At 34.6% G+C, this 72,089-nt stretch overlaps 2 protein-coding genes across 3 annotated transcripts; one reads left to right on the top strand and one right to left on the bottom strand.

The window, feature by feature from the left end:
* Positions 1 to 27,184: 27,184 nt before the first annotated feature.
* Positions 27,185 to 30,758, top strand: LOC145568307 (uncharacterized). Of its 2 annotated transcripts, XM_081627770.1 has the most exons (4): positions 27,185 to 27,483; positions 28,301 to 28,372; positions 29,596 to 29,706; positions 30,094 to 30,758. In XM_081627770.1, the coding sequence occupies exons 2-4, from the start codon at positions 28,334 to 28,336 to the stop codon at positions 30,553 to 30,555; spliced, it is 612 nt and encodes a 203-aa protein (XP_081483896.1). In that variant the 5' UTR covers positions 27,185 to 27,483; positions 28,301 to 28,333; the 3' UTR covers positions 30,556 to 30,758. The 2 variants fall into 2 exon arrangements, with proteins under 2 accessions (XP_081483896.1, XP_081483956.1); XM_081627830.1 differs by lacking the exon at positions 29,596 to 29,706.
* A 5,360-nt stretch (positions 30,759 to 36,118) lies between these two features.
* On the bottom strand, positions 36,119 to 44,781 carry LOC145568212 (MADS-box transcription factor 23-like). Its single transcript, XM_081627675.1, has 8 exons — positions 44,595 to 44,781; positions 39,027 to 39,102; positions 37,785 to 37,846; positions 37,340 to 37,439; positions 36,996 to 37,037; positions 36,815 to 36,898; positions 36,524 to 36,678; positions 36,119 to 36,430 (listed from the first exon to the last, which is right to left on the bottom strand). The coding sequence occupies exons 1-8, from the start codon at positions 44,774 to 44,776 to the stop codon at positions 36,421 to 36,423; spliced, it is 711 nt and encodes a 236-aa protein (XP_081483801.1). The 5' UTR covers positions 44,777 to 44,781; the 3' UTR covers positions 36,119 to 36,420.
* Between the last annotated feature and the right edge of the window lie 27,308 nt (positions 44,782 to 72,089).

Below are 72,089 nucleotides of genomic sequence, written 5' to 3'. Positions count from 1 at the left end.
CCTCCTTAGTAAACACCACATTAGGTATATCTGCCGGTCGGGGGCGACTATCGGCATCTGGCACATTCACTATGTGACGGTGCTCCGACAATAAGTGCTTCTGTGCTCCACTTATTGTTCCTCCATGAATCGGCCAACCAGTTATCACGTCAAATTTGTTTCCTATTGACAATGGTGGCTGCCCACCGTCTCCCCGCCGGCTTATTTGCACCTGCTGCCTTTCAGGCCTTGCTGCCAGCTGTTGACGTTCCATCTGCCGATATGGCAGTGGCTGTCGGTATTGAGTCAAATGACCTTTCCTTATCAGCTCCTCAATATTATCTTTCAACTATGCCCATTCTTCGGTATAATGCCCAACATCCCGGTGGAACATATTATACTTCTTGGCATCTCTTCCCTTAGCCTTCATCGGCACTAGTTTCACCCAACCTTCCTTGTTCTAGTTAACTAAATATAAGGCTACCCTAGGCGTATTAAGTGGGGTATATGTACTGCATCGCATTGGTGCTTTGGCACCCCTGACCTCCTGCCGACTTTCTCCTCCCCTTACTAGGGCCGGATTTTTCGGCCTTCCACTTCCTAAGGCCGCTCCCTCAGATTGATTACTGCACTCTTTTTGCTGGGGCGACCCGGCTACTTGTCTTCATTAACTCTTCGCTTTTTATGTAGTTGTGAGGCTTGATAAATACTGCTTAAACTCGGAGTTATTCAATCCATTCATTAACGCCATAACGGCTATCTCTTGCTGTAACTTTGGAATTGTGTTTGCTTCATTATTGAACCTCCTGATATAGTCCCTTAGAGACTCATCTGCTTTCTGCCCTACGGCCATTAACTCCCCCGAAGTCCTCTGTCGAACACTGTTATTTATATATATTGCCCCACAAACATCTGCGTTAGCTTCTCAAAGCTATCTAATATACCACTTCCTAGGTTGTTAAACCAATCTTCTACTACCCCGGTTAGGGTGGCCGGAAGGACGTTGCACCAAACTGCATTTGAATTGGTGTAAAAAATCATGTGCCCTTAATAAGATGTTATGTACTTGCTTGGATCACCCCTTCCATCATATCTGCACGTCGGCATTTTAACCTTTTCCATTTGCTGATCCAAGATGTCTTGTATAAACGGCGATGCCCTTAGCTGAACAATTGTTCAGACCACCCCTTGCCCTACATTCTGCGAACTTCTCTACCGCTTGTTTCTAGTGTTAACGCCACGACTAGAAGATAATGCCTTTGTCTCCTAGGCAGTTATATGTGTCCTTGGCGGCGAAACTTCTTGGTGCAGGCGCCTCGATGAGCCCACCGCTTGGTTAAATTAACTATCAAGATTTACAATCGGCAACCCTCTTGCAGCTTGGGTGGTTCCAACTCGGCTTCCTTCCTTTTCTTACTTAGAGCCGACATCACCCTGGCCGCCACACTACAAGAAAATAACATTTTCGTAGGGATTATTTTAACCTTTAGTATCGATTGTAATTGCAACAAAAAGCTTTCCCAACGAATGGTCATTCGATACAATATCCCCCGTTGCCTTAGCCTTTAGTAGTGGTTTTCAATATCGCTGGGGTTGGCCTCAATAATCGATACGATAAACTACATCCAATCGTGGTGATTATTGTAGCGATTACAATCGCTATAAATGTTTAACTCATTTTCTTCAAAAAAAAATCGCTATAAATGTTTAACTCATTTTCTTCCAAAAAAAAAAAAAAAAAAAAAAAAAAAAAAAAAAAAACATGTGTATGATCTTTACAAGATTCGAACATGCAACCTCAAACTCTTATATTAAATGTTTCACCAATAAGCTATGACATATTTTATGTATTCTTTGTCAAATAATATTTATATATTTAGTGTTGAAAAGGATTTTCGTATCAATTTTTAGGATTTAGTGGCGATTGTAAATGTTACGATTTCTCAAAATTATATAAATGTGTAAAAATAGTGTTGATATGTATTATTATGTTTTCCGTATCGATTTTATATGGGAAAACCATGGCGATTGTAAAAATGATATGACATCATTAATTATTTCACAAACATACTTGCATATTGTAGTGAATGTACAATCGCTACGAAATAATCGCTACGAAAAGAGATTTTTCTTGTAGTGCCATCTCTAAATCCTCCGGGGTGAACTCGACCATGGGATCTTCCACTGCACCAACACGCCGCTCAGAGGTTATCGGCATATTAAACTGATTTACTTCAAAGATATGGGTTTCATACTCTATCTCAACCTCTGGCTGTGTTCCTCCATTTCCAGGGTTAATTATTCGGCTAGCCCCATTGTTACTTCTAGGTGTTTCTTTATTACCGACCATGGTTTCTCTGTGTAAGGTCCTTAGGCGATAGAAGTAATCACTTGCCCCTCTTTCTAGCACCAAATTGTTCCAATTTAGATCCGACAGCTCGTATCTGAGATTCGTGAAGAGCTTATTATCTGGCTAAGCACTTACATAGGAAATGAGGATTAGCTAACCTCGGGGTGAATCCGAGAATAACCATCCAATGGTAAAGTTACAAAGTGTTTGAGAGAAAAGAAAAGATGATGATATGAATAGAGAGAAATAAAGAGAGAGAAATAAAGAGAGAGAGATAGAGAGAGTAATAAATGTTACCTTTTAATTTGGATAATAATCTTATCTATTTATAATGTTTTCAACTACCAGGTGGTTGCATGATGCCAAGTGTCTATTAACCAACGCTACGCGGTGAGTTTCAAAAGGCACCGATATTAATGTCGTTATGTGATGTTACCGATATGGGTTTTATCATTATAAATCTGAACCCGTTTAGACTGTAAACGAATAGATATCGGCACCGATACACCAACAATTTATTATTTATTGGTAATTTTAGTTATTTGTACCTACCCTGAAAATGCCAGTTTGCCAAACATTGTGTGACATTGGTTAATTTTTCTAATTTATTCATTCTACCTTATTTAATTAGTTGGTCACTGAGGTCTGAGGTTGTTCAATTCAACCTAATTTAAAGATATAATAATACTTTAGTTAAAATAAAGTAATTGGTAATCCAATTATGTTACCAATTTGGATTAGATAAACTGTTTGACTCAATTCGTTATATTTAAATTAAAATAAATAAAATTAGTAAATTACCAATAAAAACGACATTGGAAACTTTTTCTTCATTCAATAGGGAGTTGTAACAATAACTCACAAGAACAGCACATTATAGAGTTATGAAACAAAGAAACTCTAACCAATTAATATGGATAACTAAATACTAGCGTCTTCAAGTAAAATTAAACGTACTTCTACCCTTTAATTAGAAATCCAAACTAGCTATTGCATTTAAATTATCATAAACCAGTACTTTTAAATGGAATGGAATCATAAAGGCCAAAAAGGTTAAAGGTAGTTTGATACTACTTAATCTGTTTCCTTTTCATTGTCGCATTTGTAATATAAATAGATTTTATTATCAATGGAATTTAGCACTCTCACAAAGATTTTACAACAAAAATATTAGTCACGTGAAATCTTATTTAATTCATTATATTTTGTAATTTCAAATATCAAATTTATATAATACTTGTATGTTTTTGAGCATATTTTACATGTGAATATGTGTGATAAAACGGTACAAAAATTGAAATCGGACAATAAAAAATAACAGAGGGAATATATGTCTTTCAAGAGTCTTGACTCAATAATATACGGTTAATGGCGTTTATTCTCGCTCTCTTCCAATGTAAGTGTGAATCGATTGCCAAATTTCAATTTATAAGAGTGTCTTCTTTAAGAGAATAACTAGTGTTTGGCCCAGGCGATGCTCTGATTTTTTTTTTTTTTTTTTTTTGAACACTTTTAATTGAATATACAGGTTCATTCTTTATTATTTATTTATTCGTTATTGATAATTTATAATAGTTTTTCATTAAACCTTTAATTTGAATAAATTAATTTATGGAACAACTATTGATTAAATATACAAATGTGTTCCTGTCAAAAAAATTATATAAACATGTCCTTTGTTTATAATTTATAATATAATGAAATAAAAGACATAATTATTATCAAAATAATTAAATAACTAAAATTAATTTATAACAATAGTAAATTTTTCTTGCTGGTATGTATTACCTCGATTAACTTAATTAGTAAATAATATGATTGATTTTTTTAAAATAGAATTTCAGTTATTAAATGTTCATATTTCCATCCAATCCGTATACTTATAAATTTATGAGTCGTACATAAAAACATAATTAATATATGCATGAGATGGTAAGACACCTAATACATATTTTTGTGGTTATGAGTTCGATTTTCATGATTAACATTTTTATTAGAATATGCTCATAATTGAATTTATAAAAGAATATGTTTACATAATATTTGGAACATCTAATCTAGTCCATGGACCTCTCACTTTTGAATTGGAATATGTTTACATAATATTTGGAACATCTGATCTAGTCCATCGACCTCTCACTTTTGAACCGTTAAATAAGTGTCGGAGTTAAGTCCTAAGTCCAATTCATTGTTAAACGCTCCATGTTTATTTTGCTTCAAAGAACCGAAGTGGGCCTTATTCCCGTTGATTGATACGCAGCCGTGTGTATTGTGTGGGAAAAATTCAACTTCAAAGATACTTTGGGCTTGCAAATCGATTGACAACTTTGACCATTGTAAGTTTGTAACTTTAGTAACATTATAAAAAAAATTAATTTTTAAAAGTAGACATCGTTAACAATCCAACAACATATATATTACATGATCATATTTAATTATTGATACATTATATATATATATATATATATATATATATATATATATACTATATTAAACCCCGTGCAATGCACGGTTGTTAAATAATTTAATGACAATAAATTTTACCAAAAATAATGGATATAAATATTATAAATAGACTTAGTAGTAAAAAGTATGAAATATTGTGAAAGAAATTAATTAAACATGTAATAGTTATAATGGCCAATTTGATATTTAAGGACATTTATTTTAGATTTTATACAAACTAAAAGTCATAATTTAATTACAATAAGTTTTTTTTAGTAAGTGGTTTTGGAGGGAAAACTTTTTATAATATTTTGCCAAGTGTTCTCTAAGTTTCGCCTTTAGTATAATATATATATATATATATATATATATATATATATATATATATATATATATATATATATATATATATATATATATATGTAAAAAAATTAAGTCAAAGATAACATATAAGTAGTGCAAAATCTCAAGGCTACCATTTGAGGGATATTAACATCATGTTATGACATTAATCAAGTAATAAGCTTGTTTCAAGTTCAATTGTTTCTTTTTTTAATATATGTAAAGAAAAATAGTATATTAGTAAATCAGCATGTTTTGTGTGTGGCCAGTGTAACCTCTTCGACCTAGTAACCCATAACCAACCTAGTAACGTAACCCCTCTGGCCTAGTAACCCCTCCGACTAAGAAACCCCAGCCCAGACCAACCTAGAAACCCCATCGACGAAGTAACCCCTCCGACCAGGTAACCCCTGACCAAGTAACCCTTGACTGCCTAGTAATTCTTGACCGAGTAACCCCTACCCAACCTAGTAACCCCTACCCCTGACCGAGTAACTCCTGACCAATTAACCCCAAAACAAAATTAACTGTAGCAGCCACCACCTTCGCACCTGACCACCACCGTACGTGGCCATCGTTCCTCTGCAAATGCACCAACCACCTCACCTTCCTCACAACTCACATCAATCTAAGGCCACCTAACCACCACTCCTCCACCGCACCTGACCACCTCACCTTCCTCACAACCCGCATCAAGGCCACCTGACCACCACCACACTCCTATCTCACACATCTCAACTACATCGAAATTCACCACAAAGAAGACAAGGACGACAACGGCGATGGAGATCATCGGTTCAGTTTCAAAACTTATTGAATTGATGAACTTGTACCCGAATCTCTTGAAATTTGAAGGATATGTTAGGGGTTGGAGCTTCGAAACTTGGTCGCAATTCCTCGCAATCTCTCCTTCAAATATGCAATTCACTACAAAGAAGATGAAGGCGACGGCGGAGGTGGAGGTCGATTTGGCTGATTTCCGCGACAAAGAAGGCGAAGATGAAGATGATGACAACGACAGTGGTCTGGGTTAATTTCGTCACCAAAGACGAGCTGGAAGACGACGGCGGAGGTGATGGTTGGATTTCTTGGATTTTGCTGGTCGAAGTATTGGGTATTGTGGCTAAAGTTCTAGGAATTTTGGGGTTGAATTTGCTCTTCCTCCATTAGTCTGGTTATACAATTTTTTTTAAAAAATAAAAAATAAAAAATTGTGGTCGCCCACACCGTGTACATATGAAAGTTTGTGTTAATAAATAGTCATACGACATCTATAATAATAATAATTAATAAAAATTTGTAAACCATAGATTTACAAAAAAAATAACATAAGTTTTACAGCCGTACAGTTGCCCTGGGTGGGTACGCCTATAAGAGAAAAAAGGGTAATTGCTCCGAGGGTTGACTCGGGAATGCCCCTATGACGCTGAAGTTGGTAAAATACTTTCTTGAGAGAGAAAGAAAAGAGAGTGGAGATATTAGAAAACGTTACCCATCATATTAGTCATTGGCTTTATATTTCAGATGTACCTTTCATGTGACAAAGTTGTATTAAAATCCTAGAATAAGAGTAAATATGTACTTTAGAGGGATTAATGGATGATTAATGATGAGGAACTAGATTATGAAGAGATATTTTTGTCATTTAAACTATTTTGGACTTAGGACATGGACTAGGCCCAAACAAGTACCAACTTTTGTAATACTTTTAAAAATGACATATTATGAACTCCTCATTCTAATTTTGTGACTAGTCCTCATTCTTTGGTTGTCTTATAGGGGTGATGTTGCCATTTAATATGTAAACTAGTTAGTGATCTGAGCGATGCCGTGAATTATATTTTTAGATGATTGTGGATATAGAGTGATTGAAACTTATAGCTTTTAATATTATTACTCCGTATTACACGAATTAAAAGAATCAATAAATTGAATTGACCACAAATATCAATTTCACAATGTTTTCTCTAGATTATTTGATATTTTAAAAAGTCATATTTTTTGTAAATCGTAGATTACCATTATAGTCCTAAAAATTTATACCGTTTATACTCTTATCCTACTATACCATCGTTTTTTTTCACTCTCTATAAAGAGTCCAATGTACGTAGTATATTTCATTTTTTTCTTGTCATATCTCTTTATAAAGTGTCGACCAAAATCAGCCAGTTGAACAAAAAAAAAAAAAAAAAAAAAAAAATTATATAAAAAAATCATATAAATAATTGAAACTAAGAGGAATGACATCTAATCACAGAATGTAAGCTATGTTTCAACAAATGATCAACTTTTGTAAGAAGACATTTTAACACTACACACCGTCGATTGATATGATAGAAAATTAAACGGTAACAAACCTTATGAGTAGTACATAAAAATTATTGGGGAAGGTAGATCACAATTTTCATAGTACAACCTATACAATAGTTATAAATCTATAGATAAGCATTTTTTTTTTTTATGTAATTACTATTTTAATATGAGGCAATTCAACAGTTTTTTGTAATTAATATTTTAATGATTCCAATACTTCAATTAAGTCCAAATAGTTAGAATAGTAATTACTAAAAAAAAACACTTTGAATTGCTTTAAAAAAACAATTATGCTAGCATTAATAATGCCGTTTACAAACTTCATGGGAGGATTTTTTTTTTTTGTTATTGGGTTCGAATGACATGGATATGACATGGCGAAATGTAACAAAAAAAATGACACATGACGGATTGACACTCATTATCTTTGAGTTTTAATAATAATATTGATATTGATAGGAGACGTTATCGTGGTTTGTGGTGCTTTAAATTAATTTGTTGTTGGAGTGTAATACATGCTTGGTGTGACTCCTTTGTTGTCGTGAGTTACGTTGCTCTAGCTTCTCTTCAGTTTCTTTAGTAAGTTTAGTTGAGAAAATTGATGCAATCTAAGTGCATATATTTTCAATGGTGATTTTGTTTTTCGGTGGAAGTAGAATCTGTTTGGTTTGTCATGAATTTTTTTTCTAGGGATCTTTTTGCATGGTTGCTGTTGGCGGACTCATTTGACAAACCAAATTTACATGTGCTGAATGATTTGATTGTGTGAAAATAAACCTAACTTCATCAAACTTGAATATCTTGGATCCGTTGTTTCGGTGGAAAATATTTTTCATCGTTTGTTTAGTAAAGCGAAAACATGAAGTAAGCCATTTTTTTCTTTCCTCCATACTCTTGTTATTTCACATCATCACATAATTTACTAATTAGCTGTAGATATACTAGTGATTGGGACTACCCTTGTACGGAAGATTGTGTGTTCGATCCCCACAATAAGTCAATAACAATTGGGAGGGAATTGAAACTCAACCATTCAAAACTGATTTTCAAATCTAGATTAACCTAAAGGGGGAACTAGGTGTACACCAAAAAAAAAATCTCATAACTTATTAACTTTCACTTTCTTTCCTTCACTCCCATATCATCTTACTCTTCTTCTACTATCTCTGGATCGTGTTATATGCAACCTTGGAATTTTTTATATCTCATAAATAATACCCCAAAATTGCATATAATACTATCTGGAGGTTGTATATTTTTTTTGGGGGGGGGGGGGGGGAACAAAATGTGTTTTCTTGTATTTTCTATGAAGGATCTTTTTCTAAAAATATATATTCATTCAAAAAATTTACCTGATTTTCCTAATCCTTATGTATCTATAAATTAAATATACTTTCGCTCATCAATTCTTTTTTAATTACGAGGAGATGCACTGTATATTAGAAGAGGAGATAAATAAAGAGAGATAAAAGAAAGACCAATGTGATGGGAGAGAGAGCGCACATCATTGTACAGAAATTGGACAAATACGTAATATTGCAACTAATTTATAATTTTAAAGAAAGAAATAATGAAGGAACTATGCTTTCGACTAATCATAAGGTTGTGAGATGCAACTCTTATCATAGACCCACGTATTGCCCAATACCAAAGCTATGCAATTAAATATACCAAGCCATTTCTCGAGTCGGTCTGGGTACATACCCATGTTGTATGAACAATAAACAACATAGGAAAAGACTCAGTGCCCGTGGAAATTCAGCTACTAATGGAAGACGTCAATGAGCTGATTCGAAATTTCACTCATGTTGAGCAACAGACTATGTTGCGTCTTTGGGCCATTTTATGAAAGCTCATCAAGATATCGATCCATTCATATATAGTAATTTTTTTTTTTTTTTGATAAGTTAGGGTATAGTCTTGAGAGAAGATTATCCTAACTTTTTATTTATCTTTTTATTAACAAATATATATATATATATATATATATATATATATATATATATATATATATATATATATATATATATATATATATATATATATATATATATATATATATATATATATATATAAACAACATAGGGAATTTTTTTTCATTTTTTGTAATATATAAAATTTAAATGGTATTGTGTTCCATAGAAACACATATACTTCCTCCGTTACGAATTACTCGCAACAAAGGGGTATTATTTGTGAGAAATAAAATATTCATTTGTTGCGAGTAATATGTAACGGAGGGAGTAGTATTATTGCAGTTTAATGGTAATATCATATACCACATTAGAGTCATTGAAATTGCCATAGTATGTATTGGCTCATACCAAACGGATATATACTACGGAGTAATACTTAGCGCTACTCTAAAAACCGTGGTAGTTGAAAAGGATCATACTTTGTTTGTTTTGCGATGAGATTAAAAAAAGGGTACAATTCACATGAGCTTTCTAATAGTTCATTAGTTTGTATGCCCAACATGTGAACCTTCGGCACGCCCCATGAAACATTCCTAAAAAAAACCAACAAAAGATAGTGTATTCTATTCAATGAATTGCCATCAATCGTCATTGTTTTTTGAAGCATTTTACTACACTATAAAGCTCGACAAGTGTCATAAATAATAAGACCAATCATTGACAATCTAATAAAGCCACTCAAATGAGAAAGATTCTAAAATGTCACAAGTGCACAGAATTTGTTTGGGGGTATATTGAGTTGATAACATGTGAACTTAGGTAAAGAGACTAGAGATGACTACTAAATGGTCTAAATCGGGTTGATTAAGATTCATTCGAGATAGTCCGGACGACCAAATGCTCAATTGTACGTGTTCAAATCGGTCATTAATCGGCACAACCCGACTTTATAGGTGGACGTGTTGAAAGTTGACTTTATAGATCACACCTGATATAATATTAGTTCAATATCTCAATTGCATTACAATAGCTTCTTACTTATATTAGATGGTCTTAAAATATTTTACCATTTCCATTATTGGTTGTGCTTATTAACCATATTTTTATTTTTGATGCAAAATGTACTTATTAACCATATCATGATTGAATAATTATGCTCAACTATCACTATTAGGAAATAGACGAGGATCGATTGATTTAGGTTATGTGTTTGATATGCGCTGAAAATAGACGTACAACAATATATAAAACATAAATTTAAAAAATAGAGTGAAAGTAGACGAGATGAACAAATAGATATACGTGGTTCGGTCAACAAGACCTACGTCCACGAGGTAAGGGATAGTAATTCTTATTAGTTTTCATGGAGGATAAACAAGAGACAACAAAGGAGATACAACACTCTCCATCTCACAAAATCTCTTAAAAAGTGGAGTTACATAATGGCTTGAATTGGCTAGGCTAATTAATCAATATTTGGCACTTTTAATTGTCCACCAAACGACTTCTTTTTATTTTTATTTTTGTGACAATAGCAAAGAGAAGCAACAAAAAACTACAAAAAATTAGAAAGAGTAAGACGACATTTCCTACTATGTCGTTTGCCCTTTGTACTTGATCTCTTGGGACTTTGAGAATCATACATTTTTGGAACGAAGCACCCACTTCCTTGATTTCCTTTAATTAACCTCCAAGTAATAGAGATATCCTTACCTAGATCATCTTGAAGATTGGTGATAAGGGAGATGGAATCAAGAGAGGAAGGATCCTTGTCAACCCTTTTATTCGAGCCCATTTCATAGCTTCAAGGCAAGCCCAAGCTTCGCAATGAATAGCTGTAGACACCCATCTGTGTCTCCCCAAAACCAAACCCAGTGATGAGTGCCTTTCGCGTCGAATCATAATCGAATGAAGTGAAAGTGTGGAAAGTTTAGTGTTGCGGATAGTTTTAATTTCTTTTCTCTTCTCTCTGTTTTTGAAAACTTATTTTAAGAAAACAGCCAATCCAGTATGGTTGGTCTATGATATGGGTCCAATAGTAGTGTAGTTGGATAGGGCTTGACAAGAGCTTTCCAACGATATATTATAAGCCCAATTCCGATGAATATTGAGCAAGTTATGGCCAATTTACTGAACTGGGCCCGGTTTGAGCCTTATATGCGGCCCAATGATCTAGAGGAGGGCCTAATGTAGATCTATCATTCCTAATGCAATTAGGAATGGTTTTAGTCTTCTAGATTCTTCTAGAAGGTTCTTTTCATTCCTAATTCAATTAGCATTGATAAATTGCCTTTCGTTGACTTTTTAGAGTTTTAATTAGAATCAAAGAGCATTTTTTAGGGAAATACGATTTTATCCTCCTATACGGCAATTTCTATCTAATTTTAAGAAAACGCGTGAATTTTTGAATCAGCGCCAAACGCTTGCTGTAGCGCCTGGCGCTAGCGTTGGCGCCTGGCGCTAATGTTGGCGTCTGGCGCCAATAGCCAGCGTTGGCGCTAATTAATTTTTATCTGCGCCAGAACTCTGTTTTTGATATTTTATCTTTTTGGCTGATTTTCTTTATAAATAACGTCGTAAAAACTCCTTTTTCATTCATCTATAACCTACAATCATCAGTTCTCATCAATTCTCTCTCATTCTCACCAACTCTCATCAAGATTTTCTTGATTACTCTTTCTCTCTCTCTTTTTCTAAACTAGCCTTCTCTCAAATACAAAATTCCGCATTCATTAGATCTAGATACACCTAGCCATATTCGAAGTTGCCTTCGCCCTAGACGTGAAAGGTTTTAATTTTTGAGGGTTTGGTCCCAAATCTCTCTTTCAATTATTTAATTTAATTGTTTTGTTTATTATTTTCCTTGAAGTTACTAACGTGTGTATTTTGTTATTAGAAAGAGATACGAGACATCAAAGTAAGTACTTTAATGGTTTTTATTGATGTTATGACATAGAGTTCATGCTTATTAGGTTGTTATTTTAAATTCCTAGTATCATGTCTAGGGTAACTTTAATATCAAGTATGATTAAAAGTATGATGCCTTTTATGTTCTTCCTAATATTTATGATTGTTAGTATCATGTTAGGGCTAAAGCTTTGATTTTTATTGCTTAGTGACATGCTAGGGTTTGTTATTAATCTTATTAGTATCATGCCTAGGATCTTGCTATTATTATTATGCTTTAACATGATCATGATTATTTTAATTATATATTGTTATTAAAATTATTATTATGTTGCTTGATATTATTTGTTGTTATTGCTTGATCACGCCTTTTATGCATGTTTAAAGGGAATTTGTACTTGTAATCACGCTTAATAAGATAATTAATAATCTTGTTTAGGGTTAATTTGATTATAATTCAAGTGATCGCCAATAATAGATTTATTTGTGCATTAATATTCAACCAACATAGATAAACATGTTTAGGGTTAATCCTATTGATTGCATGTTAGTCAAAAAGCGCACATGAATACGATCGAATAAAGTAGAGGCCTATTATTAGGGCAGGTTCAATCTCTTTTAGGTTGGATTTGTACCTTTATCCCCGAACCCTATTTGGTTCAAGACCTTATGGAGTTGACGATCTCTTGGATCGTTAAGGGGTGTAACCTTCACCTCGTGAACGGTTTACAAGTTCCTAAAAAACTTGTTGGCGACTCTTTTGCTCTATCTTCTTTCCCTTTGGACGCCACCGCACTTTAGTGTATGATCATAGTGGGGTTCAAGCTTGGGGTAATTGCTTGAAATATTCCTCACAGTTTTTGGCGACTCCACTAGGGAGGATTTCTATTTTAATTCCTGAATTTGTTTTGGCAATGATTTAGAATGAGTGGATGAGACTCGAAAAGTTCTAAGTTTTTCATGTGCATAATTTTGATTAACATTATTATCGATCATATGCATAAAAAAGATCTCATTGGAAAGACCATCCGTAATGAGTTAAAAACATAGGATTTTACACGTAGGAAATTTGAGAAATATCTTTCACAACTAGGACCGAAATAACACTGCGCGAAATTGGAAAAATTTTATCGAGCACAGAAAGCTGCTGAGGCATGTAGGAATTAGCGTCAGCGAAAAGAAGCTGGCGCCAAACATTTAACTGTAGCGCCAGACGACAGCTCTGTCGCCAGGCGCTACAGCTAAATCCTGGTGCCAACCTCTGTTTGCTGGCGCCAAATTGATTCTAGGCACTAAGTCCCATGGTCATAACACGAGTCTTAACATGTCACCTATACTCACTAGTCCTAGCACACACTTTGAGTACATATCACCATGACCATGTCTCAAGTTCATGCATGAGTCGATTTTTTCTGTCATTTGAGTTAGGGGTACATTCTATTCCTAATTCTTCATATCCCTACATCATTTTTCTTCACATTCTATTCCAATCTTTATTCACTTCCTCCATCCATTGCATGTTGAATAAAGTTTGAGTCAAATAATTAACAATGAATATCCCCAAATTCCTTTTCCAAAGTACTTGGTCGAGAAGAGAAGGGCGATTAATCAAGGACAACCTCTTTATTCAAGTTTCACCTTTTGATAAACCAATTCGTCGAAAGAGGAAGGCTAAAAAGATAATGGCAAGTCAAGAAGAGGTCAATGAACTTAGGAATCAATTGAATGACGTGACTGAGGTGTTAAAGGCTTTAACCCTCAAAATTGACGACCCTGTGAAGCAACAACAAATGAACCTTATGCAAGAAAGTTTGAGCAAGCTATCTAGTGACTATAAATTTCAGGGCATTAGTTCACAAGGGGTCTCGCTGGACAAGGAACTTCTTCTGCATAAGTTCAACACCACTGACATCCCTAAATTCAAGGCAACAGGTAATCCTTACTTTCATCTAAGAGCTTTTGAAACTATAATGAGCATTAAGGGTATCGATAAGAAGGTTTTCCCCTCTCTGTTCCCACTATCTCTCGAGACCGTTTGCCAGCAATGGTTCTTTTCTCTCGAGAAAGAAAAAACCTCCACCTGGGAGTCCATATAAAACGCTTTCATAGATAAATATAAGTGCAACATCAAAGACGAGACAGACCATAGACAACTTGAGATGTTAAAACAAAAAGAAAACGAAGGGTTCACTTCTTTCTTCAATAAATGGAGGGAAACTTCCGCTAATATGGTCAAGGCTCCTACCGAAAAAGAATCTGTGAGGATGTTTATCAAGAATCTCCAAGGTAAGTATTCAAGGCACTTAAAGTACCAACACAACTTGAATACTTTCAAGGCTGTTTATAATATAGGCATTGACATTGAAGATGACCTTCTGAAAGATAATAGTGCGAGAGGAAAGAAGAACGACCATCCCTCTTCTTCCTCTCCCATTAGTGAGGTACATACCACGAACGCCTCTAAATTGCGAATCCAAATGTCAAAAAGGGTGTTCACTCCACTTGGCATGAGTTATGAAACGGCTTTCGAGAAGCTACACCAGAAAGGACTAGTCATGCCCATAGGGCCTATCAAAGATCCAGTTCCAGAAGCAAGGCCACCCAAGTGGGATCCTAATAAGCACTGCAAATATCACCAAGGAAAGGGTCACGACACTGAGGAGTGTTGGAAACTCAAAGAAGCTATTCAAGATCTGACCGATAACAATGAAACTTCCGAAATTCTAGCCATCGAAGAAGATCAAGCATCCTTCGATCCATCGCTTCTTATCACACCTGTAGGAGAGCCCATGATCGAGACAACTTATATAACCTGTCTCGATGAAGTGGCCATGATTGAGGAGGATGAAAGTCTTTTCTTAGATAATGTCAGGGAAGACTCGTCAAGTCTAAAAGAGGACGTCCGAAAATTGCAAGATGTCGTTGCCATGCTCTTGAATGTGGTAGAAGAATTAGCAAATCGGGTGATGGTCATCGAACAAAATCCTCGCCAAGGGTTTAATGAAGAACTCAATGCTCCTAAGCCGCGAGAAAAAGGGACCATTGAAGAATATACACCAATAGGAATGACTTACAATGAAGCTTTTGACTGTCTTCATGATCAAGGTCATATTCACTCCATTGGTCCCAGTCAAGACCCTCCATCTGAAAAACGTTTTCCCAGTTGGGATCCAAATTTCTATTGTCGATACCATAAAGGTCGCGGTCACACTACTGAAAAATGTCTCGCCCTTAAGGATTGTGTTCAAGACTTCATTGATTCAAATCTCCTTCATGTTCCTCCGCGCGACAAGAAGGCCAAGATTAGTGACGATAGTAACAGTGGCTGTAAAGGGAAGAAGAACGACTATTCTTCTTCTTCCGAAAACACCTACTCTAGCAACAGTGTTGGTACTTTCAACCTTAATGAGATCTTAGGATTTAAAAAGCAACAAAAAAGGGATTTTACCCCTATTGGAATTAGCCACGATGACGCATTCGATCGACTCCATGCCAAGGGACTCATTACTCCTATTGGACCTCTTCAAGATCCCCCGCTTGAGAAGAGGTTGCCTAGTTGGAATCCAAATGTGTGCTGCAAGTACCATCAAGGTAGGGGTCATGCTACTGAGAGCTGTTGGAAGCTAAAGGAGGCTATCACACATTTGATTGATAATAACAAGCTTCCCATACCTCCAGTTAACAAGAAGAGCGAGTGATGATAAAGCAAACAACACAAGGCAAGAGGCGAGCTTCAACGACGAGATTTCATGATATCTTTTTTCTTTTTCTTTATTTACCCTTTCCCCAATAAGTCTAGCATAGGCACCTTTCTTTTCCTTTAGATTAATTTTGTAGATTCATTCTTTTCCCCTTTTTAATAAAATGAGCATTTATTTCCTTGCATATGATCATCGCATTGCATTGCAAAAAAAAAAAAAAAATCCATGTCGAGCTAAGCACAAGGTATACCAATGATTTGAGGCACCCCTTGTAGCCACATCATATCTCCTTTCACCTTTCAAATTTACAATCCTTTCTTCATAAACCACTTTGAGCCTCGTCTAACGATAGACCTTTCTTTTTTCAACCTACATCTACCTAACCTTGGGATGGGATGGTGTGTAACTTATGCAATCTTAAAAGCTTGAGTGTATCAAAAGATTAAAATAGCAATAAAAAATAAATAAAATTGTACAAAAGGGCAAGTGTTCCAATGTCTTTGATATGAAAATATCGTTGATATGAACACGTCTCAGATTGCGTCTCCTATCGAGTGCTCGGTACCGTGCCTGAGAAACATGAATGCCAAGTGAGTGATAGACCGCATGATCGAGATTTCCCACATTTATAAAAATGAAATAAATTCTAAAGCAAAAGAAAGAGCTAAAAAAGAGTAGAAAACCTCAAGCATAAAAATACAGATATTCAAAAGCAAAGTTACACACCTTGGGGGCTTATCTAGGGTCTTGAGACTTTATCCCTTTCTTCTATAACCTTTAGCCTAACCATGTTACAACCTTTAAAAAGACCTTTTTGAGGTATATACATACTTGTGCGAGGTTTGGCTAGAGCTACGTTTGGCCTGATTCCTAACGGATACGTAGGCAACCTCACATCGAGGTGCGGCCGTAATAAACATGCATTCATATTAACATTCACACACCATGATCATATCAAGGGATATCCAATGCTCATCCCTATCTACTTAGAGCTAGACTTGGGGGCTTGATCCCTACATCATTAGCTTACCTAGCCTAAGAGTCACCATCATTTGACTCTTTTAACAAATAATATCTTTCAACACACTTAGCCCTTGCGGCCTAACTTTAGTATCACTTTCACACACATCACAGATACATGACCAAATATACCTTCCATTAGGAACCCTTTGTCATGAAATCTTAACATAACGTTGAAGCATGCCTTGTCATATCAAAATCGCTCATCAATCATAATCATCATTACATCGAAGTATAAAGTGCTTAGCCTCCGTGCCTAAGTTACCTAAATACTTTCATTATCAAGTCAACTAGGATAGTCTAAGACGTTACAATCCTTGTACTGTGAGAAACAACATTTGACTAAGCTCATTCAACATGCATTTGAAAACTTCGATTCTTTTTCGCGTCTTTCTTTTTCGGGTGAAAGTCGGTACCCTCCACAAAAATGACGGAAAATTTTTGCTTTTTGCATTTTTGAGTCACATTGAATCAATACAATGCACACACGGGTCATGAGTCACACGTGTCATTTCACTTCGAGTCGAGTCAACCTCGAGTCAATTACAGCGAGTCAAGTTTATACCTTGAGTCGTGTCAAATCAATGAGTCAAGCGACATTAAACCTTAGGTCAACCCTAAGATAATTAAAGAGATTAGCAAAGTTCTATAGTAAAAAATAAATACAGGTGCAACAGAATAGGGAAGACCCTACTCCAGCGCCAAATGACAACATCTAGCGTCTGGAAATAGATTTCAGCGCTTGGCGCTAGATCTCAGCGTCTGGCGACTAAGCCAATTCTTGGCGCCAGAGATATTTCAACAGAGACAGAGCTCGAAGCCTCTCAGAAAGGTGATTTCGACCTCATACAGCAATTTCGGGTTCCTTGGTACGCCAGTTAGCCCCTATAAGCAATTTGACATGATTAAGTAGTTAGTTTGATTACAATTACAGTCTAAGTGATCGACCTGACGAAAGATCGTCTGACTTAGCTTAAAGCGCCTAAGCGTTGGCTTATCACGGACGTAATGGTTCACAAACAGCAAACCGCCGACGTGCTGGCATAACGGAAGCAAAGTTCAAGTGAGCTTTAGAGATCGACAAGTGTTGGTCTTCGGAAATTTTTCTTCGGAATATTATCGCAACAAACATTCAATCATCAAAGCTCTATTGTTCAGAGACGCGTGGACATATCATCAAAGCTCTATTGTTCAGAGACGCTTGGACATATCATTCAAAGCTCATTTGTTCAGAGACGCGTGGACATATCATCGAAGCTCGTTTGTTCAGAGACGCGTGGACACGTATTTCAGGCTCTTTTGTTCAGAGATGCGTGGACATGTATTTCAAGCTCTATTGTTCAGAGACGCGTGGGCATCCTATTATCAAGCTCTATTGTTCAGAGACACGTGGACATATCCAAAAAAATAAAGAAGCACTATTGTTCAGAGATGCGTGGACATATCCAAAAAAAAAAGAAGAAGCTCTTTGTTCAGAGGCGGGTGAACATATCAAAAAAAAAGGGAAGCTCTTTGTTTAGAGACGAGTGAACATCAAAACAGCAGGATGGCATTCCTAGATTATGGAAAGTTTTCAAAAACCAACTGAAGGTGATTTCAAGTGAAGTTGTCTTCGATCATGTTCCCTTAGACGTGGAAGATAGTCATAAAGCGGAAGGGGATTGTTTCAAGCGAAGCAATCTTTGATAGTGTTCCCTTAGACGTGGAATATTATTAAAGCGGAAGAGGATCGTTTCAAGCGAAACAGTCTTCTATATCGGAAGCAGTTACGAGCGTAGCGGTTTTCAAGCGGGATGGCATTCTCTTGGCAGGAGGTCATTAAAACGACAGTAATACAACAACAAATCGGTTACTTTCAAAGACGTGTGCTCGACGGTGCAAGATACACGTTTCTTAACTCTTTTATCTGTTTAACTAACGCTAGTTTGCAGGTATCGACGTTACAAGAGTGATTTAGGATCACAGAACGTTCTGAATCATTCTCCGTCCCTATCGATACTTTGACTTTTGTTTTCGAAACTTGCGTTTCTCCAAACTCAGTCAAAGTGGGGGCTTCTGTAGACACCCATTTTTGTCTTCCCAAAATCAAACCCAGTGATGAGTGCCTTTTGCGTCGAATCATAATCGAATGAAGTAAAAGTGTGGAAAGTTTAGTGTTGCGGATAGTTTTAATTCCTTTTCTCTTCTCTCTGTTTTTGAACACTTATTTTAAGAAAACAGCCAATCCAGTTTGGTTGTTCCATGATATGGGTCCAATAGTAGTGTAGTTGGATGGGGCTTGACAAGAGCTTTCCAACGATATATTATAAGCCCAATTCCGATGAATATTAAGCAAGTTATGGCCAATTTACTGAACTGGGCCCGGTTTGAGCCTTATATGCGGCCCAATGATCTAGAGGAGGGCCTAATGTAGATTTATCATTCCTAATGCAATTAGGAATGGTTTTAGTCTTCTAGATTCTTCTAGAAGATTCTTTTCATTCCTAATTCAATTAGCATTGATAAATTGACTTTCGTTGACTTTTTAGAGTTTTAATTAGAATGAAAGAGCATTTTTGAGGGAAATACGATTTTATCCTCCTGTACGGCAATTTCTATCTGATTTTAAGAAAACGCGTGAATTTCTAAATCAGCGCCAAACGCCAGCGTCAGCGCTTGGCACTAATGTTGGCGTCTGGCGCCAATAGCCAACGTTGGCGCTAATTAATTTTTAGGAAATTTTAGATTTAACACCACACAAAAACCCGAAAATGGTTTTTAACACCTCCATAAAAAAAAATTGATTTTAGCACCACACAAACTAACAAAAAATTGGTATTACCACCACTTAACGGATTCCGTCCAAAGATTCCGTTAAGTGGGGTCCTCAGTGACACGTGTCTCCATTTTGGTTGTTTAAAAAAAATTTTAAAAAAATTAAAAAAACCCTAAAACTACCCCAGCCACCCGAGCCCCACCACCGCGCCACCACCGCCAACCAAAGACCTACCCCTTCCCTCCCCGAAACCACCACCGGTCGCGATGCCTTCACACCCCCAACCCAGATGAACCCTCCCCCTCCCTTTTCCCGCAATGGCTTTACCCCCAAAAATGACCAAACCCAAAATCTCCTTCCCCAATACGGTCGCGATTCCGGCCACAAATGGACGAAATCGGCCGGTTTTGGGGTTGAGTTGCCTTAATCGGCCGATTTTGACCATTTTTGGCCGGAATCGTGACCGTATTAGGGAAGGAGGGTTTTAGGTTAGGTGATTTTTGGGGGCGAAGCGGTTGCGGGAAAGGGAGGGGGAGGTTTCAGCAAGGTTGGGTGAGCGAAGGCGTCGCTGGTGGTGGTTTTTGGGAGGGCAGGGGTGGGTGGGTGGTTAGGTGGTGGCGGCGCGGTGGCGGGGCTGGGGTGGCTGGGTAGTTTTAGGTCTTTTTATTTTTATTTATTTTTTTTATTTTTTTGGCCAATAAGAAAGCGACACGTGGCACTTAACTGATTCCGTTTAGGAATCCGTAAAGTGGTGGTAATACCCATTTTTTGTTAGTTTGTGTGGTGTTAAAATCAAATTTTTTTTATGGAGGTGTTTAAAACCATTTTCAGGTTTTTATATGGTGTTAAAATCTAAAATTTCCTAATTTTTATCTGCGCCAGAACTCTGTGTTTGATATTTTATCTTTTTGGCTGATTTTCTTTATAAATAACGTTGTAAAAACTCCGTTTTCATTTATCTACAACCTACAATCATCAGTTCTCATCAATTCTCTCTCATTCTCACCAACTCTCATCAAGATTTTCTTGATTACTCTTTCTCTCTCTCTTTTTCTAAACTAGCCTTCTCTCAAATACAAAATTCCGCATTCATTAGATCTAGATACACCTAGCCATATTCGAAGTTGCCTTCGCCCTAGACGTGAAAGGTTTTAATTTTTGAGGGTTTGGTCCCAAATCTCTCTTTCAATTATTTAATTTAATTGTTTTGTTTATTATTTTCCTTGAAGTTATTAACGTGTGTATTTTGTTATTAGAAAGAGATACGAGGCATCAAAGTAAGTACTTTAATGGTTTTTATTGATGTTATGACATAGAGTTCATGCTTATTAGGTTGTTATTTTAAATTCCTAGTATCATGTCTAGGGTAACTTTAATATCAAGTATGATTAAAAGTATGATGCCTTTTATGTTCTTCCTAATATCTATGATTGTTAGTATCATGTTAGGGCTAAAGCTTTGATTTTTATTGCTTAGTGACATGCTAGGGTTTGTTATTAATCTTATTAGTATCATGCCTAGGATCTTGCTATTATTATTATGCTTTAACATGATCATGATTATTTTAATTATATATTTTTATTATAATTATTATTATGTTGCTTGATATTATTTGTTGTTATTGCTTGATCACGCCTTTTATGCATGTTTAAAGGGAATTTGTACTTGTAATCACGCTTAATAAGATAATTAATAATCTTGTTTAGGGTTAATTTGATTATAATTCAAGTGATCGCCAATAATAGATTTATTTGTGCATTAATATTCAACCAACATAGATAAACAGGTTTAGGGTTAATCCTATTGATTGCATGTTAGTCAAAAAGCGCACATGAATACGATCAGAATAAAGTAGAGGCCTATTATTAGAGCAGGTTCAATCTCTTTTAGGTTGGATTTGTACCTTTATCCCCGAACCCTATTTGGTTCAAGACCTTATGGAGTTGACGATCTCTTGGATTGTTAAGGGGTGTAACCTTCACCTAGTGAACGGTTTACAAGTTCCTAAAAAACTTGTTGGCGACTCTTTTACTCTATCTTCTTTCCCTTTGGACGCCACCATACTTTATTGTATGATCACAGTGGGGTTCAAGCTTGGGGTAATTGCTTGAAATATTCCTCACAATAGCTGACATGGCTACTCCATATCTTCCCCCCAGTTCGTAGTGTTTCCTTGGTCATTCTCCTTGAACGCCCATCCAATTCTAGCCCGTGATGTCGTTTTATCCCATGAGCCATCCACTTCAACCATAAAGCTATCAAGACAATCCCTTTCTCTCTCTAGATGCACATAATTAAAGCATGGAGGGATGGTCGGGCCATCCCTGATTGCCGAAGTGCAGCTATCTTGTGTGAATACCTCATGATCTTGCATAGCTATATTTATAAATTCCATAGCTAAGCCTGCCACTCTGTTATTCCCATTGAAACACCTTGCATTCCTGGTTTTCCACAAGACCCACAAAGTAGCAATAAACTGAACACTACGAGGTCCATGTTTACCATCCTCGCTATAAAAGAGCAGGATATGGTTCTGGATCCACTCTCTCAGAGAGTCGGAGCCAGCAGAGTCAAGGCAAATAGTGAGGGGACTATTCTCCCAAACTTTCTTTTCCAGATCACAAAACCGAAACGAATGTTGGCTATCTTCCGACTCTATTCCACAATAGTCACAAGTTGCATCAAATTGTATTCCTCGTTTTGCTAAGTTTAGCTTCACGACAATGCCATCATCATGAAAAAGCTTCCATAGGAACAATTTCCATTTAGGTTGAACCTTATATGATATAAGAAAACCCTAAAGAAACCCTAATTTATTCCCTAAGGAATATCATTAGTAGCTAACATAATAAAAAACCCAAAAATAGGAAGCAAAAACCTCTCATTCGATTAGGCATGAGCGTGTGTAGGGCACGTTCGTGCCCTTTTTCAGCTTCGATAGTCTTTCGTAAAACGACCATAACTTTCTCGTTTCTTATTAGAATTTGGCATATGACCGATCGTTGGAAAACTCTTGAAATAAACTATCACTTTTAACTTGAATCACTTAAAGATCATTCATGGATTGAGAGATATATGAGTTTGAAGTCGACCCTTTGCCACTGCACTAGATTTCAAGTCACAATTAACAATCATTTACCAATAAGTTAAAGTTTATGACTTAATAGGTGTGCTAAATTAGTTACTTAAGTTTTTTTATGAAAATTTTTAGCAAGTGTTCATTCTTTCCAATATATTATTATTTAACATGCCCAATTCAAATATCTCAATATTCCAAATAAATTAAACAAAAAGGTAGTAATTTTTAATAATAATTTAGGTAGAATGAAATGTTGTAAGAAAGAAAAGGATTTCAAAAATATGTGAGTAGAATGATGAAATTTATTTTATTTTATTTTAATTTGGTAAGGACACTAATCAAGCCTTAATCCTCATAGTTTTTTTGATCCAATATTTGCGAGTAGGCACTTGGGAGCAAAGGAGAGGCAAGAGAATCCCTACCCAAGCACCCTCACTTGGTAGGATTCAAAACTCAAACCTTTAACTAACCCCAATTAGATTTATATTGACATTACAACTTAACATGACTCAAATCTAATAAGGCGTGACTCAAATCTAATAAGGTGTGATTTGTGATCAAACTAGACTGAAAGTCTCAACCTGTACCTAACCCAAACTGAGTATGAAGAGAGAGACTTGCAAGGGCAACTGAGCAGGAGTTAGGGCTATGGGCTGATGAAGGAGTTGCTCGCTTGCTTTGGGCTTTGCATTTAGTGTTGGGCTTAACTGTGAGATTCGTGGTTTGCAACTCTTTTCTAGGAAAAGGTGTGGGTGAGTAGGTGACAACTGACAAGGTAGCCATTTGCAATAGTAGAAAAAGTAGAAACAGTGAATAATCATGCCCATAAATTCACTTCTCAGACCAACTTATACTTTATTTTTAATATTTTGTGGTGATCCTTTAATTGCAGGTTGTAGTTTAAGAGAGGGGAATTGGGGAAAAAAAATTTGTTTATAGTATGTATTATGGTGCATCTAGTTCTATGTGAACCACCAATAAAAATATACTTTTTCTTCTCTTTCCTCCTCTACTTTCCTAATTTCTAATTTCTTTCACTTTTATTTTCTCTCCTCTATTTTTCTCTCTATTTTATTTTTCTCTCTTGAATTCATTCATCATCCTTTTAATTAAATTCCTTCATCACCATAGTTGATCATCATAGATTGAATTCCTTCGTTATTATAGATAAAATTCAAATTTTGTCTTCTTCAACCTTTGATTTGAAGCTTTGTTAATGGATGGAGTTTTTACAATGAAGTAGTGAAGCTAAAAATGGCGCCGTCGTCGAGGAGAAGGTGGTTAAGACGACGAAGATGATTATTTTCATTATCTAAATCACCATGGCTAGGTTTGAGTTTTGGAATATGTAGCTTTCATATTATTTTGATTTTTTTAGTGATAATTGTGTATTTTGTTATGAACAGTTCCGTATTTGATTATATTTTAGTATTTTGTACAATTTAAGTTAAAAATATGAACGTATGATACGTGTAGGGAATAGTTTCAAGCTTTAATCCCACTAGCTTGAACCCCACTGTGATCATACACTAAAGTACGGTGGCGTCCAAAAGGGAAGAAGATAGAGCAAAAGAGTCGCCAACAAGTTTTTTAGGAACTTGTAAACCGTTCACGAGGTGAAGGTTACACCCCTTAACGATCCAAGAGATCGTCAACTCCATAAGGTCTAGAACCAAATAAGGGTTCGGGGATGAAGGTACAAATCCAACCTAAAAGAGATTGAACCTGCCCTAATAATAGGCCTCTACTTTATTCTGATCGTATTCATGTGCGCTTTCTGACTAACATGCAATCAATAGGATTAACCCTAAACCTGTTTAACTATGTTGGTTGAATTTAATGCACAAATAAACTATTATTGGCGATCACTTGAATCATAATCAAATTAACCCTAACAAGATTATTAATTATCACTACCAGAAAAAGGTGAATTAGCAACTGATTTTTGCGACTACCATAATAATTAGTTGCAAAAATAATTTTAGCGACTGAATAAGACGAGTAGTCGCAAATTTTGCAACCGAATTTGCAGTAGTTGCTATGCGGTCATTAATTAGCAACTGATTTTTGCAACTACAATAATAATCAGTTGCAAAAAATATTTTTGCGACAGAAAAAAACGAGTAGTCGCAAAATTTGCAATCGAATTTATAATAGTTGCTATGAGGTTGCTAATCTGCGACGCTCTTATAATAATTTGCGACTAACACGGTAGTCGCTACTATTATTTTTAATATTTATTAAAAAGAAATAATAAAAAAAACCCTTAGTATAATAAAAAAAAACCCTTAGTATAATAAAAAAAAACCCTTATTCCTCCAAAATAATTAAAAAAAAAAAACAAGTTATTGCCACCAAAATAACAAGAACATCAGTATTCACCGTAAAAAACAAGAGTATCATACTCTTCCTCAACAAAAAAAAAAAAAAAAAAAAAAAAAAAAAAAAAAGTTTAGAACCTCAAAGCAAGCCAGCCATCACCGCCATCTTCCTCTACTGTTGTTGCACCACCACCACTTCACCTAGGTTAGTACGCGTTCTTCTTCTTCCTACCTTCCATTCAATCTTTCTCTTACTGCATTATGTCAATTGCGAATTTAAGGTTTATCTTTGATTTTTTTGTCCAATTTTTTATTTTAATTTTTTTCAATTGCGAATTGATATTAATCTGATAATTGATTGAATTGCAAATTGGTTTTAATTTGATAATTTCACAGATTCGAGAATTATTCTTGAAAGTTTGGTCGAATTAAGTGGATTTATTCTTGAAAGTTTGGTCGAATTATCTTGTTTAGTTTAGCAATTTTTACTCTGTGTTTTCAAAAAAAATATTATTATATTTTTATTAATGTATATGCACATGTATGTATCCATGTACACGTTGGCTCTCTTTCTTACCAAAAATAATAAAAATCAACGTATCGTTTGTGGGATAAAGTAGCAAACATCGGTATAGATTTATTGTACATATTCCCTGCAGGCCTGCAGCATTATTACCCCGTACTCTTGCAGTTTTGGTCTTGCTTTCTCACTTTCTGTTTTTGAAGTAAAAAACTTTGTTATGTACTTTCCTAGTGTAATTATTCAACTGAAGATTAATGCTGTTGTTTTCCCTTTTATTTCCTAGTGTAATTATTTAACTGAAGATTAATGCTGCTGTTTTCCCTTTTATTGTTTTTTGTTTTTTTTTTCTTACATACTGTCTTCACATTAGAGTTACATTAAAGCTTAGAGATTCATCAGTGTTCTCACCTCTTTCTCAAAACTTCAAGGAAAACAACCCTTACTAGCATACTGTTTTTTTTATGTGGGGTCATGAATCAAAATCTGTCACATTGTTATCAGCATTCTTAGTTGTTATCTTCCATACTTTAGTGGCTGGTAATGGTTGAAGCTTTATTGAAATGGAAGGAATTGGCATTTGGGAACCAATTTATTGCTCAGAATTTAGGTTTTTAAATAGGCTACAGTTGTGTGAGTAAAATGTATAAAACAGAGCAAAGAACACTACTACAAAAATGCTCAAAGAGACCTTAAGTAAGAGATCATTTAAATAAATGTTTGGTCTCTTGGATTCAAGAGACCAACTATTTCAAATAAATGGTCTCTTATGTATAATCTTAGAGATATGAAAATGTACCAAAGAACATCTATTTTAAATAAGTGGTCTCTCCTTCTTTTTAATTAAATAAATTAAAAAAGAGAGACCATTTATTTAGGAGAAGTGGTCTCTCCTTTTTTTAATTAAATCTAATATATATATATAAAGGGGAGTTTTTTTCCGAATTTTTAGAGAGCCACTTAGGATCTAATTTTCTTAGAGCGTCACATAGGATTATAAATTTTTGTTGTAGCCAATCAAATAAGAGATTATTATATTTCTTTTATAATTAAATAATTCAAATGCCACGTAAGCAAAATTGGCGAATACAATTTTTAAGTTTAAACTAATTAAATATTATATATTATCTTTTGATATTAGGAATTTTATCTAAATATATAACAAATTTTAGCACATTAATACAAAAAAAAATATTTTAAAAAAATCAAACAAACCGTGCATCGCACGGGCTTCATCTAGTAAATAAATAAAAGAGAGACCATTTATTTACAAAAGTGGTCTCTCCTTTTTTTAGTTAAATAAAAAAAACATCTATTTTCAAAGTCAGGTTAAAAAAAAAAAAAAATAAAAAAAAATCTAAAAACTCGGCAAAGAGAAAACCCAAACCTTATTTTCATTTCCTCAAACCGCCTCTCACTATCTTTTCACCTCCGGCCGCAAATACCACCACTATCTTCATCGGCGGTGCCGAAATCACTCATCCAAACCTCTTCATCAGCCACCACATCATCACCTTCCGTCGCGTTAACGAAATCACTCATCCAAAGCTCTTTGACGCCGGAATCCGATTCCGATTGAGCGGCTACAGCTTCCTCGCTCTCGCAATCTCTAACCAAATACTGAAGTTCGTCGCTCTCAAATATTTGCCGCCGTCGACGGTGCTTCCGACGCTCTAATCCAGCGAAACTCTCACCATCACAACTCCAGACGGTTGCTCGCGGCTTCACTCTCTCGCTCTCACAGTCGCTCCACCAGAACAAGTCACTCGTTAGTGACGTTACGTCGTCGTTGTCACGCTGGGCAACCGCCTGCTCTTCCTATCATTCCATTCAAGGTTCGTTCTTTTTTTTTTTTTATGCGAATTATTTTTTAAAATTCGCAGAAATTTTTAAAAACTGCGAACACAACAATTTCCATTCCTTAATTCTGCAAATTAATTTTTCCTTCTAGTTTCTGCGAATTAATTTTTCCTTCCATTTGACACTAATTTTGTTCCAAGTTTTTTAAAATTCGGATTTTTAATTTAAATTCCCATCATCTGATTGGTATGTTTATGAATATTTTAGCTAATATGTTATTATCAATTCTATCTGAAATTGTGGGAATTAAAATGCTCGGAATTAAACTGGGAATTAAAATGCTCTTTAGGTGAGTTATAGTGGATTTTTGCTTGTTTTTAGAAATCTTATTCTAGAAATCTGATAAAAGAATACAAAAATTGAATTATGTATGCTAAATCATTATTTTATAAGTCTCTGGCAGAACCTATTTAAGGAGTTAGAGTCCTTGTATATGTTGTTCTTTGTGCTACTATGGTTAAGATAATTTGAAGTGTTTTGATTGGTGTTGTTGGTATGAGCTTCTTTAAACTTTCCCATTTAAATTCCAAATTTAGGGTTCTTTTGCATAATTTCTAGTTCAAATCTTAGATTTTGTTTGATTTATAGTGTTTTGATTTAATTTAGTGTATTTTAGTTTAATTTAATTTAGCATGGAGTATGGAGTGATGCATCTAGGAAAAAGTGAAGAACTTGAAAATTTATCTTGAGTACATTGTAATTTTGGTTATTTTCAATTTCTTCTTAATTGTCATCTTTTTTCAATTTATCTTGAGTACATTGTAATTTTGGTTATTTTCTATGTATTATCAGGAAACTATAGCTAAATTTGCTACACCATGTATCATGATGATACCATCAGCAAGAGTCCTTGTGACGATCCAGGTAATTCATTTTGCTCTATAGATTCTTTTGAATGGAATTATAGATTTAATTAAGGTGAATATTGCTTTGATAATATATTATATGCTAAGTGGATTGTTTACAACAGAGGAATATGAAAAGCTTCATGCTTGACTGTTTGTTAACTTGTATATATTTTGTAATATAAACTTGATGTGTTTGTAGCATGCATATTGTTTTGACATGAATTGTTGGAACTGTTTTCAATTTATGAACAATACAAAGATATACCAACCTGTGATAACTTAAAGGTAATAGCATATAATTCACATTATGCTACTCCATGAAAATCAAGACTGTAAGGGCTGCTTCCGCTGAGTTACAAGCTATAAGAGAAGGCGTTATGAATTGAACTTACTCACGCACACAACACACACTCAAGGGGGCAGCAAGCAAAAGATTACTTTTCATTAACAATTGAAAATTACAAGAACACAATTAGCTTATAGCTTTAGCCTATCACTCTCTACCAAAAATAACTTAAGGTTATCACTCTCCCTAACAACTTGAGGCTGTCAATCTCACTTTCACAATTTCAATATTCAAAAGACATACTCTTCCTTTCCTCCCCTATTCTTTATATATACAAAACAAGTTAGAAGTAATCTCTTAATGATGTTTGTCTTCTAGTTCTTTTGCTAATCTGCTTTTCTTTTTTTTTTTCCCTCCAAAATTTCAAGGTTGACTCTTTCTCTTAACCTCTGAGACTTCCTTAAGTAGCTTGTCTTCTATCTCCCAACTGGTCTCTTTCTGGTTGCATTGGTCTGTCTGTTTGCTTGGCTGACTGTCTGGCTCCTTTGCCTTGCATTGGTTTGCTACTGCTGGTTTACGCCTCTTCCTATTGTTCACAACCCACGGTTGCTGAGTCATCACAGAAAGTCTAAACACTGTCTGGGATAGAGGCATCCGATTCCTCGAACATGTTAGCCCATGGCCTGACACTGTTCGAGCTGAATTCATAAATAAGAGTAAGCATCCTGATTTTCTGAAACGTTCTAACCAAGCAAGAGATAATCGGTTATCTGGCCAAACATTAGAGAAGTTTGACCCTGGCCATCGCCAAGGTAGCATATCTACTCCTAAAGTGGTTAAAAAAGTGGTAAGTGTATGATTTTAGCAGCAAACTTATGATTTTATATAAGATTGAAGCAAGTAGAAAATTTTGTTGTATTTTTATTAGTGCTAACAACTTCTTCTAATACAAGGCAAAGAAAAAGGATGGAATTTTACCAACTGAAGTTTATGAGAGCACTCACTCTGTTTGTGTGGGCAATGATGAAGTTGAATTGATGGGTGACAAGTCTCAAAAAGTCATGGTATGAGTATACTTCTATATTTTGCTAAGATTACAAAAAAAAATATATATGTGGCAGTTAATGTTTGGAGATATTATAGATTGTTTATTTGTTTGTGTGATTGAGTTGGAGGATGAGAATGATTTGCCGACATTAATCATATGATTAATGTGGTATGGCACAATGTGAATTGAGACAGGTTTATTTTGAAGTCATACCCTATAGGAGGGGATTCTTCAATTTACAAAGGAGACTCTGCCAAAATTTTTACTAATAACTGCTTACATAAATTATTTTGCCATAAGTGTTGCATTTTTTTTTTTAACTTTTTTTTTTTTTTTTGATGTTTTTAGTCTTTTTAAGTTTTAACATTTGAGATCATATTTACTAATACATATCTTAATGCAGGGAGAATATATGGAAAAACTTGAGGAATATAAGAACAAAGGAATTGAGATAAACCCCGACAAAGTCTATTTGGAGGTTGTAGGTGGGCAAAAGAAAGGAAAAGTCTACGGTTTAGGGAGTGCTTCACAAATGTATTACAAGAGTGATCCTACTTCTCAATCTACTGCATCATCTTCCACTCCTTCCATGATTTCTCAATTAAATTCTCAAGTTGACGAACTAAAGAAGATGGCAGAAGAAAACCATAACAAGGTAGAAGAAAGCCAAAAAATAGCGGCAGAGAGCTTAAAATGTGCTAAGGAATTCGTCGAAAATCATGAGATCGAAAAAGCTACATGGAAGAAGGAAAAATTAACTATGCAAAAAACATTGCAGGAAATGACATCACTTGTAAAACAAGTTTACCGTCCTTATAAGCCTCTTACGCCTGCAGTCACCCGCTCTCGTGATACAACTAAGTGATTTTTATTTTCTTGGTGGTAATTTTATGAACAACTGGTCTTTTACATTGTCATTAATTCTTGTTTGAAGTAGCTTTTTTTTATATGGGAGGTGACTTTTGGAACAATTAGTCTTATGAGTTAAATATTGTTTTTTAATACATTGATACAAAATTGATTGATATTTTGGATATTTGAATAAAATTAACATTTTGGTTATTTGAATTTATGCGTGGGTACCTTTTTTTTTGTGATTGATATTGCTTGTCGCTAAATTATGGTCTCAAATATTGATCGTCAGTCGCAAATATTTAGCGATTGCAAATTTGGTTTAGAGACTGATTGGTTAGTTGCAAAATCATTAGTCTCAGTAGTCGCTAATCTGTCACAAATAATTAGTTTGTAGTCGCAAAAATTTGTTTCGTAAGTAGTTGCTAATCCATCGCAAAAAACATTAGTCTCAGTAGTCGCAAATCCATTGCAATTAAACTAGTCTCCGTAGTCGCAAAAGTTTAGTCTCATAGTCGCAAAAGTTTGGTCTTGTAGTCGCTAATCCGTCGCAAAAGTAGTCTTACAACATTGGTCTAAGTAGTTGCTAATCCGTCGCAAATATTTTACGACGGACAATAATTTAGTTGCTAAAATTTGAAAGTTAGTCGCTAAATGGTAGTTGCAAAGGCGTTGCAAATCCGTCGCTAAATTTGCGACTGTGCAAAAATTAGTCGCAAAAAAGGATTTGCGACGAGGCCTTTGGCAACGAACCAAAGTAGTCGCAAATCCGTCGCAAATCCATTTTTGCGACGGATTTGCGACTACTTTGGCCGTCGCTAATTACCCTTTTTCTTGTAGTGTATCTTATTAAACGTGGTTACAAGTACTAATTCCCTTTAAACATGCAATAAAGGTGTGATCAAGCAATAACAATAAAAATAATCAAGCAACATAATCATAAAATAATAATAATAATATTCATAATCATCCTAAATTATAACAATTATAATCATAATCATGTTCATGTTAATATTAAAGCACAATAAAAATAGCAAGATCCTAGGCATCATACTAACAAGATTAATAACAAACCCTAGCATGTCACTAAGCAATAAAAATCAAATCTTTAACCCTAACATAATACTAACAATCATAAATATTAGGAAGAACGTAAGAAGCATCGTAACAATCATATTTAATATTAAAATTACCCTAGACATGACACTAGGAATCAATAATAACAATTTAAACATGATTTCTACATCATAATATCAATTAAAACCATTAAAGTACTTACTTTGATGCCTCGTACCTCTTTCTAATAACAAAATACACACGTTAGTAACTTCAAGGAAAATAATAATCAAACAATTAAATTAAATAATTGAAATAGAGATTTGGGACCAAACCATCAGAAATTAAAACCTTTCACGTCTAGAGCGAAAACAACTTCGAATATGGCTAGGTGTTTCTAGATCTTGCGAATGCGGAATTTTGTATGAAAAAACAAAGTTTAGAGAAAGAATTGAATGATTAAGAGAATGCTAATTAAAACCGATTGTAGATGAATGATTGTGAGAATTGGTGATGAATGAATTGGTGATGAATGAATTGGTCATGAATAGGTGAATGAAAACGGAGTTTTTAATACGTTATTTATAGAGAAAATCATCCAAAAAGATAAATTAAACAAAACAGAGTCTGACGCTCAGAAAACAGAGCTGGCGCCAACCCTGGCTAGCTGGCGCCAGGCCCCAACACTAGCGCCAGGCGCCATTGGCTAGTGCCAGGCGCTAGGCCTGGTTCCAAGCGCCAAGGCCTGGGGTTAGGCGCCAAGCCTGATTTTAACGCGTTTTCGAAAATCCGATAAGTTTACCGTAATGGAGGATAAAATCATATAATTTCTTCGAAAATGCTATTTGATTTTGATTAAAACTCTGAAAAGTCAACAAAAGTCAATTTATCAATGCTAATTTAATTAGGAATGAAAAAAACCTTCTAGAAGATTCTAGAAGACTAAAACCATTCCTGGAATGATAAATCATATTAGGCCCTCCCCTAGATCATTGGGCCGTATATAAAGCTCAAACCGGGCCCAGTTTAGTAAATTGGCCATAACTTCCTCAATATTCATCGGAATTGGGCTTATAATATATCGTTGGAAAGGTCTTTGCAAACCCTATCCAACTACACTACTATTGGACCCATATCATGGACCAACCAAACTGGATTGGTTGTTTTCTTAAAATAAGTTTTCAAAAACAGAGAGAAGAGAAAAGAAATTAAAACTTTCCGCAACACTTGACTTTCCACACTTTCGCTTCATTCGATTATGATTCGACGTGAAGGGTACTCATCACTGGGTTTGGTTTTGGGGAGACACAAATGGGTGTCTACAATACGTTTCCTATAAATACATATTTTTACCGACAGGTATTTTTGAACATCTTTATTATAATTTTGAACATGAGAAACATTACTAATGAACTTTTTTTTTTTTTAGATCTATGTATTTTTAATTTTATTAAAATTTTTGACATTCTCTACTTTATAATATATATATCTGAACATTTGGCATTTTGAGTAGTGTCTTCAAGTGCAGAATTTTTTGAAGGGTGTTTAATGGTTTGTGGTTGGGGTTCAGAAGTTTTTGTGGGGGGTTCATAGGTTTTTGTAGGGTGTTCAGTGGTTTGCGGTTGGGGTTCAGAAGTTTTTGTAGGGGGTTCAAAGGTATTTAAAAGGGTGTTCAATGGTTTGTGGTTGGGGATCAGAAGTTTTTGAAGGGTGTTCACTGGTTTGTAGTTAGGGTTCAGAAGTTTTTGTCGGGGGTTCAATGGTTTGTGGTTAGGTTTTAGAAGTTTTTGTACGTGGTTCATTTTAAATTCTCGGTAAGCGAGTAGTAGACTAGTCGCATGAGGTTTTTTGTAGGGTGTTCAATGGTTTTTGGTTGGGGTTCAGAAGTTTTTGTAGGGAGTTCAGAGATTTTTATAGGGTGTTCAGTGGTTTGTGGTTAGGGTTCAGATGTTTTTGTAAGGGTTTAGAGGTTTTGGTAGGGTGTTTAGAGGTAGGGGTGTAAATGAGCCGAGCCGAGCCGAGTACTACCTTGTTCATGTTCATTTCATTTAACTAAGGCGAGCAATAAACGAGCTTTCATAAACGAGCTTCGTACTTTTGACATTTGAAAATCTCAAAAGTAGCATAATAATTAAATTTTAATCACATGAATCGTATAAACTTAATAATTAAATTAACAAATGTGAATAAATCAATAATTCATGAACATAAAAAAACCAGTAGTTCGTGAAAATAAATAAACGAGTTGTTCATGAACATATCTGAATGAACATATCTACGTTTGTGTCTAAGCTCATTTATTAAACGAGCTTCAAAATTTGTTCAAACTTGGCTCATTTATTAAGTAAACGAACATGAACGAGCTTCAACCGAGCTCGAACCCGAGTAGTTTATTGATCGGCTTGGTACATTTACACCCCTATTCAGAGGTTTTTGTAGGGTGTTTAGTGGTCTGTGGTTGGGTTCAAAAGTTTTAGTCGGGGGTTAAGAGGTTTTTGTAGGGTGTTCAGTGGTTTGTGGTTGATGTTCAGAAGTTTTTGTAGGGGGTTTAGAGGTTTTCGTAAGGTGTTCAGTGGTTTGTGGTTGGGGTTCAAAAGTTTTTAACAATTAGTTTTTTCTTATATACATCATCTAATTTCTTCTTTTTTGGTGTTCTGACGTTGAACATTTGGCTAATTGTACTGTTCAAAAAATTTAGGGTTCACTTTAATATTCAATTCTAAAAATTAAGAATTTAAGATCGATTTGCGAATTTAAACAATAAATTACTTATACATCTTCAGTAGGAGTAGATAATTTCGATTTTCTACAAAAAAAACAAAAAAAAAGACAATTATATAGTAGAACATAGTTTCAATTTCATAATTTGTTGAATTATATTAGCAAATTTAAATGTAGAAAAGTCAAAGAAGTTTAAGTGATATTATTTTTTTTACGGTGTTTTCTTGTGTTTTTTGTCTTTTGTCGTGGTAAATTGCAGTTTTTAGAGAGAGAAAAATGGTGAGAGGAGAGAGAAAATACAAAAGAATTAATTCACAAAGGTTTTTTTATGTATGAGAGGAGAGAGAAACTTTTTTAAATAAAATAAAAAATATATATGACAGTTGGAGAGAAGAGGAACTTTTATTTAATAAAAAATAAAAAATAAAAACTGAACTCCAAGGACTTCTATTGTCTGGGCTTCCTCTATTGGGTACAGATTGGACCAGGTGTACCTATTTCTAGGTGCACCATAGTGCACATAATACTAATTGTAATTACAATAGAAAAGTAACTAATTTGCGGGTCATACCCATTAAAGTTTATTTCAACAAAAAGTCACCAAACATTTTTAACTACAATCAAACCGATTTACGGTCACTTTCACGGGAATAGAATGTTAGATTGTTGCATTATGTCTCCTTTTTTAGGATGCATGCCCACCCGGTTCATGGTGGGTGAGTCTCCCAACAAGAGTTTCTGCATGCGGCGAGACTCAATCTTGATATCTCCCTTAAGCAACATCAAGTTGCTTATCTCTTGAGCCAACTATTGTTGGTGCATTATGTCTCCTTTGTTTTTTAATACTACCTCCATTAATGGTTATTTGCAACTTTAGGTATTATTTGTGAGATATAAAATATTCTAAAGTTGCAGATAACCATTAACGGAGGTAGTATTTACAACACATTACTTTATCATAACATTTGTGAAAAGCGGGTCTCACATGATTTAATACACTTGTGAGGGTGAGAGATTGTTAAGGGTATAAATTAGTAGACCATGAGATTAAAGGTAATCGTATAATTTTCAACCAAAAAACTTTCCAATTTTCCTAAAATTAAAAAATATATACATTCTTTTCAATTATAGTGTGTTGTAAGTATTGTGACATTTTCAAATCCAACACCCCATAACCCCCTTATAACCCCCAATTTGGCAATTCCTTATCCCTTTCATCATAAAATAAGGGATAGGGTACAACTTTTAACAACATTTAGTACTTCTTCTGTTTTTCATTTAATGTAACACTTCTCATTACAATCTTGCTAATGTGTTTATTTCAATCATTAACATCTTCTATTACTTATAGATAATACTAAGATCACACATGACTATAATTTTTTTCTATTAATATAACTCATCAAATCTAGTCAAATCGAAGTATATAAATAAAGTACAAGTTAAAATGTTGCATTTAAGGGAAATAACAGAGGAAGTATTTTATAAGAGAGCTCCTTGTGACATTTTTTTAATAAGCTAGTTTTTCAGTAATTCTGAAATGTATAAGATAGTTTTTCACATAAAGACCCAACTTAAAATACATTATAGAAAGTTGAATGTTCCTTTGTGTATTACAAGTCAAGTGCCTACTGAAAAATGTCTGTTCATATTGGACAATCATTGGTATAGTTAACTTCATAGTTTCTTGCACGTCAACGGTTGATGGTAGAATTTGAGGTAGTCCAAGATGTAACTAACTCATGATCTCAGCAATATAAATGGTTTGAACATACTCCGATCCTATAGTTATGATGATATTTCTCTTAACCCTTGTAGTTAAATTGATTAAAAGAGACTTCCATTTTCAGCCACCTTCCCATAAGTTGAAAGAAAAAGAAAACAAGGCGTTTGATATGCTCAATATGCACTTTTTTACCTTCATAACTATGAAGTTTTTACAATACTAGTTGATTTCCATCTACTTTGCTAGTGTTGCAACACCAATCTTGCTAGCTTCATGTACTACTTTCGTCTCCTGTAGAAATTTTTTTTGTTCATGACGATGTTATAAACTTTTATCACACTTCTTGATCCATATATGCTTAACTTCTTCATACAATTATAGTCTGCTGCATTGTTTTGAAATACTGGTTCAGTTTCAGCAATAGATTTTGAAAAACTATCATTTTATGAGAAGGTAAGAGTGTAAGACTTAATCTTACCCCAATACTGTTGTTTCTCCTATTTCCTGATTTCTGTGCCTTTGAGGATGGCTTAATCGAAGATGGATTAGCTCCTGTGGATCACCTCTGGTGGATATACCATTCGGCATCAAGGAATTGCTGCTGACCTCAGTCGCATTTCCGATACTATAAAGCTAAGGAAAATGATAAGGTTGTTAGCTTAGACGAGCCAATAATCTGTCTCATATAAGTCTGTACAAATTTTAATGGAAACAGAACAAGTAACTTGTATAGATCAGCTTTTCTTTTGATTGTCATAGGGTCTCATACCTTCTTACACAAGTCGGTGTTTTCTTGACGAATAAGGTTTACCTTTTCGCATAGCTCCATATTTTCCTGCTGAATGATATTCCCCTGTAAAAAGGAAATTAGATTAGAACTAACACAGTAAGATTTGCTGTCATATTTTCTGTTAAGAATATTAAAGGAAGGTAATAATATTGTAAAGGACCTTGTGGTTAAGCTCTTGAATCTCATTTGTAAGGATCTGTTCCTGCATTTGTAGGATACATTGCATTGTTCAGTAAATTAAGACAACTAATTTTCATATCAAAACTGAAGTTAATGGGAAATTCCTGTTTCTCATATTGTTTCTCATATTGAGAAACGAAATTCGTTTTTGATGGGATATTTTTGTGAATAAATCAATAACTTTTCCATTATTGTGGGCTCCACAATTGAATAAAGTTGTTGGTTTATTTACAAAAATGTCATGTGAGAAACAATCACTATGAGAAACTGGGATATCCCCTAAGTTAACTAGCTAATTAGACTCTCAAGTAACGAGTTTCTTGCCTTTTTCATACGAACCCCTCGAAGACTCATTTCTAGTTGCTCCTCTAGGGATTGCAGCTCCTCTATGTTTAGACCAGAGAGCTTTTGTCCCATAAGTTGCCTGCCTTATCAGAATGGAAATGAAGTCCCTAAGTTAGGGCATATGAACTCTTTGTTTGTAGCTACTCTTATATACTACGTATTATTAATCGAACTACTACACCAAATCATCATTACCCGAATGCCACTATTAAGTTTTCTATAAATCCTCTAAATAGTCTGCTAGAAAATCAAGATCTGACTTCGAGACTTAAGGTCAGATAGCAATAAGAAATAAAATAGGGAAAAGAATGATCAAACAAACCGCCTTATTCGTGCAGTTGCAAAGTAGTAGTTACCAATTAGTATTCCGTATTAATTATAATCAGTAGTTTTGACAAAAATCTAGTTACGGGAGAAAGCATACCGGTAGCTTTCGTGCAGATCCTGCAACTGCTGCCTTGTGATTTCAGCCTCCTGTCGCCAAAACTAGCAGGTAAACCGTTATAATTAACACATTGTATTGCATCGCGTATTAATATAACATGATCATAATGAACAGTTATTAGCTTGGTAACATATAGCAGATGATAAAAGCGAAGTTTATGTAAATTCATCTTTAGGCATCTGAAAGAGATGCCTGATCATCTTCACCCTTTTTGACTAGTTCTAGTTTAAAGGTCTCTTTTATTTCATAAATGATCTGAGAACATTTCTGTTCTAATAGGGTATTGTATTGCCAGATTATAACAGTTGCGAGGCTAATGTAAATATGTAATGCATGATTCTTGTTTTAGACTCACAAATGTTATCTCAAACGCTCAAGAAACATTTTTGGAACAGCTATTTCTCAAGTATTTTGCAGTCTTTTAGTGTGGAAAATTCTGCTTAATATATGTGAAGCACTGATGTTACAATTTATATTTCTGTATTGCTTAGAAGCACCAGTAAGTACAAACAAACTACATTATAATGGAATTATTGTTGACCATAATCTTAAATCTTTCATGATTTGGTTTCTTTTGGTAACATAATTCCATTAAAATATAGTTCGTTCATACCTACAGGCACAAAATCCTGGATCCACCACTGATAGGCACAAATCCGCACAATGCAATGTACAATTGTACACATACACGACGACGATATACATTCATACTTATATGTGCACCATCGAGTGCTCAACCACATTGCATGGATCAAAAATAAATAAAGAATTGGTTATCTAAAATATAAGCCAGAATTGCTATACAACCTATATCAACTTGTTTTCATTCCCTAGCTAGCACTTAAACCGTGCTTATGTTTGGGGTTGGGCTACATTTTTTAAGTATTATTGTGGTCTTGTTTGTGGTTTTCGACTTTCCACTTCAATGTTATAAACCTAGTACTCCCTCTCCCGATCCTTTTTGTTCTTGTCATGCCACTTTGACATCTTTTGTTTCACAAAAGACATCCATCCACAAGCGGAGAACAAAAGGATCGGATGGAGTAAGTTTTATCCTTAGTTTTGTATCCTTTGCTAGTTTGCTAGCATATTGGGAGGGGTGAAATATATGTTTAGTACGTAGTAATATGCAGAGTATTTGCAGTAATGCAACTATTTAAATCTTAAATAGAAAAAGATTTACAATAACAATAAGAACAACGTGACAAACAAAGATCTTACCTTTAGTTCAGATTCTGAGTTCATATGGTGTTGCTCTTGCTTTGCTTTGTTATATCTCTCAATAACTGATTTCATGCTGCCAAGATATGTATTAGATTGACACAATTAGACCATGTTTGTGTACTGCTAGATAAGGGTGCACAAAATCATTGGGTAACTAGTCCTCATCCGAATTAAAGCGATGATATCTAACTTTTACAATTGCATGTCCAAATCATCCACCCCTCTACCGGCTAATAATCCGAGTCTTATCAGAAAAACAATCTTTAATTTAGATTTTGTTTGTTTTGTATCAAGGTGCATTGGTCCCATCTATTTACAATTATTGATTAATGTATCGGGGGTACACAATAATGGTCATTGTGCACTCCATCAGTGTACGGACTATATATAAAGAGCAAGCTAAAACAAATTAATTTGACGGAAATCGTGGAAAAAAAGATATGGGGTCATTTTTTAAGGTCATATGAGAGGTCAATGTTGGAGAAAAAAGTCAATTATTGCCGGATTTCGATCTCAAGGTCCCTCCAAACAACAAAATAAACTTATAAGGTCCTTTTAAACCATTTTAAATATATAAGGCCCATTCACACAAAATAGTGAACATATATGTCCTTTCCAGATAAGTTTTCCTTTATTTTAAGGTGTAACATCTTATAGATTCATGGGGCATACTATAAAGACTAATATAATACAATTAGTCTAATACATCATAAGTTTTTTGTAAGATAAAATTTATTATTACAAAATTAATAATTTTGTTGTATAAAAGGTAACTTTGATTACTTTAAAAATAACTTTAACCTGCTTCTATGAAGAATTTAGGGAGATAAGAAAAGGGAAAGGAAAGGGAAAGGGAAAGGAAGGAAAAATAATGAGTTTTCTTTCCAAATCTCAATTAGAGAAATAAAATTCTTATAATTTAATCGATCTCTCCGTTTCTCCACCCTGCAATTCCTTTCCTTTTTCATTTGTTTTCCAAATGAAAAATACTCCACCACTCCATTTTCATTTCCTTCCTTTCCCTTCATATCCCTCAATCCAAACACACTATAAAAGCAACATTAAACATGTAATTTCATACAAGAAACAAGTCTGATATAAAATGTCCAAACTCAAAAAATATGTAGTTCAAATCTAAAATATATGTTTCAATGTTTTATTATTCAAAAAGTAAAAGATCGAACAAGGGTTGAACTGTAAAGAATATAAATTAAATGAACATATGATTCAAAGGAATCGAAACCAAAAACACATTGTTCAAAATCAAAGAACATATGTTATTATTTTGACTACTTGCAAAATGAGAAGTGTACTCGGGTGCACCAACGAATTTACAATCCAATTAATATGAAAAAGATGGTTGATTGTATAGTTGAAATATATTTCAATGGGTAATTAGCTTTTTCATTTGAAGTGAAGTATACCCGTGAAATGCATCCTCATGTAATGAGCTACTGAGGTTATGATATTTTTAACTCAACTGTGTTTGAGAATGAGAATATCAGGATAACTATTGAAGAAAAGTTAAAGTATGGTTATATGAAGGATAGAAATATTATACAAATTTCTCCTTATTGGTTTTCACTTGTTTGATTGTTTAATAAGCAACACAATACAACATTACTATTTTTTCATCTAGCTTTCAATTGTTTGTTTATTTTATTGAGGAAAACTCAATAAGCATAAATAAGAGTTCAAAATTTTGAGTTTTAGATTTCAATATTTCCACAATTAATTTTTTTGTTGGTTTTGGAAGGAAAACTGAGGAAATAAAAATTGTCCAGCTTTAATTAGAAATATTTTCCAAGTATTTCCATGGATCACAAATTTTTATATATGATTAGCCACACCGTGTGATCGGGGTTACTCGAGTTACTCATTCAGGGGTTACTCAAGGAGTTACTCGATCAGAGGTTACTCGAAGTGTTAATCGGTTAGGGGTTACTCGGCCAAGAGTAACTTGAGTAACCCCTTACCGAGTAATTTGAAAAACTCCGGCCACACAGTGTGACCAACCACACAGAAAAATCCCCCTCTACAATTTACTTTTTTCCTTTATTTTTTTTTACAACATACAAACAAGATAGATACAAGAATTTATGTATATTTGTACGTAGCTTTTCTTATTAATGTTAAGTTGCTCAACACATTGTATGTGAGGATAAGAGCCTTTAATTTGTCTTGACGTCTAATGGAGCACCATAAATCTAAGGCATTGTTTGGTTGATGTAGGAAGTAAATTCCCATGGAAAATTCTAATTTATGGAAACTTATTTCCTTTATTAAAATTCCTAGAAATTGCATAAATAATTTGGTTATCATGTGGGAATTACTTCCTCTATTTAATTCCTAGAAATTATATAAATATCCCCAACTCGGCTAGCTCTATTGCACCTTTTTTTTTTTTTTTTTTTTATAATTTTTTTTTTAAAAACTACCTTTTTAGCTTAAGGTGTGTCTGAATTAACTTTATCAAAGAGGCAAAGGTTAAAGATCCATAATGAGTACATTATGCATTCATGTACCCCAAGGGCTAAAAGAATTAGGTTATTGCTTTTATGTAGAAACTAGTTATTGACCTGTGTAATGCCCTGATCACTATATATTTGTAAATTTGATCAAAATTAAATTTAGAAGGTTAGTGTTTAACAGTATTTATAAGTGAATTTGTATCCATACCTTGTAAAAAGTATGAGATAAATCTTATAAATAATGCTTGGTAATTATAACCTCTAAAATGTTTATTTACTTAATTGCCCCATTAATGTTGATTAGCTCTTTTTTAAAACTCTTAAGAATGTGCGGACAATTATACACATAAAAATATTTGTTTACATATAATTCCTCATTATTGCTACTAACAAATTAAATAAAGTTGTGATGTAAGGCCAAATCGAAAGTATTTATCGAATATTGCTAGTTATGGCACACGCGTGAGCCAACCTTATAAAAATAATTGAAAATTTTAAGATTATTAATAGGTGCTAGTATTTTTCATTTGAGTTTGCATAATAAAATAATAACTTATGTAAATATTACTTTGTATAATTGTTTGATTGGTATTGCATCTAAAGAATTACTCCCTCCTTTTTTAAATATCTGTTCCATTTCTCCTGGACACGTATGCCGATGCAAATTTTTGATCAATTATATCTATATTTATTAATAAGTATTAATTCTAACCATTGAAAATTAGTAACCTATGTATTGTGACAATTCCAACAAGTACCCAATATATGATATTTGTTTTTCTTATGTATAAATCACAAACATTAGTCAAAGTAAGATAAATAAATAATGCAAAAAATAGATTTGGAGCAAGTATTTGGGAGTAGACACCAAGGAATCAACACACATCAATATATATATTATTAAAACTCATGGCAAGACATGCTACTTTGCCATGTGTCACCAATTTTGCCATTTGGCATATGATGTGTCGCCAAATCATATCATACCATTAATAATTGAAAAAAATCATACATTAAACTCCATGTATTAATGTTTAATTTAATTGATAATCTCTTCATATGAATAACACCCTATCTAAATTTTCCTTGGAATGTAACTGCGATCTTTAATAATTACACAATAATAAGGTTTGTAAGATATTAAACATTAATCCATTTTTATTTTGTGAATTAATTCATAAAACTGTAATTATAGAGGAAAAAGGATTTTGTGCATTATGGAGTAGTATATATTTTGACATCAACTTTATAAAGATTTTATTTTAATGAAAAAAAATATTTTTATAGTCAAACCAGTTCATACAAACAACAAACTACTTAAGCTATCATCTTAAAAAACAAAAAACGCCACTTAAGCTCTTAGCGACATACAAACTTCGATTAAAGTAATATATTTATAATGACTCGGGGCATCGCCCGAGCCAATAACTAGTTAGTATTTAGATGTCTTACAAATTAATTAAAGTCTAGATTATTGTGCAATTACTTATGAGTTACATTATTATATGGGAAAATTAAATGCAAAGGTTACACACATTAAGAGTTTTAGGATGATGAGTGATGACACATAAGGCGGCGACATAGATAGCGCTCATGTAATGCCAAATCATATTGAACGAGTGGTGACACATGGCGCTAGTATGTTTATCCTTTGAGTTTAAATAATATTATATAGAACAATAATTATGTAATTCATTTGAAGATGTAAGTAAGGGAAGTGTTAAACCTTTGAATCAAAGGCATTAGGTTTGCTTTTATTTTCATGAGATTATGGTCTTGTTAGCAATATTATACTTGTAGTAGAATTGATCAAATATTAACTAAAAAAGGTGCGATGAAGTGGTGTTCATTGTAGTGTTTATGAGGTAGTTTTTAGTGGTAGAGGTAGTGTTTTGAAAAAAGCTTAATGTGTAAAATTTTTGGTATAGAAGTTTCTTTTGAAGGGAAAATATGGTTAAATATCTGTTCTTTTACTATCAACAACTTGTTTTGCAGAATGCTAATAGCTAAGAAGAAATATTATTTTTTTTTATAATAATCTAATAACTATCAAGTTGCTGCAATAACATATAATATATACTACCTCCGTTAATAGTTATCTGCAACTTTGGAATATTTTATCTCTCACAAATAATACCACAAAGTTGCAGATAACTATTAACGGAGGTAGTATATATATATAACAACTAATTTTATCAAACAGAGTATACCTTATTTAAATCATCCATATATCTTACAATTGCCTTTCACTAAGAAGTATCATAAATCCATCAAGCTTGAATCTCATTATAATTGAAGTGTTAGCAATGGTCATACATATATATGTAAACACCTCGTGCGAAAGACACACAAGCAACTTAATCATTCATCCTAGCTAAATTTTAAGGATATTCATTATGCTATTAATATTGGTCTTGACAGTGTCCATATCAAATTTGATACAACCTTTGTATAAAATTAGTGGTCATACTAATAGTAATATATGTACTATATTAATAATGAGACAAGCAATCGATCCATAAAAGATTAATCAGTGTATATAACAAAATTATCAGATTAGTTTATGTCATTTTGCCTTGTTTAAAGCTTTGATAAGCGGACGACCTTACTCCAAAGTTACAAACTGTTAGTATAGTCGTGGGGTAAACTTTGAAATAATATTCCTTAAGGATGACGATATACGGTACAATTTGTTTATCTAAACACAAGACAGGGGATGTTACAACCCTATACTATATAAGTGTAAATAGGGTTTCAATGTATTAAATATAGTTGAGATTATACGGAATACTTTGTATTTATGTTGACGATTTAAAATGACCGCTACATCAATTCAAAATTTAGAGTTGTAAAGTCAAATTTATCCGGTTTCTATATCTAAATCTTGGCCTAAAATGGGATTTGTATTGGGTGGTCTCGAGCATGTCAAATAAACCAACAACTAAAATCTTGTCAATTTCTTTCTGACAAAAGATTGGAACTGTCTACATTAAATAATCATTTACATAATATCTAAATTGCAGAAACTAGATTATTAACCAACAAATTAATCATATAATATAAAGTTAAATAGGCAAATTAAATAGAATCAAACCTCGAGCTGGAATACTCATAAAGCTTTGAAGTGCTGGAAAATATGATAACTCCAACTTCAGCATCACAAAGAATAGCAAGCTCTTTAGATTTCTTCAATAAACCCTTTCTCCTCTTTGAGAAAGTCACCTGCCTACTCGTTGAGTTATCGATCCTTTCGATCACGATCTTCCCCCTTCCCATTGTCGATCCTTCCTTAAATCTATCCTTCGTCTGTTAACAAAGAAAACACAAGCAAATCAAAGGGTAAACAATCAAGAAATTGAGCTCAATGATGAACAAAGCATCAAATCACACATAAATAGTCCCATTAATCCTAGGACTTACCCTAATTTAGTATACTTTTTCTATGATTCTGACCAGGAGAAAATATTTGTGCCCTAAAAGAATTAATTATAATGAAGATAATTAATTGTGATAATTAATTGTGGAGGGATTAATAAGTTTAATTTCAGCAGCTTGCTTTATAAGCAAATAGAGGCTGGAAAAACTATACTATATATTGTACAACCAAATAGGAGGTCCATATATAATTAACAAGTTGTTTATATTTAATTAAACTTTGCCGTACAACATAATTATATAATTTATAAGAATTTGTACTTAATATAATATAATAATTTTTAGGGTGGTCCAAAATTATAATTTCCGTTTAAGGTATAGAAGTTAAGGTACTTGAAGGCAAGAGGGTGTAAATGAATTCATTCTTTCTATGCATAGAAAATAAAATAGCGCCGTCAGGCGTATTCTTCACTGACACCTGGGATTGTAACAAAATTTAGTTTAAAAAATATTGCAACTTTTTTCATAAAAATATGTTAAATTAAGAAATAACTAAAGTTAGATTGGATCCAAATATCTCCCTAAATTTAAATCAATCTGACCACGATTCAAACTATTAAAACTTGTAACTATTGACTCCAATGGTGTTTATAGATTTATTACGGAGTATTGATTTTCTAGCCCACCTCGTTAGTTGCATAATTATTTGGGGATGGCAATGTAATTAAAATTAGATATCTTCAAATAGTTCACCAATAGAACACCATACAACAATAAAAAAAGGAGAGAAAATTAAGAGTAAAATATAAATTGAATTATAATGGAACATGAGCCCATTATAATAGCCAATAAAAACATGACAAAGTAAGGTTGTATGTAGGGACCACATACAACAATTGTATGTGTAGCCTTTATGTTCACGAATACGAATAATATGAGAAATGATTTTAACACAACAAAATAAAATTGAATTTGGCACACTAATTGTGAGAACACGATCTTTTCTCACAATAAATTGTTCTGAAATCAGTTTACTAGTAATGCTACACATAGCCCTTAGGGTTATATATAAGCATTAAAACACTCTTGCAAATTGTATAAAGTTAGGAATTCATGACAAAAACACGCGTAAATCAGTGTAATTAGTGTGAATTTGTCATGATTTTCTAATTTTAAACAGTTTTCAAGAGTATTTTTAATGCTTATATGTAGCCCTAAGGGCTATGTATAGCATTTTCCTTTTATCAATATGTACTCCTAATTTTCATAATTTTTTTCATTACGAAATTAAAGATATTTAGCAATAAAATATTGCACATAAAACGATGATTTGATATGAACTTATTTTTTGTGATTTGATCTGATTTGAACTTATTTTTTCTGAAATAAGTTAAATAAAGCTGAACTTAACAAGACCTAATTAAGATTCAAGTGAAGTTAATAGGGTACTTATAAACGAAGGAAATAACAATAAAGAGTTAGTACAAATGGAATTAGTAGGAGAGAAAAACAATTACTTCGTATGTAATAGTGGTTCCTTGCTACATTAAAAAAGTGTATTCGAAAATGGACTAAAAGAGGTAAATGTTGCAAATACTCAAAAATAAAGAATGTAGTACTGGTAAACTTAAACTATAAAAATCGATAAATTTAAAACATACACCTGGAAATACATCAATTTTGTATGAATATAATTTTTTTTTTAAGAAAAATGATAAAAAAGTGTTTTTTGAACAGTGAAAAATTCAAACTTTGTAATTTATTAAGAAAACAAGGAGTAAGGGTTATTCAATATTATGACGAATATAAAAGGAAAACTATACAAACTTAAGAATTTCAAAACATTTGATCTGATAAAAGTAAGATTAATATAACCTACTAGATTTATATGTTAGTTGAACATTGACTTCTTTTTCACAATTTATAGCCAATTCAAAACATTTGGGACTGCTTGGTGTGATGGTAATCAAAGAGACGTAACACGTAAGGAGTCACAACCTCAAGAAGATCGAAAGAGGAAAGAAGTTAGGGTTTACGCTGACAAATGTAGGGCTTTTAATAGGTGTTTATACTCAACCTAACTCAAATTATTCATGCAATTAGGCGAATATGGGTTAAGGTTTGGTTGGGTAATGAGACATAAATTATAAGGATAAAAATTGTATCTATCATTATATTTCTATACAATAAATACATGTATTGTTTTAAGATTTTAGTGCTTATCAAAATAAGAATTGTAATAGTGCAAAAGTAAAAGTAGCAACATTATTATTATTATTATTATTATTAAAAAAAAAAGAAGGTTTATATTGACATATACTCCCTGCCCCTAAAACCCAACATAGAGCAAAAGGAAGGTATTTAGACTCTACTGTAACTTAAACTAGTCAAATCCAATATCATATTATTTCTTTTTCACTACGTTACCATATAGGAAATTTATATGATGTTGGATATTCTTCTAATTTAATTTGTTCTCGTTCTCTTTATTATCCATTTTAATTCAATGAAATTCTAGTATTTTGTCTCCCTATTAGTGGGTAAGAAGAGCCGTGTATTCTCGTCCACTAATTCTTGCATCGGATTCTTTCAACAAGGCATGATGAGCAATTTTATCACAACAGCCTCCATCTTTTATGAATAAACAATTACAAAGTGATGGTACTATGATATACTTAGTGGCCGGATCTAATTCCTATGTTGATGTTACATGGTACAGATTCTGATATTCAAATGCAAAGTAACATAGTTGGTTACAATATATTTTTGCCTGTTCTACCTTAGAAACTTACAATCAAATTATGTCTATACTATCCCTATTTTGTTACTATACGTACTATAAAGGAATTATCATATAGTTATCCATCCTATTTGTAAGTTATTGCCCTCGTCGCCCTAGCTAGCTAAGGGTGTTCAAAAATACCCGACCCGTTAACCCGCTAACCCCGCAAAGTACACGACGGGTTTTTTTTTTTATTTTTTTCAAATTTTGCAGGTCGGGTACCCGACCCGCTAAAATATCATATTTGCGGGTCGGGTAATGGGCCGACCACTAAGTGTAGCAGGTACCCGTTTAAATACCCGGATATTATTATTATTTTTTTTTGGCTGAAAACTCCCTTTCCTCCTTTAGAGAATTAGGGTTACTCACTTTGCTGTAGCCGCATCTCACTCTCACTTCTCTTCTATCTCCTCTCTCCTCTCTCACTCTCAATTTCTCAAACACTCTCAATTTCTCAGGCAACCACCGTCCTCCCTACGACCACCTTCCTCCCTCTTAGGCGAACACCTTCCTCTACAGTTCACCAAACCTCTGCGATCCCTCATTGACTCACCGTCCTACTATGTGCAGTCCGCCGTCCTCTGCAGTCCACCGTCCTCTGCAGCTGTCCACCGAATCTCTGCAGTCCCTCTTAGGCGACCACCGAACTTCCGCAGTCCCTCATCGTCAGCCGCATAAACAAGGTTAATCTTTGTTCAAAATTTTTTGGGTTAATTTATTTGTTGATGTTTATTTAATTTATTTTCAATTACATTTTTTAGGGTTAAGTAATTATAGTTTTCTTGTTAATTCTTTGATCAGAAAATGTCTTTGGATGCCTTGACGGCGGGAAAATCGAATCAAACAAATGGAGATGATGATTCTGATGATCTTGAGATCTTGGAGGTGGCTTCATCAAGGCCTAAGATAAACATATCTTGTAATAAATAAACACATCAGTTTTTTTTTAATGAAAAAAGATTTTTTTTAAAAATTAAATCAGCAGGTTTTTAAAGCATATACATTATACAACAATTTTTTATTTATTTTTTAAAAACATATATAATAAAATTCGGGTACCCGCACCGGGTACCCTTAAAAACGGGTACCCGAGAAGCGGGTACCCGCTTTTAGCGAGTCGGGTAATGGGCCGCCTAAATAACTACCCGCACTTCCGGGTACCCGAAATCTCGGGTACCCGGTTATGAACACCCCTAGCCCTAGCCATCTCTTGCAGCCTTTTTAAACCATACCTATTATCGGTCCCTTTGTAACTACCACAGCACCATCTCCACTCCTCCCTCGATCCCAATCATGTCATGCTTTTCTTTTATGTCCATCCTCACAATTTCTTTAATCTATTTATTATATCAAGATACATTTAGTAAGCCAACAACAACTTATCGCATAAAATTCCGTGCGAGATTTGTAAGACAACTAAATTAGGACGGTAAGAGTTCTTTGTATCCAATTGAGCTTTTCTCTCCCTCCAAATTCCATCTTATATAGTCATTATAGCAATGCACAACTTTGAGCAACTGGCATACATGTGCATGTGTAAGCGAGTGCGTAAAAATCCAAAATCCATCAAGCAACAATCACTAAAACTTTTAAGGCATATACAACCCTTAATAGTTGTTTATAAGAGTTAAATTTACAATAGCATAGAAGACATTTTAGCCACAACCACATGAGGAAATGGTGACTTCACAATTTGTACCTCGGTGAAAATCCAAAAGGAGAAAACTCAACCTGAGAAAGTTCCCTCTTTTTTTGTACCTAAACACTCTTTTAACCAAATTTATAATCTTAATCCTACCACTCTAGCACTTTATTAATGCTAATGCATACTTATGGTTGGAAGGTTGTTTTAGACAGTAATCATAAAGACTACGATCGATGTCCTTTAACCTTGGTTCTAATTGGCTAACGCCCACGTGAATGTTAGTTCCTAGACCAATGAGATTCGTCGATTTGTGTAATCTTATAGAATCTGACTAATTATTAAGTACACAAATTAAAAGGATTAAGGATTCCAACTAAGCAGATGACTAACCTAGCCAGGTGTCAATCATCAACAAATGATATGGACTCAAAGTTCAAAAAAAAGGTACCCTTTCAAAAATAGTTTATCTTTCCAACAATAGAAATGTCTGCTGCGTGAGTTCATTACCCAAATTGAATATTTGGGTTTTCCTGAAATTTTGAGAAAATCTCAACAGTAACAATAAAATAGTATTCCTAATTACTTGGGGCACATGAAGTTTATGATGCATTCTATAGAAGTGCGAAAGCATGCACATGGTTATGCAGATTTTGGAAAAATATAACATATAGTTTTTGAGTATATGAAATATATATAATTCAATCTTTATTTTTGTCCACCTGACGACTGGCGTATGTCTATTGCCCTAGAAATATGCATGGTATGGAGATATTTAATATTAAATTATGACACAGTAACATGCAAACACGAACAAATTAACAAGGAAAACTAATGTACACTTGATTGATGAACTTCTCTTTCCCTAGCTAACACAAATCTAATAGAAGTTTTAAACAAAAATCATGAAGTAACTTAAAAAAAAAAACAAGAATCAATTTGGTTTCACGAAAATTCCAAAATGAGTGAAAAACTAACAATTTATGAAGTGATAAACTGATAGTCTAATTTTTCTATTACGGAGTACTACCCCCGTTTCATATAATTTGCAACGATTTGACATAAAAAAAGAGAAAAAGTGTCTAATCGTTGCAAATAATATGAAACAGAGGAAGTATATAAGATGATAATAGGATTACAAGAGGATTTTGTTAAGTTAAAATTAGTGTTTTTATGAAATCCCTCACTTTTGATAGTTGTTGTCTTTCTCTCTCAAAGATGTTTTCACTACTCTTGTTGTTGATGTTAAACCCTTATCAGGTTTCTATATTTATAGATTGTAAAAAGAGGTCATATACTCTTCCATATAAACCCAAAAAAAGTCTCTCTCGAAGAAATACAACTACCCATATTCAACAAACCATGAAAATAAGATAAGTTCTGGAATTATTTTGTATTAATGTATTATTTATGAATGGATTCATTCTTGAACAATTAAGTTCATGTAAGTTATTGTCATTTATGAATATTCAAATTCGTAAATATCAAGATTTTAGTTAAAGAATGAAAAGAATAAAGTTGAAGACTTTGCACTTAGGACATCTTATTCTCTCTTAGATATACATGGCTTATTTTGATGCAAAGATTGATGCTACGCATTGAAAATCTAGTGGGCCTCATCCAATATAAAAAATTCTAACTAGTAGTAGCATAGAATAATAAGAAAAAAAAAAACAAAAATTTGAAAAACGTTCTATATTATATACTAGTATTAGTGTTTAGTAATTATCCTTTTTAATTTTAAAAATTCATTTTGGTAGATAAATTATACTGCTTTATAATTTTTTATAACTTAAATGAGAGTCTTTAAAAAAAATTATCTACAAATGTAAGTAAAGTATTTTGTTTCAATAATAATAATAATAATAATAATAATAATAAAATAGAACCTAGCTAAGAGACCTATTTTATATATAACAGGTCTTTTTTTCTTTTATTAGCATAAAAAGAAGCTTTAATAAAAAAATCAGAACCTAAGAGACCTGTTTTATATATAACATGTCTCTTTTCTTTTAGCATGGAAATCACTCAAAAGCAACGAGTTTGTTGACATTTGTTATAGTAGCCTCAAAGAGACCGATTATTTAAGATAACAAGTCTCTTTGAGCTTTTTTTTTTTTTTTTTTCTTCAGGGGTAGACATGCTACCCTTTGTGCCTTTGTGGATCCACCACTGGCCTCATTAGTCATCACCTAATTCTATGTTTGTTAATGCTATGTCATGCATCTCATGAGGAGCGCTCTACCCCTTAAGGGCTTAAATTACCTCAATTTCTTAGTAGTTGTATCATTTAGACTAATCATATTTGTTAAAAATACTCTACTTTCACCATACCATTGACATATTTAATTCTCACTACCTTTATTTTTTTAGTTGATACTGATAAAGTATTAAACATATTCCTAGGCATCAACCATCAACTTCAGCTTTTTGTTGAGTTGGTCATCTAACATGATATTAGAGCAAGACAAAACAATGCTAATATAAGAACAATCCGAATAGCAACCGATTTGACGATCGGACTAAAAGTTTCATTACAATCAAACCCTTCCCTTTGTGTTTTACCATCATTAAAAAAAATGTGCCTTATGTGTAAGGAGGGTGATCCCATCATAAGGGGTACTCTCCTTAAATGCCCATGGCCGCTTAAAAGCCTAGGACTTTACACTTGTTAGGGTATATTAGGATTTGAATTCCTGACTGTTTGGGAGACCTTGAATTAGAAATGATAGTCTCATCACACTTTTTTGTAAGAAACAAGTAGAAGTCGCCAATGAGTTTTAGGAAAACTCATAAACCTCGTTCATGTCTTTCTTCCATGTGGAGTTCATGGAATAATTAGCACGAATCATAAGTTTACCCATGCCCAAATTGGTCTACATAAACCAGAAATGAGTTCGGGAGCGAGGGTACTAAAACAACGTTCCTTTTAGGGAGGAATCACTATTCTAGCTCTAGTACGACCTCTACTAGCTCTTCCTTTTTCACAATTTCATTACCAAACAATATATGCAACGTGATACCTAAAACTATGTTAGTTGATTTTATTTACAAGCATTAATCACATAGGAATTACATTGCAAAAGTCGTTATTCTTATTTAATAATTTTTGTGAAAGAACAATAAATAAACAAGATTCGCCTTGTCTTAAGTGATAAAACAACAATTAATTATTCAAATTCTAGTCTTGATTAACGAAAGAGTACTATATGAATTAATTAATTAAAAGTTTTTTTTAAAGTGATAAAACAACACTATTTATTCAATTAAAGTTATTTAAACAATAAAAGAAAAGTGATTTATCTAAGTGCTCAGGAAACTAACCATTCTTCTTTTATGTTAAATCTCTGTTTAATGTGTTTATGGACTCTCTTTCTTCTTCGTACCTTCAAGAGCTTCAATGGATGGATTAGGGTTTGAAAGTATTTTGGAAGAGAGAAGAAAAAAGTAGTATGATTGTAAGAGAAGTTGAGAGATTAGGGTTTTGAGAATACTAGGGTTTCAATTTTGAATTTTTCGGTCCCCGTAATGCTGAACGAAGACCCCTATTTATAGGCGTAGGGATCTAGGTTTAGGGTTTTAGAGTCGCGCCGTCAGGAGGCGCGCGCAACTCTCTAAGTTGCGCTGGGTGCCGCGCGCATCTCATTGAGTCACACGCGCAAGGCGCGCGCAACGGATTGAGTTGTGCTGGTTTGCGGTTTGCCTTATACAAAAACGCGTGTTTAAAACTTCCATAACTTTTGATTGCGGAGTCGGATTAAGGCGTGTGAGATATCATTGGAATCTATGAATGTATACTTTCCAATGACGTTGGTATTAGGTTAAAATATGTTATGGATCAAAAGTTATGGTCGTTGCAGTACAAGGGTGTTGGTTTTGGGCCCGGCTTAGTGTTTTGATCATAACTTCTTCGTTTTGGCTCGGAATTGGGCTTATAATATACCGTTGAAAAGCTCTTTTAAAGGGCTTTCCATATTTATAGGCCTTGCACGGGAATTTGATGGTTGGTTTACCTGTTTGGCTCGGTTTCTCAACAATGTTGGTTCCATTGGATCCAATAATTGCATTTGACGCATTTGGGTCCGTTATTAATCAAGTTTAAACATGTATGAACACGTTTTAGGCCTAATTAGTAATAAAAAAAGGCTCTAAGATAACTTGGTCTCAAATATGGGTTTTAACTTACTTCATAATGCTTTTCGTAGTCCATACACACTTCCACTTTGATCTAACATGAAGAACGGATTTTTGTAACATCATCGCACTTCCTTTCGGGAAAAGAGGCCAAAAGTAGGTGTCTAAAATTAGCCCCCACTTTGATCGAGTATAGAATAAACGACGATCAAAGTAGTCAAGGAAATAAATCCGAGACTCATTCTGCAAATTTCACTAAGGATAGAGAATCTTTCAGTAATGTTTAAGGATGTCGAAACAATCCTTGGTTCGCTAAGTGTTTGAAACAAGTAGCTATTAAGGCTAGAAAAAGTTTTTCCTAGTATTAACGCGCTAAAGAATCTAGATTGATCCTTTGCAATTGTAGAACCCTTTTACAAGTAAAGGTGTTCTGGGTGATGTCAAGTCATGAGAAGAGATCGGTTTTAAAAGGATAACAGGGGAAGATTTCCTCTCAATCGTGTCATCGTTGGTCTAAAGTCCCTCGATATGTCATTGAAACTTTAGCCTGACTTTAACAAAGTAAAAGATGAAAAAAGGTTTTCGGTATTAGAGCCGAAATGGTCCGGTATTCGAGCCGGGTCCGGTATTCGAGCCAGAAGTCCACAAGATAGAAATACATGTCTCCGAACTGGAGGCATGTATCCAAATTCAGTGAGAGGGAAGAAAGTCAACAACTCTCTTATCAGTTTTGTCCACAAGATGAGTACACGTGTCTCTGGACTGGGGGCACGTGACTACATAGGCGCGACATCGTCTCGTCGCTTCTTTATACAGGGGATGGATTCGACACCTTAAATGTCCGGTAAATTAGTAAGCGCACTAACTACCGTATTTGCTACCATTCAAGAAGTGACTGTACCTGAAGGTTCGGCGCGCATGTCGACTCGTGAGCTAACGCCTACAGTAATTCTCTACCTTTTAGTCCCGAGAGGTAGATCTCGCAAAGCTTGGGCTGAGTGAAATTTTTCGCAACACCTACGCCATACAATTTTGCGCCGTACGATACGCCATTTGAATTTTTACGCTGCATGAAAACGCCTTCGTTTTTGCTTCGGACGTGAAAAAAAGAAGAAAACCCGGACATTTGTAACGTCAATACAGTAAAATAACAAACCTGTCTATGGGTGCTTTTACGTAAAGCACCACCACGGAAGGTCTTAAGGCACTCTTACGAAAAACGTTCAAAACGTATGCTTGGAGAAGGCACAAAGCACGGTGTGCATGCAATATGATGCAAAAAACTAACAAAGAAGAAAACAAACTACAATATGCAAAGAAATTTAAAAAGATTTTGATAATTTGCGCGCCATTACGTCTAATGATGAGTAAAAACCTGTTGAAAAATGATCAAACGGATCAAAATCTGGATACTGGTCATTTTAGTGACAAGTATCCGAACGCAACTCCGTAGGTCGCGTTGGCCAAGCGCGCCCATTGTTATGAGTTGCGCTGGTCTGTCACGCGCAACTAATTCAGTTGCGCGCGACACTTAAGTCAGCAAAAAGAGAATCGCTGAGCGCGATTTTTCATTTCGCTTTCTCTCTCCTTCCTTCACGATTTTCGCTTCTTTCTCTCTCCTTCCTTCACGATTTTCGCTTCTTTCTCTCTCTAACTCTCTAAAGAGCTCAGATTTTCTTGTTTTTCAAAGCTAAAGGAAGTAGATCTTTTCCCTTATTCATATTTGCCATGATTCATCCATTCTTGGCTGAATTTGGGCGATTTTTGAACCGTTAAACCCCAAATTTTGAATTTGGGGGTTTTTTATTCGACTTGTTTTCATGAATCTGTGTGTTTGTCGTTATGACTTGTTTAAGCAATATATTGCAACAAATTTCATGTAAAGTGACGAAATATTGATCCTGTATGAGCATGTCAAGCATATATGTGTTTTTTTTCTTTGTGCTTAGATCTTTATTTCTCTTTTTTTTTTGCTCACATAGACTATACTTGTTAATTTTAATGTAAATTGAAGTGTTTAGAACAACAATTATGCATTAAAATTAAAAATGAAATTTTGAACTTTTATAATAGCATGAATTTATTCTTGCGACTCATGTTTATTATTATATTTTTATTCATGCGTAAGTTTCAAAATTGGTTTTATCAATGATAAAAATAACCGATGGTTATTATTATTTACTTATAAAACTGTGATCTCAAGATTTGCACAAAACTAGTTAGTTTAGAAAATTCTTGGAGACATCATCGAACTAGAGTAGTTTGACTATACTTCGGGCTTTTGAGCCCCCATTTTATGTTATCGAATATTGTAGCCCCCAATGTTGGGTGACTTCGATGACTTGTTTGTTTTTAATAATTAGACCCTTCAATGTTGCTTGAAATGGGTCCAGAAATCCCGTGTTTCGTCTTATTATAATTAGATCTTGGAAACGATTTAAACACATTAGTTTAATCGTTTTTTTTACCATTCTTATTTTTAACAAAGAAATTTGCTAATTCTAGTAATATTGGTCATTCATTAGAACAAGTAAGAGGAAAAATGAAATGTTGTTCAAAATTTTTTTCGTCTATTCTTGCTACTTTTGAATTCTTTCTTTTGAGTTCAAATTTTGTCACTGTTTTGAAGCTAAAAAAAAAGTAGATGTTATCCTCGTTGCAAAGTTCCAATGTGTGCAACAATGGAGAATAATTTGAAATGAAGACTCCTTAATTTAGATTTTAGGAGTCTTTATTTACATTCTAGCTTAGGAAATCGTTTGTCTTATATTAATAATGTGTCTTGATATAATTTTCTTGATGAATGATTGAGTACTAAACTTTTGTATGAGCAAGTATGTTTTATGCATCATGATTTTGTTTCTTTTGCTCCATACTAGTCATACTCTCTAATCTCTAGAGTAAATTGAATTATTGGAACAACAAATATGCACTAAGATTAGTTTCTAAAGTTGAACTTGAAAATGGCTTGAGTATGTAACATGTTTAATGGCCAAGTTCAGTTGCAAACTTAGTTTTCAAAGGAACAACATGATTATTATATCATTTTGATTCATTTGAAAATTGTAAGGCTCGAGATCTACGTAAACCATTTGTAGTTTAGGCGATTCTCGAAAGTAGCTCGAATGGCATGAATATCTCATTTATTATTTTCTTTTTGTGGATATTGGAGCCCCCATGTGTCGGGTTATGCGCATTCTTTCTATTTCACAAGTCTTGGGGCCTCTAATTTGGGTAGTTCTAATGACTTGCTATCATTTAGGCCATTCATATGGTACTGAGATGGACCTATGTATATGTCCTATTTTGTTTTGAGATATTTAGGACAATGACATGGCTTTCACATTTTATTTAAAGTCATGTTCAAGAAAGCAAGTTAGTTCTTTGCTTGTTTATAAACCAAAACAATTGTGTTTAAGGTTTAGTATATCATACCAATGTCTAAACGTTTGTAAAGATCATTGTGGTGATTTTATTCTCAAAGTTGATTTAGAACATCAAATATTTTCTTTGTTCTTATCAATCATTGATTTTGGTCTTGCAGGTGGTTTGTTTACCATCCCTAAGCCAATGAGAACAAGTTCGAGCCAAGAAGTCGAATCTTAGTTCATTCCTTTTGAAAATATAAATGTACATACACGTATTATCCAAACGGTTATTGAGAATCTGAAAATTTATTTATTTGAGGAAATGAAACAAAAATTCAGAAAGGAAATTTTGAATACTGTTTTTTATTAGAGATAGGTTATTTTGAACTAGAATTCAAAATTTGGAAAGGGTCCAATAATTTAAATAAAAGTTTGTTTTGAAAAGCAACTTTTTATAGTTGGCAAAATACATAACATTTTTTTCAAAATTGAACCCAAAATGGAAAGAAAAGTCTAGCTCGTAATTGAGTGTGACTTTTTTTGTCCAAGATTGATGAAGGTAAGTTGTAATTTGCAACTTATTTCAACAAAGATATGAAAATGTGAGCAAACTTTCGTATATCTAATTTTGTTTATGTTTTTCTGCTTGTCATCATTCTCATATTTTTCTAATTAAAAGTGAATTTCTTTCAATTAAATAAGCACCGTGGTTTGAAAATGAATGTTTATCAAACCTAGGTTTGGTGAAGTGTTAGAATAATTTATAAAATCATTCGAATCACTTTCTAAAATATGGTCTCATTTTAAAATGAAAGTTAAGGTGAGACCTATATTTTTAATTTGAAGCCCCCAAGCGTAGACTTTAGGTGGCTTTTGGAATTCATGTATACATATGCTAGGGGATGTTTCTCATGTTTACTTAAGGCCCCAAGATTTGTATTTTTGATTTGCGGAATATTGCATATGTTTATCATAAATTGTTTGATAAAGTAACATAATTAATTATCTTGGTCAAATAATAGGAAGTGGTATTCTTCCCTTTATCATTTAAAGTTATTAAGATGGTTCATAATAAGCTTTGCATGACATTGATTTTGCAGCATAAATAGCGTGTTCAAATCTGTAAAAAGAGAGAGAAGTGGGGATGTCCTAGCTTTTTTAAGCCCCTAATTTGAGGCAATGAGCGAAAAATTATATTATTTTCGAGTATTTTAGTTGCCAAATGGGAGGGATCATCCCGACTTACCCCCTAAAAAAGAAATGAACAAAAAAGACGGATTTGTATAAAAAGGAAGGAGAATCCAACTTTCCCAAAGAATAATAAAGAAAGAAAATTAGACATGTTTTCAAAAAGCAAGGATTATTGACTTAATATTTGAATCATCGTGATGACTTGGCAGTGAAGTATATGTGTGATAGCGATAACGACCATTTTTTTCATGTAGCGATCATGTTCAATCAATATTCCTCGCTTAGAGAAGATGGAGATATCCCACGTAGGCGGACATTTTAGTTTCTCATGACAAGTGAAAAGACCAATTCTAAAGAGTTGTAAAAGACATCTAAAGTTGACGTCGAGGATGTCGATATATATATATCAAATCAATTTATTGTATTAACTCTTTTTCTTTCTAGGCAATGTATATAGAACCTGAATTACCTTGGTAATAAATAGCCCTATTATTAAAAGAAAATAAGATGATTGTTTTTTTTTAAAGTGATAATCATCTCATTTTTCTTTGGAAAAAGATATGGAAAACACCGAATTTAGTTTGATTCGATTGCTTTACTAACATGATGTAATCAAGCTAATGGCTATCAAATCATCCAAATCATTTGAATTTTTTTTTTATTTTGTAATCATAACTCAACACTTCATGCATTTTATATATGGGCATGACTACTCAATAGTAGGTCCATATGTGCAAAGGCCTAAGGTTCATTGGCCATATTTTCATGGAATGATGATTTTGGTACATGGTTATGGTCTACCTCAAGGAGCGCCTTTCCAAGGTTGTAATGTGGCTAGGCTTGGGGTTATGAAGAATGGATAGGCTCAAGTATACTCCCAAAATCCCTTACTTTTGGTGCTTCTTAAAATAAAACCTTTCTGCTTTGTGTGGCAACGTCCTACATTAGGTGCCTTTTCCTTGTCCTCTCTCTTTTTTTTTTTCGACAAGTTTTGTTTTGGGTTTAGAACGATTTCTTTCTTTCTTTTGCATTGGATCTTTCCTTTTGGGTTTAGACTAACTTTGTGTCCCCCTCTGCTGATTCGTTCCCCCAATTTTCTATTTTTATCTTTGCACCATTCCCATCCCAAGGTATGGAATAATGTAGGTTGAATAACTAAGGCTCAATTGACGAGGCTCAAAAGGGCTGCCAAAAAGATGGATTTTCTCAAAGGTTAAGAACATGGGATTATATTTATGGAGTTTCAAGTTGCCTCCCATGTTGGTGAAATCATCATATCCTTTCTTTGTGGGCCTAAGATGGGCCTCTTTTCATTCAATACATCTTGTAAGCCAAATCTCATCAAGATTCTTTAAAGTGTTGAGTATGCATGCCTTTTGATATTGCCTGTTTGTATGTATACGTTTTATTTAATGTGAGCCAATAACAATAAAGAGATTGAAAAGAGAACAAGATAGACGTACTTGAAAATATATTTTTTATTCATTAATTAATGAGAGTACAAAATAAGTGGATTCGACAGCATCAATCTCTTAGTCTATCATAAAAAACAAAGGAAAGAAACAAAACAAGACCTAGGGTGCTACATCTTGAATTGTTGACAACTTCATGAGATCGCGTCTTCGAGCTTTGTCCATTTCCGACGTAGGTGAGTCCTCTCTAAAAATCAAGTCCATCTATATGATTCATGGTTTCATTTATCAAGTCCCTTTCAATTATTGTTCCCACAGTATAGACTTTTTGAAATGTGTCTAAACCAAGGTATTGTAAATGACACTTGTATGGTGGAGACATATTGTCTATGAACTTTGGGACAAGTTCATGATCCGGAGGTCTTTGTGGAATAAGAGAAACCTTTGATCGCCACCTAGAAAAGAAGTCAATGAAGCCTTCTTCTTCCCCTTGCTTAAGCAATTCGAGATCGCGCAAGGTAGTTGTGAGCTCGATGTTATCTCCATATTGGGTTAAAAACGCTTTTACAACGTCACTCCAAGTGGAAGTTTGTTTTGCATCGAGGTTATAAAACCATGATCTAGAAGTTGGGTCTAATGAAAGAGGAAAAGTACATGCATATAGGCTTGGCTCAACCCCTTTCAATGCCATAATTCCAATAAAGCTTATTAAGTGAGTCCTAGGATTGTCTATAACCTTAAAGGTTGGCAAATCTGTAGTCAAGAACTTTTCTGGGAGAGTCTTTCCACTAGGTTGTGGTGCAAGCTCATAATTGAAGTACTTATTCCTTGAGTTAGCTCGAAGGACAAGTTTCTCCAAGGCCTCTACTCTTTTGGCTCTTGCTTTTTCTTTTTCTTTTTTGCTTTTATTTTAGCCTTTTCTGCTTTTTTTTATGAGCCTTCATTTGGGCTTCTTCTTATCGTAGGGCCTTTAGGTTTTGGAGTTCCTCTCTAAGTTTCTCCAATGCTGCTTTGTCACCCATGATTGGACTAGTATGCGAATGTGGAAGATAATCTAGTAATGTGTATCACGAGAAATTGAGCGTGTTCACTTAAACCTTTTCTGCCAAGCATTCAAATAATGAACCAAAGTTAAAATGATTGTTTTACTTTTTTTATTTTTATCCTTGTAATAAGAATTCACTTTAAGCAAGTTTGTTGATGAAGAATGTCAAAAAAAAAAAAAAAAAAAAAAAAAAATTCACGAACAATCATTAATGGAATGTCATGATTTGTGTTGACTTCAACAAGGTAATCATCTAAGGATTTTGCTTTAAATGAATTGTTTTCGAAAAAGGTTGAAGAGAAAGAGAAGAAAGTTGGATTGAAAGGATTGGAAGCGCGCATCAAATTTTTAGAAATATTAATCGACCCGAACACACTCCTTAAAATGATCAAATATACTATAGTATTTGTTGGTCATTTAGATTACAATAGAGATCAATATCGTTTTTTATAATAATGATTCTCATATTGCTTATCTTTAAAGGATAATATATTACTATTTGTTTAAAAAGAATGATGGCCTTCGAATGTAAAATCTAAGAAATTATTAAATCATTTTCTCAGTTTTATCATTCATTATCTTCTCTCTCTTTTTTTTAGAATAATATATATTTTTTTGTATCATACTCTTTTTTTTTTTTTGTAAGAATGGCATTTTTTTTCGTTCTATTTCTCTCTTTTTTCGTGTGTGTGAGGCAATCATCCCAAGTAAAGTTCTCGGGATTTTCTTTTTAAACCATAGAAGAGGTAAATAAATTATACTCTTAAATCAAGGTTGACCAATTACAACTAAAAAATGATGAACACGAAAAATAGAATAAACATATTGATGACGTCCTATTAAGAGATGCGAACTTCTAATGACGAACCTCATAAGAAGTAATGTCATTAGTTTGATTATAAAGTACGTAAACGAATCATTATAATAAAAAATAGTATCGCGTGCAATTTTCCGTCTTGTGCTAAGGTGGAAAGTGCAACTTCAAGAGTAACATCTGCCACTTTTTTTTTTTTTTTTTTTTTTTTTTTTTTTTTTTTTTTTTTTTTTTGCGAAAACGCAAAAAGGACGATAAAAAAACATGTTTTTGGATTTAAAAAAAAAAAGGAAAAAAGATGATCATAATAAAAGTTAGACAAATTTGTTAGCCAAAGAGATATTTTTAGCACCTACTTAACGATTAACCTTGAAGCGGTGGTATCGTTTTCTCCATATGATATTGCTCGTAACGAGTCAAAGTCAACGTTGAACAGTTGGCGCGCGCAAGACACAGTGTTACGCGGAGATGCCGCGCGCAACTTCAGAACTTGCGCTTGGAGGGCGCGCGCAACTTTGACAATTACGCGTGCCACCTGGTAGGTTCGACTTTTTTTTTAATTTTTAATTTTTTTTTTTGCGAAAACGCATTTTTTTTATTTTAATTTTTTTGTCAAACCATAATTTTTGCGAATTTTTTTTAACATATCTCTAGGTAACAAGTTGGAATTAGTTAGACTAGACACGAATCACATATTCATGTAGTCACATAAGCATATAAAAGGAACCGTCAAAGCATACAATGCCATTCTAAGGTCAAGGCTTGGGTGTCCAAGGGTACCATATCTTAAGAAACGATACAAAAATTAATCACTCAACGTGTTAACTCATGACATCGCCCTCTCAACATTTTGTTGACGATATGGGTGGGATGATTGTTATTGATTTCGGGATAAAAGCCTAGTGTTGGCAGCCCCTAAACAATGAGCCAATCCCCAATGGTTAAAGTGCGTTATGCTTATGCATGATGCAATGTTGCTTGTTTGATTTTTACTTTTGTGAAAAAGGAAGATATTATGCGTTCGAGTCTCGCTCTCTAACTAGAGATTATCCAAGTTAGTTCTCGTTACAATCCATAGGCAACCTAGTGTTGGAAACCTTGAACCATAACTACGAACTAATCTTGTAACCTCTAAGTCCCCAGTGGAGTTGCCACTGTAAGGAGGGTGATCCCATCGTAAGGGTGTAGACACCCATTTGTGTCTCACCAAAACCAAACCCAGTGATGAGTACCTTTCACGTCGAATCATAATCGAATGAAGTGAAAGTGTGGAAAGTTTAGTGTTGCGGAAAGTTTTAATTTCTTTTCTCTTGTCTCTGTTTTTGAAAACCTATTTTAAGAAAACAGCTAATCCAGTTTGGTTGGTCCATGATATGGGTCCAATAGTAGTGTAGTTGGATAGGGTTTGAAAAGAGCTTTCCAACGATATATTATAAGCCAAATTCCGATGAATATTGAGGAAGTTATGGCCAAATTACTGAACTGGGCCCGGTTTGAGCCTTATATGCGGCCCAATGATCTAGAGGAGGGCCTAATATGGATTTATCATTCCTAATGCAATTAGGAATGGTTTTAGTCTTGTAGATTCTTCTAGAAGGTTCTTTTAATTCCTAATTCAATTAGCATTGATAAATTGACTTTTGTTGACTTTTTAGAGTTTTAATTAAGATCAAAGAACGTTTTTGAGGAAAATACGATTTTATCCTCCTGTACGGCAATTTCTATCTGATTTTAAGAAAACGCGTGAATTTCTGAGTCAACGCCAAACGCCAGCTGTAGCGCCTGACGCCTGGCGCTAGCCTTAGCGTCTGGCGCTAAGGTCAGCGTTTGGCGCTAACTTAGTTTTTTGCGTCAGAACTCTGTTTTTGATGTTTTATCATTTTGGCTGATTTTCTCTATAAATAACGTGCTAAAAACTCCGTTTTCATGGACCAATTCACCAACTATCATCAAGATTTTCTTGATTATTCTCTCTCTCTTTTCTAAACTAGTCTTTTCTCAAATACAAAATTCCGCATTCGCAAGACTTAGATACACCTAGCCATATTCGAAGTTGCCTTTGCCCTAGACGTGAAAGGTTTAATTTCTGAGGGTTTGGTCCCAAATCTCTCTTCAAGTTATTTAATTTAATTGTTTTGTTTATTATTTTCCTTGAAGTTACTAACGTGTGTATTTTGTTATTAGAAAGAGGTACGAGACATCAAAGTAAGTACTTTAATGGTTTTTATTATTATGTAGGAATCATGTTTAGGTTGTTCCTAGTATCATGTCTAGGGTAACTTTAATATTAAATATGATTGTTATGATGCCTTTTATGTTCTTCCTAATATTTGTGATTATTAGTATCATGTTAGGGTTAAAGCTTTGATTTTTGATGTTTAGTGACATGCTAGGGTTTGTTATTAATCTTGTTAGTATCATGCCTAGGATCTTGTTATTATTATGCTTAACATGATTTTTTTTATTATTATGATTGTTATTATTATTTTTTATTATTATCATTATGTTGCTTGATATTTATTTTTATTGCTTGATCACACATTTATGCATGTTTAAAGGGAATTGGTACTTGTAATCACGCTTAATAAGATAATTAATAATCTTGTTAGGGTTAATTTGATTATAATTCAAATGATCGCCAATAATAGATTTATTTGTGCATTAATATTCAACCAACATAGATAAACAGATTTAGGGTTAATTCTATTGATTGTATGTTAGTAAGAAAGCGCACATGAGTACGATCAGAATAAAGTAGAGGCCTGTTATTAGGCAGGTTCAATCTCTTTTAGGTTGGATTTGTACCTTCATCCCCGAACCCTATTTGGTTCAAGACCTTATGGAGTTGACGATCTCCTGGATCGTTAAGGGGTGTAACCTTCACCTCGTGAACGGTTTACAAGTTCCTAAAACTTGTTGGCGACTTTTTTGCTCTATCTTCTTTCCCTTTGGACGCCACCGTACTTTAGTGTATGATCACAGTGGGGTTCAAGCTAGGGATTAACGCTTGAAATATTCCATACAGTTTTTGGCGACTTCGTTGGGGAGGATTTCTATTTTAATTCCTGAATTTGTTTCGACAATGATCTAGAATGAGTGGATGAGACTCGAAACGTTCTAAGTATTTCATGTGCGTAATTTTGTTTACATTATTGTCATATGCATAAAAAAAAGATCTCATTGGAAAGACCATCCGTAATGAGTTAAAACATAGGATTTTACACGTAAGAAATTTGAGAAATATCTTTCACAACTAGGACCGAAATAACACTGCGCGAAACTGGAAAATTTTATGGAGCAGAGAAAGCTGCTGAGGCATGTAGGAATTAGCGTCAGCGACCAGAGTATTAGCGCCAGAATTTTAATTGTAGCGCCAGACGACAGTTCTAACGCCAATCTCTGTTAGCTGGCGCCAAATTCTTCCAATACCGAGCCAGAAATATGCGTTCTAATTTCGACCAGTTTTTCGCATTGTTTGCTCGATCCTACTTCCAGATTGAGTTTTTCTCACTTTTCTGAAACTCATATGTGTTCTACATATGGACATAACCCTCTGGGAATTCATGCTCCATCTACCTGATTGAACGCTCTGAGCAACAAAGGGTACATCCGAGAATGTTGAATTCACCAAACCATGGAAGCGAGTTTTTCTAAACTCGCGGTGTCCCATCCCCTCGCGCCAACCCTTCACGGTTAGGCTTCCGTGCGGTGCATCCGGACAATTAACCATGGACCCTCTATTGACTAAACCATATCCCAAACTTTAGAGAACTAGAGCCATGGTTAGGTTGCAAACTCATTGCATCATATTGTGCCTACTTGACTAATTGTGCATTATTTGTTGTGCATATACTATGTTTTCTTAACCGTTTGTTTGACTTGTGTTGAGATTAAATAAATTAATGAATTAAAGAACTTTGCCTAATTAATTAATTAATTAATTAATTAATTAATTTGAATAAATAAAGTCTAATATTTTAATCAGAATAATTTAGTACGACTTTAGGCATGCCCTTGTTGATTAATAACACCGAAAACAGTCTCAGATTGAAACTCCAGCATTGGCGCCAAAATCTGAACTGTAGCGCCACTCTGTGGAGTGTGGCGCCTGGCGACAGCTTTGTTGTCTGGCGCTACACTACAAAGAGAGGCGCCAGTCCTGTCGTTTTGACGACAGTTCGGATTATTGATCGAGTCATCATCTAGGGTCTAATTAACCAGTTTGCTAATTAATTCGGTTAATTTTTACTGTCAATAATACTTTGTTGAGTCATTAATTGAGTTTAGGCACTAAGTCCCATGGTCTTACACAAGAGTCCAAACATGTCACTTACACTCAACGCACACACCAGTACACACACTTTGACCATGTTTAAGAGAGTCTTGTATGCTCGTTTTTTCCGTCATTTTTTTAGGGGGGTAAGTCGGATATTAATCCTCCAATTTAAAACTATACTTAGTTCCCTAAAAATATATACATTATTTTTGCCTAAAAAAAATATGCACCCATTTTTTTTTTTAATTTTTTCCTCTTTAAAACCGTAAAGTCAAGTCGATTTGAGTCAAGTAATTAAAACGCAAAATGGTTTAAATTACAGCTCGTGGTCAAGAAAGGAAGGACGGTTAATCAAAGACAACCTTTTCGTACAAGTCCAACTTTTCGACAAACCCATAGCTCGTAATAGGAAAGCTAGGACAATAATGGCAACACAAGAAGAAGTCAATGAGCTTAGGAACCAAATGGTTACCGTGACTGAGGCACTGAAGCTCCTAACACTTAAGATCGATGATCCCGTGAAACAACAACAGATAGACCTCATGTAAGAGAGTCTAATCAAGCTATCTAGCAACTACAAGTTTCAAGGGATTTGTTCACAAGGGGCCTCGGTGGACAAAGATTTTCTTCCGTAGAAGTTCAATGCCAACGACATCCCGAAATTCAAAGCAACCGATAACCCCTATTTTCATTTAAGAGCCTTCGAGACAATAATGAGTATTAAGGGTATCGATAAGAAGGTTTTATCCTCTCTGTTCTCACTATCTCTCGAGACCGTTTGCCAACAATGGTTCTTTTCTCTCGAGAAAGAAAAGACCTCCACCTAGGAGTCCATAACAAACGCTTTCGTTGATAGATACAAATGGAACATTCAAGTTGAGACTGACCATAGGGAGCTTAAAATCCTCAAAAAGAAGGAGAACGAAGGTTTCACCTCCTTCTTTAACAAATGGAGAGAAACCTCAGCTAAGATGATCGAGGTGCCGAGTGAAAAAGAGTTTGTAAGGTTTTTCATCAAAAACATTCAAGAAAAATATTCCAAGCATCTCAAGTATCAAAACAATCTCCATACCTTCAAGGCTATCTACGACATTGGAATCAATATTGAAGACGACCTGGCTAAGTTGAAAGCTGCCAACAATAACTCCAACAGTGGCTGGAAAGGAAAGAAGAACGACAATCCTTCTTCTTCCAAAACCACCCACTCAAATAACGTTAGCACTTTTAACCAAGGGGAAGTCCTTGCTATGAACAATCAAGGACAAATGAAACCATTTAGGAGAAACTTTACTCCTATTGGCATGAGTTATGACACCGCATTTGATCGATTAAGTGCAAAAGGTCTTATAACTCCTATTAGACCATTTGGGGACCCACCAATCGAAAAGAGGTCGGCTAATTGGAACCCCAATGCACATTGCAAGTATCACCAAGGTAGGGGCAATCTCACCGAAAACTGTTGGAAGCTTAAGGAAGCTATCCAAGACTTAATCGATAATAACAAGCTACCACTGCCCCCTGCCAGTAAGAAGCCAAGTATTGATAATGCACCTCTCGCTCATTCCTTGGCTATCTCTGATGAGGAAAACGAGGTTGACCCCTCGTCTCTCATTAAACCTATCAAATAAATCCATGCCATAGAAGAAGAGGAAGAGATTTTCTTCGACGCCATTGATTGCCTTCCAGAACCAGCAAGTAAAGAAGACATACAATCGCTCACACTGTCTATGATGGAAGGATCGCATTTGCTACGTGAAACTCTCAAGGCTATAAAGGAATTTCAGAAGAAATATGACGAGGTTCCACTCCCGAAAGATGAACCTAAGAGAGAATTCACACCCATGGGAACGACTTATGAGGCAAAGCGTTTTCCTCTACAAGTCACCGAGAAACCCAAGAAGAGTAATAGACTCTACACTCCAATTGGGAACCCATATGTACAAATGTTCGAAATGCTCTCCGAGAATGGCGAGATCAAACCTCTTGAACCGAGACCATTTGAATCATTGAAAAGGACAGATAGATATTACTGTCAGTATCATCAATCAGGGGGTCACACTATCTAAAACTGTTTTAAATTCAAGGATTTAATTCAGAAAATGATTGATGAAAAGAAACTAGTCCAAGTTCCACAAGAAGACGATGCAAGCATTAATGGAGTTTGGGACAGTGATGAAGAAGATGTCTACTTAAAAGACATAGTAGGATCTCCACCTTCTGTGTCATACGCCATGGATGACTTTTGGTCTGAAGAAGACTCATCGATAGACGTCCTCACAAGATCCGGGAAAATGCAACCTCCTGTTTCAACACAACCCATGCCAACCACACAACAAGTTCCCATACCTATCATTGAAGACAATGATATCGTCAAGCAATTTAAGAAAACAAAAGTTGAAATGAACGTATGGAAACTTCTTGCGACATCTCGAGAACATAGGTTGGCTGTAATGAATGCCTTGGACAAAATAGGGATAGATTCTGACACCACTCCTGAGGGGTTGGCTAACTTCCTCACGAGTGATCTTCCTAGTCCAATCAATTTGATCACCATTTCTGACAAGGATTTACCTCCAGAAGGTGGCAAAAATTACAAGGCGTTGAACCTCACGGTAGTCTGCAAGAGAATGAACGTCCCTATGACTCTTGTAGACAATGGATCGGCCATCAACGTCTGTCCACTTAGAACTGCGAGGATGCTAGGCATAAGGGATGAAGATTTAACTCCGTCTACACAAGAAATAAGGGCCTACGACAACACTCGTCGTCAAGCTCTTGGTAAAATTACCATGAATGTAACGGCGGGAGCAATAGAACATCTTACTACTTTCCAAGTAGTAGACATTAAAGCTTCGTTCAATCTACTGTTGGGACGCCCTTGGCTTCATGACCTAAAGGCCGTCCCCTCATCTCTCCACCAACAAGTAAAAGCTATAGTTGGGGGAATTCCTATCACCATCAATGCTTCACCCATGAGAATCAAGTCTATAGAAAATCCCATAATTAACGTGGAGCACGACGAGGATGATGAAGATTTATGGGGCTTTAACGAAGAGGTCTCCTTAATCCAGGAGGATGAAAGGACCCCTCTTTGCCATGACCCCCATTCCAACATGATTGTAAATGCTATTCTGAAGAAACAAGGACATTTTCCTGGGATGACCCTAGGAAAGAAGAAGGGAATAGCAAAATCGCTGGAATCACCTGGCCTCCCTAAGTTAGACACTTTCGGACTTGGTTACGAACCGACTCGGAAAGATCTCAAGCGAGCCCAGGAAAAATCAAAGGCACGTAGGGAAGCTCGCACTCAAAAGAAAGCAATCCCAATGGATCAGTATCCTCTCACACTTAATGGTCAATTTATAAAAGAAGGAGAATACTATCCATGCCATGAATTTGCCGAGCCATTTGTTGTAAACGGCATAAGGCAACTAGGATTTGAGATTTTCTTAGATTGTTATTTCATAGATGAAATCCCAACTCCTGTCCATAAGGAGAAATCACCCCCATGCTTTGACTTTAACGTCATGGGATTATTATTTGGGCGAGAAAAGAATGAGCCAACTTACAAAGAAGATAACTCCTTGCTAATTCAAACAGTCCTACAAAGCGAAAGCTTCGATCCCTCGAAGCTAATTACTCCAGCGGAAGGATCACTACAAGGGTGGCGCAAGACCGTCAAGGTGACAACTCCAAGTGGAAGGAAGATATCCATCACGACAGGGCAAGGACCAATGTTTGAAGAGTCATCTGAGTCACAGTCTTAGTCGAAGTCTCTCGCTATAGAGTCATCTAGGTCTTTAGTAGTAGCACCTTCCCCCTCCATCTCTTCTCCTAGAATAGTTAGTGATCAAGTCCCTGAGGACATATCACTCTTTGATGTAATAATCTCAGAGTACAATAATATTTCTTCTTCTCCTTATCTCTTGTGTTCTTCTCTAACCCAAGATGACGAGCATTGCTTAACTAACAATGAAAAAGACAAATAACTTATTAAAGCAATGGAAACACTTGAAAAGAAAACACCGATAATTGAAGAAACTAAGACGGTTGATATCTCAAATGATTCAACCAATAAAAGAGAAGTTAAAATCGGACTAACACTTAACGTACAAGAAAGAACCGATTTAATTAACTTACTTAAAGAGTTTATTGATGTATTTGCTTGGTCATACGAAGATATGCCAGACATTAATAGAGAAATAGCTCAACACACTATACCACTAATTCCAGGAATGAAACCTGTAAAACAAAAGCTACGTCGAATGAAACCCGACGTAGCTCTTAAAATAAAAGAAGAGGTCCAAAAACAAATAACTGCAGGTTTCATCAAGGTATCCAAATACCCTGAATGGGTCACCAACGTCGTCCCAGTTCCGAAAAAAGATGGAAGGGTAAGAATGTGTGTCGACTATCAAGATCTAAATAAGGCAAGTCCAAAGGACGACTTCCCTTTACCACACTTCGATATTCTGGTAGATAACCCAACGAATCACGCACTTCTCTCGTTCATGGATGGATTTGCAGGTTACAATCAGATTCTCATGGCAGAAGAAGACATGGAGAAAACAACCTTCATAACACCATGGGGCACTTTCTGCTACACGGTAATGGCATTCGGGTTGAAAAACGCGCGTGCTACTTACCAACGTGCAGCAACTACCTTACTCCATGACATGATGCATAAAGAAGTCAAAGTATATGTCGACGACATGATTGTGAAATCAAAATACCGTCCAGGTCATCAAGTAGCCTTAAGGAAATTTTTCGAAAGGCTAAGAAAATATAATATGAGGTTGAACCCATCTAAGTGTGCTTTTGGAGTCACCTCAGACAAGCTTTTGGGTTATGTCATAAGATCTAAAGGAATAGAGATAGACCCAACCAAGATTAAAGCAATCATGTCAATGCCACAGCCCAAAACTGAGAAACAGATTCGAGGATTTATTGGCCGGTTGCAATACATAAGTAGATTCATATCAAAATTGACGACGATATGTGAACCAATCTTCAAAAATCTTAAGAAGAATGTACCAGTATTATGGGATGACGAGTGTCAAAAAGCCTTTGAAAAAATCAAAGCCTATCTCGCAAATCCTTCCGTATTAGCACCAGCACTTCCCGGAATACCTCTTAGGTTGTATTTGACGGTTACCAAAGAGACAATGGGAGCTATGCTAGCACAAGAAGTAGAAGGCAAAGAAAACGCAATCTACTATCTAAGCAAGAAGATGCTCGAATATGAAGCACGTTATACACCACTTGAGAAGTTGTGCCTCGCCTTGGTGTGTGCCACAACCAAGCTAAGACATTACATGCTAGTGCATACCATCTTTATAGTCTCCCGATTAGATCCACTCAAGTATCTATTCGAGAAATCTACACTCAATGGACGCATATCGAGATGGATAGTCAATTTAGCCCAGTTTGATTTAAAGTTTATGCCACAAAAAGCTATCAAAGGATATGTGGTGTCAGACTTTCTAGCGGACTTTCCAATAGAAGACTCGACGCCGATACAAGACAATGAATTTCCAGATGAAGACTTCATGGTTACTGAAGATGATACTTGGACCTTGAACTTCGACGGAGCCTCAAACCAAAAGGAATGTGGCGTTGGAGTATTACTAGTATCACCTAAAGAAGAGCATGTCCCAATCTCCATAAAGCTTGACTTCGACGTTACCAATAACGCTGCTGAATACGAAGCATACGTGGTAGGCCTTGAAACAGCTTTGGCATTGGGAGTAAAAAAATTAAGGATATTCGGAGACTCTTCATTAATCATCAATCAAATATCCAAAAGGTGGAAAGTAAGGAGTGAAAGTCTAGCCCCTTACCAAACCTATCTGGAAACTCTTACTGATCAGTTAGAGAAGGTAGAATACATATATCTACCTAGGGAAGAAAATCAATTTGCTGATGCCTTGGCAAGACTAGCCTCAATGGTTAGGATTCCCACGGAAATCGAGCAAATGCCTCTAACTATAGAGAAAAGGATTCCCAAGATGATGAAGAAGAAGAAGAAGAAGAAGAAGAAGAAGAAGAAGAAGAAGAAGAAGAAGAAGAAGAACCGTGGTACACGGATATACTCAATTATATCACCAAAGGAGAATACCCTCCCCATGCTGACAAAAGAGCAAAACGAGCATTTAGACTCTTGGATTCCCAATATGTACTCATAGACAACGAGCTACATAAAAGGGTACCAAAGGGTCGAGCTCTCTTATGTGTAGAAAAAAAGGATGCACAAAGAGCAATGAGGATAGTCCACGAAGGAATCTGTGGCATTCATATAAATGGCAAAATGTTAGTCCAAAAGATAATGCGAGAAGGATATTATTGGACTACAATGAATAGGCATTGCCATCAATACGTAAAATGATGCCCTAAGTGCCAAATATATGCCAATTTACAACATGTTCCTCCATCCTTGCTCTACACCTATACGTCGCCATGGCCATTCTCTACATGGGGAATTGACATCATCGGCAAAATCACTCCCCCAGGAACAAGAGGCCATGAATATATTTTAGTAGCAATTGATTAC

This window comes from Chenopodium album, chromosome 1, assembly GCF_948465745.1.
Source record: "Chenopodium album chromosome 1, dcCheAlbu1.1, whole genome shotgun sequence".
NCBI lineage: Eukaryota > Viridiplantae > Streptophyta > Magnoliopsida > Caryophyllales > Amaranthaceae > Chenopodium > Chenopodium album.
Note: the sequence above shows the minus strand (reverse complement) of the source record. Positions and strands in the feature narration are given on the sequence as shown.

What these genes read in the sequence shown, in the direction of transcription:
- LOC145568307 (XM_081627770.1), top strand. Translation starts at nt 28,334, where the DNA reads ATGATGATACCATCAGCAAGAGTCCTTGTGACGATCCAG. An exon ending in GAGTCCTTGTGACGATCCAG is followed by an intron (nt 28,373 to 29,595) that starts GTAATTCATTTT and finishes TTCTAATACAAG; the next exon opens with GCAAAGAAAAAGGATGGAAT. An exon ending in ACAAGTCTCAAAAAGTCATG is followed by an intron (nt 29,707 to 30,093) that starts GTATGAGTATAC and finishes ATCTTAATGCAG; the next exon opens with GGAGAATATATGGAAAAACT.
- LOC145568212 (XM_081627675.1), bottom strand. Translation starts at nt 44,776, where the DNA reads ATGGGAAGGGGGAAGATCGTGATCGAAAGGATCGATAACTCAACGAGT. An exon ending in TATGAGTATTCCAGCTCGAG is followed by an intron (nt 39,103 to 44,594) that starts GTTTGATTCTAT and finishes ATATCTTGGCAG; the next exon opens with CATGAAATCAGTTATTGAGA. An exon ending in GATCTGCACGAAAGCTACCG is followed by an intron (nt 37,440 to 37,784) that starts GTATGCTTTCTC and finishes CTGATAAGGCAG; the next exon opens with GCAACTTATGGGACAAAAGC.